Source organism: Aegilops tauschii, chromosome 2 (genome assembly GCF_002575655.3).
Source record: "Aegilops tauschii subsp. strangulata cultivar AL8/78 chromosome 2, Aet v6.0, whole genome shotgun sequence".
NCBI classification, from domain to species: domain Eukaryota; kingdom Viridiplantae; phylum Streptophyta; class Magnoliopsida; order Poales; family Poaceae; genus Aegilops; species Aegilops tauschii.
In genome coordinates, this window is record NC_053036.3 from 42763639 (window position 1) to 42835727 (window position 72089).

Consider the following 72089-nt stretch of genomic DNA (forward strand, 5'->3'; position numbering starts at 1 on the left):
GGCTCTCCCGATCGAAGGCGAGTCCCCAGTAGCGGTCGAGACGCGACGGGCTAGGGAGCTCCTTCAGACAGCTTTAACTCAGCAGCAGACTTATTCATATAGTCGCGAAAGGATTCATTCTACTCCCCGGCCGAGCCGGAGTTACAGCAGGCATATCGATGGACCGGCCGTGTCAAGCAGTGCGCGGAACCATGATCTGCCTCGCGGCCATAACCCGGCGGGCGGTGGTGGCGATGCTAGGGATGTGGTGGATCGCGCTAGGGCACGTCGAGAGGCCGAGTTAGCGGCGCAGCACGAGGCCCGCCAACTTACTCCGGTTCGTCCGACCATGTCGGTGGAACCAGGGGTTACTTCCAGCTCTTTGGGAGTGCCGTGTCTCATCCCAGCACTGCGCAACGTGCGCCTGCCCAAGGATTTCAAAGGCCCACGTAAAGTGCCGAATTACACCGCCGATTTATCCCCTGAGTCATGGGTCGAAAGCTATGAGATGGCAATGGAGATGCTGGATGTGGACGATGCAGCGTGCGCTAAATACTTTACCATGATGTTGGAAGGAACGGCTCGCACTTGGTTAAAAAACTTACCGGCTAACTCCATTGGGTCATGGGCCGAATTGAGGGCCCGGTTTATTCAGAATTTCAAAGACACGTGCAAGCAGCCCATGTCGATTGTGGACTTGGCTGCCTGTGTTCAGGAGGAAGGAGAATCAACAACCCATTGGGTGTGTCGGGTTTCGCAAGTCTTGCATTCATCAGAGCGCATCAACGCTGACACAACAGTTTTGACGTTGGAAGGCAATTGCCGGTTTACACCTCTGTAGTTGAAATTGGGACGGCTCAAACGTCACTGCAATGACATGAGGACTCTTATGGACGCTCTGGTGAAGTATGCTGACTCTGATAGTACCAAGGATCCCGAGTCTGACGATGACAACGGCAATACCAAGGGGCAGCAGCATAACCTGGCGGGTCATGGAAACAACGGTAAGCGTAAAGCGGATAACAGTTTGGATTTTGTGGCTAATACCAACGCGCAGGACAAGGGCCAGCGGCATAAGGGTAAACCGCCCCGGCGTAGTGGAGGACCAAGTCCTAATCCGGAGCGCCTGTCTTATATGTTAAACCAGCCTTGTCCAAAGCACGGGTCGCAGGACAAACCGGCTACGCACCTCTAGAAGGATTGTTATATCATGCAGGAGTTCAAAAATTCTGGTTTTTTTTGGTATGATCATGGACCGGAAGGCGGTTCAGGCCCCGGATCTCATGGCCCGGGTTACGGTGGAGGCAGTTCCGGTTCAGGTTTTCACGGTAGTCAGAGCGGACATAACAATCCAGGCAATCAGGGCAACCAGGGTGGTTATAATCATCAGGGCAGTTAGCAGCAACAGCAGCAGTCGGGTTATCAGAGCAACCCGAAGTAGTTGAATAGTGGGCAGTATCATGTCTTCACCACTAGCCTGGACAAGCGCGATCAGAAGCTTCATAAAAGGGCAGTGAATTCCGTTGAACCGGCGGTGCCCCGTTATTTACGTTGGTCTGAACAGCCCATTGTGTGGAGTCGAGAGGATCATCCACCCCGGGTTGATAATCCGGGTCATCTGGCGTTGGTGGTGGCACCTTAGGTGGGAGGTTATAAGTTCACCAAAGTACTCATGGATGGGGGGAGTAGTATCAACATCCTTTACTATGAAACTTTCCGTCGCATGGGGTTAACAGATAAAAATCTTAAACCGTCCAACACGGTCTTCCATGGTGTGGTGCCTGGTAAATCGGCATATCCAGTTGGTAAGATAGCTCTGGAGGTTGCTTTTGGTGATGAGCATGATTCAAGATCATAGACGTTGACCTTCGAGGTGGTGAAAATCAAGAGCCCATATCATGCTTTGTTTGGACGGCCAGCTTATGCTAAGTTTATGGCAAGGCCCTGTTATGTCTATCTGCAGCTCAAGACGGGTCATAAGGGGACTATCACAGTGCACGGGAGCCGCAAGATCGCTTTGGAATGTGAAGAAGGTGATGCGGCATATGCTGAGTCGGTTTGTGCAACAGAGGAGTTGAAGTTCTACAAGGACAATGTTGATCTGGCGGATATGACTTCTTTGAAAAAGCCAACTACAGAGCATGAACCGGCCTTGAAGTTTAAATCGGCTGATGAGACTAAACTTGTTGATTTCGTTCCTGGCGATTCATCCAAGCAGTTTAGCATCAGCGCTAACTTGGATCCGAAATAGGAAAGCGCGCTCATCGAGTTCATCCGTGAGAACCGGGACATCTTTGTGTGGAAGCCTTCTGACATGCCAGGTGTACCGAGGGAACTCGCTGAGCACACACTTAATGTCGATCCAAAGTTTAAACCGGTCAAGCAGTTTCTTCGCCGGTTCAATGAAGAAAGACGCAAGGCTATTGGTGAAGAGGTAGCCAGGCTCTTGGCGGCTGGGTTTATCATCGAAGTGTTTCATCCTGAGTGGTTGGCTAATCCGGTGCTGGTACTTAAGAAGAACGGCACTTGGCGTATGTGTGTGGACTACACAGGTCTCAACAAGGCTTGCCCAGCAGATCCTTTTGCCCTCCCGCGTATTGATCAAATCATTGATGCTACGGCGGGTTGCGAGCGTTTGAGCTTTCTGGATGCGTATTCTGGTTACCATCAGATCAAAATGGCAGTTAAGGACCAGGAGAAGACAGCCTTCATAACTCCCTTTGGAGCCTTCTGCTATGTGTCTATGCCCTTTGGGCTCAAGAGTGCTCAGGCGACTTATCAGCGGTGTGTGCAGAATTGTCTTCATGATCAGATCGGCCGCAATGTTCATGCCTATGTGGATGATACTGTGGTGAAATCCAGAAAGGAGGAGACATTGATTGATGACTTGAAGGAGACTTTTGATAACCTCCGGGTTTATAAAATGATGCTTAACCCGGCCAAGTGTGTCTTTGGTGTACCGGCAGGCAAGCTCTTGGGCTTTCTGGTATCTAACAGGGCATCGAAGCTAATCCGAAGAAAATCAAGGCTATAACTTCTTTGGCTAAACCGAAGTGTATCAATGATGTTCAACGCCTGGCAGGCCAAATTGCCATGTTGAGCCGGTTTATCAGTCGCCTTGGTGAGAAGGTCATTCCTTTATATCAGATGCTGAAGAAAACGGATAACTTCGTCTGGAGTAACACCGCCAATAAAGCGTTTGAGGACTTAAAGCGGCAGCTTGCTAATCTGCTGGTTCTTGCTGCTCCTGTTGATAAGGAGCCATTGTTGCTATATGTGGTAGCTAACGCCCGGGCTGTTAGCGTGGCTATTGTGGTGGAGCGCAAGGAGGCCGGAAAGGAGTATCCGGTTCAACGGTTGGTTTATTATATCAGTGAGATACTTATTATGTCCAAGCAAAGGTACCCGCATTGGCAGAAGCTGGTGTATGGAGTTTTCATGGCAAGCCGGAAGCTTAAGCAATATTTCCAAGGTCATCCCATCACGGTGGTCAGCTCTGCTCCTTTGGGGGATATAATCCAGAACAGGGAAGCAACTGGCCGGATTGCCAAGTGGGCTATTGAGCTTGGGCCTCACGAGTTGAAGTATATGCCCCGGACGGCGATCAAGTCTCAGGCACTTGTGGACTTCATCAATGACTGGACAGAATTACAGGCACCAGAAGAGAAGCCGGATCATACTTATTGGACTATTCATTTTGATGGGTCCAGGCAATTGGAGGGCTCGGGGGCTAGAGTCGTGTTAACTTCCCCACGAGGTGATAAGTTTTGTTATGTTCTCCGTTTAATGTTCCCTTTCACTAACAATGCAGCTGAATATGAGGCTTTACTCCATGGTCTTCGGATGTCTAAGGAGATGAATCTAAGCCGAGTTAAGTGCTTCCGTGACTCGGACCTGGTGGCTCAACAAGTGTCCGGTACTTGGGACTCCAAGGACCCACTCATGGCGGCATATCGTCGTGAGGTGGATATTGTTGCAGGTCATTTCAAAGGTTATCAGGTCGATCATGTGGACCGGCGGAAGAATGAAGCGGCGGACGCTTTAAGCCGTTTGGGTTCCCAACGTAAACCGGTTCCACCTAATGTCTTCCTGGATGTGCTGCATAATCCGTCCGTCAAGATCCCTGGTGAAGAGGATTTGGGTGTTCCTGATCCGGAGGCTCAGTTGGTGGTGGCTCTTCATGTTATCCCGGATTGGACGGTTCCATATTTGGCGTATATGAACCGGGGCGAGTTACCAGAAGATGAAACTTCGGCCAGGCAGATAATCCGGCGGTCCAAGTCCATGACTATAATCAATGGAGAGTTACATCATTGCAGTGTGACAGGGGCATTTCAATGCTGCGTATCTCCTGAAGAAGGCCATGAAATTTTGCGTGAGATCCACGAAGGAGATTGTGGTCACCATGCCGGTTCAAAATCTCTGGTAGCCAAGGCGTTTCGGCACGGTTTCTATTGGTTGACGGCTCATGATGATGCCCAGGACTTGGTCAAAAGGTGTGATGGATGTCAGAAATTCTCGCGATGTGCTCATGTACCGGCTCAAGAGTTGAGGATGATTCCAATCACTTGGCCGTTTGCAACTTGGGGGCTGGATATGGTTGGGTCCTTTAAGAGATCCAAGGACAAAAAGACCCACCTTTTGGTGGCAGTTGATAAGTTCACTAAGTGGGTGGAGGCAGAGCCATTCAGTAAGTGTGATGCAGCTACGGCGGTTCAATTCCTCAAGAAGGTGATTTTCCGGTTTGGCTTTCCACACAGCATTATAACTGATAATGGTACAAATCTGTCCAAAGGAGCTATGAAGGAGTTCTGTCAACGTGAGCACATCTGGCTTGACGTGTCATCAGTGGCTCATCCCCAGTCTAATGGTCAAGCGGAGAGAGCCAATCAAGAGATCCTGAGTCGCATCAAGCCCCGGCTTATGGTTCCTTTGCAACGGACGCCGGGTTGTTGGGTGGAGGAGTTACCTTCTGTGTTATGGAGCATCAATACCATGCCCAACAGATCCACGGGTTACACGCCTTTCTTCATGGTTTATGGAGCGGAGGCGGTCCTCCCTAGTGACATCCGTCATGACTCGCCCCGTGTGGCGGCATATGTCGAAGCTGATGATGAGAAGGCACGGCAGGAAGCACTCGACCTGTTAGATGAGGAGCGTGACATTACAGCGGCTCATTCGGCGATTTACCAGCAGGATCTGCGTCGCTATCACAGCCGCCGGGTTAGAACCAGAACTTTTCAAGAAGGAGATCTGGTGCTCCGACTCATCCAGGATCAGACTGATATGCACAAGTTATCCCCCACTTGGGAAGGACCCTTTGTGGTCAGCAAGAATCTGCACAACGGGTCATACTACCTAATTAATGTTCGAGAGCACAAAGACTCACGTAAATCGGAGGAGGAGAGCCACCGGCCGTGGAATATCGCTCATCTTTGGCCCTACTATACTTGAGCCATAGGCTCTGCTTATGTACATAGTTATGACAATGTATATATTATGATCAATATAATAAATCGGAACCTCAGCTAAAGCGGGGTATCTGTTGTTTTTCTTACATCATGTGTGGTTGATACGTCTCCAACGTATCTATAATTTTTTATTGTTCCATGCTATATTATATTCTGCTTTGGACATTAATGGGCTTTATTATACACTTCTATATTATTTTTGGGACTAACCTATTAACCGGAGGCCCAGCCCAGAATTACTTTTTTTTGCCTATTTCAGAGTTTCGCAGAAAAAGAATATCAAACGGAGTCCAAACGGAATGAAACCTTCGGGAACGTGATTTTCGGAACGAACGTGATCCAGAGGACTTGGACCCTACGTCAAGACATCAACCAGGAAGGCACGAGGTAGGGGGCGTGCCTACCCCCCCAGGGCGCGCCCTCCACCCTCGTGGGCCCCACATTGCTCCACCGACGTACTTCTTCCTCCTATATATACCTACGTACCCCCAAACTACCAGATACGGAGCCAAAAACCTAATTCCACCGCCGCAACCTTCTGTACCCGTGAGATCCCATCTTGGGCCTTTTCCGGAGCTTCGCCGGAGGGGGCATCGATCACGGAGGGCTTCTACATCAACACCATAGCCTCTCCGATGATGTGTGAGTAGTTTGCCTCAGACCTTCGGGTCCATAGTTATTAGCTAGATCGCTTCTTCTCTCTTTTTGGATCTCAATACAATGTTCTCCCCCTCTCTTGTGGAGATCTATTCGATGTAATCTTCTTTTGCGGTGTGTTTGTTGAGACCGATGAATTGTGGGTTTATGATCAAGTTTATCTATGAACAATATTTGAATCTTCTCTGAATTCTTTTATGTATGATTAGTTATCTTTGCAAGTCTCTTCGAATTATCAGTTTGGTTTGGCCTACTAGATTGATCTTTCTTGCAATGGGAGAAGTGCTTAGCTTTGGGTTCAATCTTGTGGTGTCCTTTCCAAGTGACAGTAGGGGCAGCAAGGCACGTATTGTATTGTTGCCATCGAGGATAACAAGATGGGGTTTATATCATATTGCATGAGTTTATCCCTCTACATCATGTCATCTTACTTAAAGCGTTACTCTGTTCTTATGAACTTAATACTCTAGATGCATGCTGGATAGTGGTCGATGTGTCGAGTAATAGTAGTAGATGCAGGCAGGAGTCGGTCTACTTGTCTCGGACGTGATGCCTATATACATGATCATACCTAGATATTCTCATAACTATGCTCAATTCTGTCAATTGCTCAACAGTAATTTGTTCACCCACCGTAATACTTATGCTCTCGAGAGAAGCCACTAGTGAAACCTATGGCCCCCGGGTCTATTTTCCATCATATTAATCTTCCAACAACAAGCTATTTCCATTGCCTTTTATTTTGCTTTTATTTTACTTTGCATCTTTATCATAAAAATACCAAAAATATTATCTTATCATATCTATCAGATCTCGTAAGTGACCGTGAAGGGATTGACAACCCCTTTATTGCGTTGGTTGCGAGGATTTATTTGTTTGTGTAGGTGTGAGGGACTTGTGCGTGGCCTCCTACTGGATTGATACCTTGGTTCTCAAAAACTGAGGGAAATACTTACGCTACTTTGCTGCATCACCCTTTCCTCTTCAAGGGAAAACCAACGCAGTGCTCAAGAGGTAGCAATGGTTACATGGAGGCTTCTATTTCATGAAGTGGCGTCCGGTTTACCCCTTGATTCAGCTTATCAAAGCTTTATATAAAAATCACTTGGGGGCTTGGTTGTATTTGAACCATAGCTACACCTCTTGATCGGCGCAAGGCCACTAGAAAAATCACTTGGGGGCTTGGTCGTATTCGAACCATAGTCACACCTCTTGATCGGCTCAAAGCCAAACTACTTCGGGGCCAAAGAGAGTGTTGCAAAAGAACAACTCAAACATAGGCACCCACTGAGCACAGCTCAAAATGTTACTTGGGGATTCTTTGCTGTCGCAATGAACAAAGAATCTACACTTGTAATAGGCTATCAAGCCATGGCTTGGAAGCCTGGTGTATACACCTAAAACCCCGGGTTAGCATGGCTTTTTAAGTAAGTTACTCCGCCCAGGTAAACCTGGTATGACCCGTCGAACTTTGACAAGTTACTCTGATAAGACCCTGAACTTGTCAAGTTAAAACGACGACTGGTTAAGGATTGAGGACCATCTTAAAAGGCTTTGTAAAATGGTTTAACTCAATGGCCTGGCAGCCCATGAAAAGCCTCGAATTTGGGGCCTGGCAGCCCGTGAAAAGACTCGACTACAAGTGTTTCATCTGCTTTTATTTGCTAAGTTTTTTCTCCTTTGTGAGATTTATAATATTTTTTAGACCGGCGTTCATTAACCCGGCCTGACTTTCAGCTACAAGTTGTCAGTATATGATCAGTCATAATCCGGAGACTATTAGCCCGGTCTGGTTTCGACTATGAGTCACCAGCAATGAATATGGATAAACCGGTGTTTATCACAACCAGGAACGGTTTCATCATAAACTGGCACAATATGAAAGGAGTTATTGTTACTCAAGATTAGGGTTATCACCCTCATTATAAAGTTGGTCAGCCAACATTATGACTCAAAGTCACAGGTATCAATTATTTTCATATTTGATTATCTTTTTTACGGCCTTGGTTATAAACCTTGGCTATATATCTGGGCATCATGACCCGTCCGGCGGTAAACCGCCAGGACACTATCAACTTTTTGTGTGTAGGAATAGATCGCTACGGATTATGAACATAATATGTCTCAAGCACGGCGGATTAACAAGTGTCAGGCACAAATAAATATTCACGAAGGCATAACAGACCAAGTGTTTTAACTAGCCTATTACAAGGCGTTTTAGTGCCCAAAAGGATAATTGTTTCTCAATAAGCATTGCAGCACGTGGAAGACTAAACCGGCCTATGGATCATGATTCGTCTCCAGCTTGACCTGACGGCTGCGGATCATCTTGCACCGGTTCATCCTCTTCGTCTCTACCCAGCGGCTGGAAGTCAATAGTTGTCCAGTCGATCCCAGTTAGGGCTTGGAACACAGTTTCGTCGCTTATAAGGGTGGACGGTTCAATGTCAGGGGCATAAGTGTGCTTACGAATTGGCGGGATGAGATTTTGAACCTCAGGAGTTGGTGCGGCCACCCGTTTGTTGTTAACGTCATAACTTGCTTGATAATGTGAAAGATCAGCTTCTTCAGCTAATTGGCAAGCCAGCGGACGTACTTCCCGGTTTATGGCTCGGAGGTCCCCATTGCCAAATTCTGATCCGTCTTCTTTCAAGCTCGGATAGCCTTTGCTGACATCTTCCGGATCAAGATCGGGCACCCATGCTTTTGCCCGGGTTAGCGCGGTCAGAGCACCAGCTCTTGCAGCAAATCTCTTTAACTCTTCTACCCGGGCAGGCAGCATTGACGGCCTTTCTAAGGTCTCCTTGATTAAAGTTGGGGGCGGTTTGTTGTGAGAAGCGGTGCAGATAATCCGTTGCGCGCCGGTATATAACTGCTCTATAAGAGTATAGGCAGCCTTCAGCTTCTTCTGTACATCAGAGCCCAGGTGGCTAATGCGAGTTCCTGTATTGTTCAAAACATCAGTAAATCAGCAATGAATGAGATGATATGATGAGGATTTAAAGATAGGAGGCTTACCGAACACAGCAACAGTCATAGCATGTACTTGCCGCTTTACACCAGTCAGCTCGTCTACCACCAGTTTAAGAGCTGCTTCTGCGTCCTCGGCTCTTTTCTGCAAAGCGGATTTTTCTGTGTTCCAATCCGCCTGCTCTTTGTTGAAACTCTCCTTTAGCTTTTCCATAGCGGCTAAAGCGCTAGTCAGCTCATCCTTTGCCTTGGAAGTTTCGGCTTGCCGGGACTTGATATTTTCTTGCAGATCGGCGGTTTGAGATTCCTTTTTGCTCAGCTCAGCCTATAAGAAACAGACATATTATGAGTTGACGGTATATATTTGAAGTACCAAGCACATAACAAGTTATGCACCTAATACTTGGGGGCTAATGCATACTTGCTTGTTCTCGGAAATTTCTACAAGTCCCAAGCACAATAAAAGTATTACTCTCGGCACTTGGGGGCTAATGTAGGTTTGCTCAAAATACTGACATGGAAATTCTTTTAAAAAGTCCCGGTTCATCTTTATAAAGTTAAACCGGCCATTGGGGGCTACACCAGTGAAAAGATACAGTATTGCAAATATAAAGTTATTACTAAGTCCCGGTTTGGATTGATATCATAAACCGTCACTTGGGGGCTACGGGAGTTGATATTTGGAATTTAAAAGAGAAACAGTTATGCAGAGTTGAGTATTAGTTACCTCGTATCGCTCTTTCATCAAGTTTACCAAACCGGCTTCATAGTCGCGGCTGGTGTACAAACGGTTCAAGAAGCCAGAGTGAATGTCTTGAGCATTGAGATGGGCATAGCTTGACAAGTCGGCGTTCCATTTGCCTTTGCCGATAGCAGAAAGTTCATCCTTGGCGCTATGTTTGGATAAAGCGACCGGGTTGCCAAGAGCGGTGTGGCTGACGCCGGTAATCATAACATCATCCTCTTTATCATCAGCAGCCTTCACGGGAGTTGGCATTTTGTCAGTAGCCTTAGCTGGACTGGCCGATATATCATCAGGTCGGACCGGGCTGGTCGGTTTGTCAGCATGGCTTGTGGTGTCTGTCGTGGTACTCAGAATGATAGTAGAATAGGGGGGTAAGTATGGAGAGGCGAGATCCTAGCTATGGCGAAGTTGTACACACGAGTTTTACGAGTTCAGGCCCTTCTCGGAAGAAGTAACAACCCTACGTCTCGGAGCCCGGAGGCGGTCGACTAGATTATATGTGTGTGTGTTTACAGGGGTGCGAACCCTTGTCCCAGAGGAGGGGGGTGGCTATATAGAGTGCGCCAAGACCCCAGCTCCCCTCCGTTACACAGGGTTCAATGTACATAAAGAGAGCGTGTTACAGGTAATGTCCGTAATAAAGTGCTATAAATGATCATTAAGTATATGAGTAAACGCCCGACCGTTGCTGCGCGGAGTGGCTTTAGGTCTTCTGCATGTCGAGTGGTTTAGTGGTCGAGTGACCTAAATAAGGAGGGGTCTCCGAGTGAATGGTAGGTCGAGTGGATTGCACACGACACCTTTGTTGGGTCCCCTCTATTTACTCTTGAACTTCTTTGCTTCTAGGACAAGGACCTTAGGTAGGACGTATAGGTCAGGCCTATTACCCTACCCTAGGTCTATGTCCTCATCATTAGCCCCCGAATGGATTGAGGTCCGAGTGAAAAGAAGGTTGAAGTTGACCTTGCTTTGACTCTTGCTTTCATCTCCAAATGGAGGCCAATTGTTGGAACTTCGGCTTCGTTTCAGTCGCCTTGATCGATTCAGAAATTGCCGACTGGTTTTTATAACGTCATCCGTCGAGTGTTATCCTTGACATGCAATCTTTGGCGTGATCGGTTGTAGAGGATCCCGGATTTCGCGGGATTCGAAATTTGGGTGGAAACGCGCCGTGGTAAGGGGAGTAGATAAATAGGACGTGTCGATTTCCGCGCCACCTTTTTCGCCACGTATCCCGTGTGCGACTGTTAAGGGATTTGACAAGATTGCCTGGGCCCACGCGTCAGCCACTCGGAAGTTGGCCTTTAAAAGCGGCGAGGCCGAGGCGTCCTCACTGTGCGTGCCCATTCTCCTTCTTCTTCCTCTTACTCCTTCACCTCGTTCGGCTTCTCCACTCTCGACGCCGTTGCTCCACCGCTATGGGGAAGGAGAAAACAGCGGCGCTGGAACGCGCGAAGAAGGCGACGGGGGCGACGAAAAGCAAGAAGACGAATCGGGGATCTTCATCGTGCTCGGGGCTGCCGTCGGGTTGGATCCAGGGAGGTTGGATCCGAACCTCACTTCGGTAGGAAGACTTGGACGATATGGCCGAGTTAAGGCTGACCGTCCATGAGTCTGCGCGGCTGCCGGAGGGGGAAACGGAGCCGCAGCCGCGGCCGGGTGAGTGTGTTCTGCTCGCCACTCATGTCGACCGCGGCTTCTCGCTTCCTCCACACCCCTTCTTTCGAGGTTTCTTGAATTTCTTCGCGGCTCAACTCCATCATTTTACTCCCAACACCATCACATACCTTGCTGCATTCGTGTCCATGTGCGAGAATTTCCTGGGGTGTCGACCGCACTGGGGTCTTTTCAAGCACATTTTCACCATCCGCTCCCAACCAGTGAAGAAAGCGAACTCGAACGATGAGAAAACCCATGTTATCCAGATGTGTGGGGGTCTGGGTATCCAGAAGAGGAAGAGGAGTTCCTTCCCTTCGATGACTCTTCCTGAGTCGGTCAGGGGCTGGCAGTCGACCTGGTTCTACTGCCAGGATATCGTGACCCCAGGCCAGGCGACTGGACTTCCCCCTTTCTGTTTTGATCATGTTCAGACTCCATCTTCGTTGAAAGTGACCATCGCGGAGAAGGCGGAGACGGGCATGCTGGTCGAGAGAGTAGTTCAACTGATCAACCAAGGTGTCACCGGCATGGATCTGCTGGAGGTGTTCCTCAGTCGGCGCATTCAACCACTCGAAGCTCGTGATCACTCCATCTGGATATACTCCGGGGCTGGCGACACCTCTCGGGTTCATCCGGAGGAGGTGGCGGCCAAAACAGTGGCCCAGTGGCTGAGGGGCATCACCGGGAACAAGGACAACCCCAGGGGCGCCAGGAGAGTCAACCCTTTCAGCGACAGCAACCAGCCAGACAAGGTTTGTCCACTACAACTGATTGAATTTGGATGTGTTTTCTAACTGTTTGTTGATCCGATTGATTTCCACTCGGCTCCTTGTTTTGTTGATTTACACAGAGATGTACTCAATGCCCAATGGCGAACAAGCTCTGGAGCAGGACCATGAGGGCGAGGACAGCGCGGAGGAGAGCGGCGAGTGGGAGTCACCAGCCGACGATGATGAAGATGAGAGCGATGAGTCGGACGATGAGGAGGTAGCTGACTCACCACCTCGTTCCGAACATCGATCCAAGCAGCACCATGATCCCGCGGGCAGGCGCGGCAAGGCTGTGGCCTCGAGCGCTCCATCTCAAAAGCGCGCTCGGTCTTCGACTCCAGAATTGGCTGAGAAGGTCACCAAGCAGCCCAAGATCAATCCTTGAAGGCTCGGAAGACCTTGCCTAGAATCAAGATGGACGTTCCTGTTGCTTCTGGGTAAATGTTCTTCCCGTATTTTCTTGTTCCGACCGATTCTCTTGTACTGACCGAGTGGATGATGAACCTTTACAGCCCGGCCTCGGCCGCGACTGATATGGATATCGACAAGACCCCAGACGACGAGGAAACCGACGACGCAGCTACCTCCAAAGCCAGTAAGTCTGCCCGACTCGAATTTATTTGGACGACTGGATTGTTTGTCAGCTATCTCTTTGACTTTCTCTATTTGTTGCAGCTCCACGGGACGTTGTTGTGCTCCCGGACGATGAAGAAGAAGTACAGCTGAGGGGAAGGAGGAGGAGGGACAAGGAACTGAGCGGGAAAGCGCCTGAGGTCCAGGTTCCTTAGTCGACTGTGATGCCTGGGATGGTAGTCGAGCGATCGACAGATCCGGCTTGTACCAACGTCACTTTCGCTATCCCGCTGTCGACTGATTGCCCATCAGGATCAGCTGCTCAGACTTCTGCTGCACCAATACAACTCCACGCATCAGACCCAGCGGCTGCTCCGACTGCTCTGCCATCATCGCTTTTCACTGCTGACGCCAAGGAAGCTCTTCTTCAGTTGAACCTTGTGATGGGGCAAATGAAAGTCGTGCATGAGGCCAGTCAGGTGGCCTTCAACGCCGGAGCTGCTCTGCAGACCAATGTCCAGGTTAGTTGATTTCCAATTGATCATATTTTTCGTCCGATCACCCACTGGGGTGTGACTGTTTTGAAGTTGCACAAGTCAATTTGAGTCGTCTTGGATTGAATCTTTGAACTAGTGGGGGCACTCTTAGTGCACCCACTGGGTGAAGTCCCCGAGACCATAGTTGACTGCGGGCAGTCGACTGTGGTCTGAGAATCTGAATTTTGTCACTCGGTCTAGACGGACCAGGTCGAATGAAACCAGAACCAGTGGGGGCACGTTAAGTGCACCCACTGGGTGTAGTCCCCGAGACCGTGGTCGACTGCGGGCAGTCGACTATGGCCTGAGAACTGCTTTTTTTTTAACTCGCGCTGGGCAGACCATGTCGAGTGTTTATTCAAACCAGTGGGGGCACGCTAAGTGCACCCACTGGGTGTAGTCCCCGAGACTGTCGTTGAATGTTTGATTTGGCGGTAGTCTTAGAGTAGCTATCACTATGATATCTTTTTATCTCAGTTGACTGATATGGCTTATACTGCAGAAATCTTGTGATCTTGGGGCTCAGCTTTCTACAATGAACAAGCAGCAAATCAGCCTCAACCTTGATCTGGAATTGGCCAAGAAGAATCTCAAGACCGCTCGTGATGAAGTAGCTGCCATGGGAGGTAACCAATCGTCAATTGTCTATCTCACTGCTGGCACTTTTCCTTTCCATTTTTTGAACCGAGTAACTCCACTCGAGCAGATGTATGTAGTGAAAACTGTCAACTCCAAGCCCATCTGAAGAATGTTATTTCTTTAGAGAAAATGAAGCAGGCTTTGGAGAAGAAGGATCTGGATCTTGCTGCTGCACAGAAGGAAGCGCGAGAGAAAACGGTGCTTGCTGACAAGAAGCTTGCTTCAGTCGGCAAGTTAGAAGAAGAGAACTCCAAACTGAAGACTGTTGTTTCTGACGCCAATCGGGAGGTCGAGCGACTAAAGAAAGACAAGGACAAGCTGACTGACGAGCTTGGGAGCCTCAAGGCCAAGAAGGGCGAGTTGGAGTCTTATCTGGGCCAGCTTGCTGCAAACCTGGTCCTAAAACTTGAAGGTACTGATGATTGACTGACTTAGTACGGTCGACTATCAGGCCTGATTATATCGTCGACTCACCATTTACTCAACTGTGCAAAGCTTTGCCAAGACTTTGAAGTGGAAACTAGGCGGGTCGAGACGGGTCTGGATCCCATAAATTGTCCAGTCAAGGATAATGTTGCAATGAACGTGCTGCGGTTGGAATCTCGCATGGACATCGTGGTTGCTTATCTTGCCCGCCTGAAGGCAGCGATGACTCGGGTTGACGCTGAACTCTGGCCTCAGGCGGAACTGTCTCAAGACCTCGAGTCTCTGATGGCTCGACTGAATCAAATACCTGACCGAGTGCAAGAATGGAAGAAGTCATCTGCTCGTTGTGGCGCTGATGTCGCGTTGTCCCTGGTCCGAGTGCACTGCAAAGACGTCAAAGAAGACAAGCTGGCAGAGCTCAAGGTTGCTAACACAAAGAGGCACACTTTCCAGTCCTTCATGGACACTTTCCTTGACGCCGCCACTCGCATTGTAGACAACATAGACCTTGACAGTTTCTGCGACCCAGCCAGTCCTTCTCCTGACGCGTGACCGAGAAACATTATGCTCCACCTTTATTTGCCTCGGAATGCCGAGTGATTGTGTAATCGTCAAACTTCTTCGGGCTTGATGCTCGAATACTTTTGATCCGTCATCCGAAACTTTAGGATTTATCTGAACTTGGTTTATCTCTGAATATGCTTGTGTTTGCCTTCGAGTGGAATTTGCTCTTCACTCGGAATAATCTTTGTACTTGAGATGCAGCTATTGTACTTATGGCGCAGCTCCGAGGAGAAGGTTGCAGTCGACCTGCACCTCGCTGTCCTTGCGGATAGGAATGGAGCGTACGTTGTACTTGTGGCGTAGCTCTGAGGAGAAGGTTGTAGTCGACCTGCACCTCGCCGTCCTTGCGGATAAGGATGGAGCATACATTGTACTTGTGGCGCAGCTCCCAGGAGAAGATTGCAGTCGACCTGCACCTCGCCGTCCTTGCGGATAATGATGGAGCGTACATTGTACTTGTGGCACAGCTCCGAGGAGAAGGTTGCAGTCGACCTGCACCTCGCCGTCCTTGCGGATAAGGATGGAGCGTACATTGTATTTGTGGCGCAGCTCCCAGGAGAAGATTGCAGTCGACCTGCACCTCGCCGTCCTTGCGGATAGGGGTGGAGCGTACGTTGTACTTGTGGCGCAGCTCCGAGGAGAAGGTTGCAGTCGACCTGCACCTCCCCGTCCTTGCGGATAGGGATGTGTTTCAAACTTAGGCGAGTACCTGACTGCAGCTAAGCCCCCGAGTGGGAGGGTTGCTCACCACTCGGTAGGATTTTTCAAACTTAGGCGAGTTCTGGACTACAGCTAAGCCCCCGAGTGAGAGGCTTGCTCACCACTCGGTAGGATTTTTCAAACTTAGGCGAGTACTGGACTGCAGCTAAGCCCCCGAGTGGGAGGGTTGCTCACCACTCGGTAGGATTTTTCAAACTTAGGCGAGTTTTGGATTGCAGCTAAGCCCCCGAGTGGGAGGGTTGCTCAACACTTGGTAGGATTTTTCAAACTTAGGCGAGTATTGGACTGCAGTTAAGCCCCCGAGTGGGAGGGTTGCTCACCACTCGGTAGGATTTTTCAAACTTAGGCGAGTACTGGACTGCAGCTAAGCCCTAGTGGGAGGGTTGCTCACCACTCGGTAGGATTTTTCGAACTTAGGCGAGTACTGGACTGCAGCTAAGCCCCCGAGTGAGAGGCTTGCTCGCCACTCGGTAGGATTTCATAAACTTAGGCGAAACGGATTCGCGGCTAAGCCCCCGAGTGAGAGGCTTGCTCACCACTCGGTGGGATTTTATAAACTTAGGCAAAACGGATTCGCGGCTAAGCCCCCGAGTGAGAGGCTTGCTCACCACTCGGTGGGATTTTTTAAAACTTAGGCGAAATGGATTCGCGGCTAAGCCCTTGAGTGAGAAGCTTGCTCACCACTCGGTAGGATTTTACAGACTTAGGCGAGTACTGGACTGCAGCTAAGCCCCCGAGTGAGAGGCTTGCTCACCACTCGGTAGGATTTTATAAACTTAGGCGAAACGGATTTGCGGCTAAGCCCCCGAGTGAGAGGCTTGCTCACCACTCGGTGGGATTTTATAAACTTAGGCGAAACGGATTCGCGGCTAAGCCCCCGAGTGAGAGGCTTGCTCACCACTCGGTGGGATTTTTTTAAACTTAGGCGAAACGGATTCGCGGCTAAGCCCCCGAGTGAGAAGCTTGCTCACCACTCGGTAGGATTTTACAAACTTAGGCGAGTACTGGACTGCAGCTAAGCCCCCGAGTGAGAGGCTTGCTCACCACTCAGTAGGATTTTATAAACTTAGGAAAAACGGATTCGAGGCTAAGCCCCCGAGTGAGAGGCTTGCTCACCACTCGGTGGGATTTTATAAACTTAGGCGAAACGGATTCGCGGCTAAGCCCCCGAGTGAGAGGCTTGCTCACCACTCGGTGGGATTTTTTTAAACTTAGGCGAAACGGATTCGCGGCTAAGCCCCTGAGTGAGAAGCTTGCTCACCACTCGGTAGGATTTTATAAACTTAGGCGAAACGGATTCGCGGCTAAGTCACCCACTGGGGGATTTTAGACACAAGTATAAGCAGCGACAATCATTTTTAGAAGACTGTAAAACTCTTGTCTCTAATAAACAAACTACAAAGGTATTTCTTATTACAACTCAATAGAATGAGCGCTTAAGTATAAAAGGGGCGGAGCAGCTCCGCATTCCAAGCCCGTGGCTCGTCTTTCTGATGTTCGACATTGTAAAGATGGTATGCCCCATTGTGGAGCACTCTGGTGACGATGAAGGGACCTTCCCAAGAAGGGGCGAGCTTGTGTGGTTTCTGCTGATCCACTCGAAGAACCATGTCTCCCTCTTGAAATGCTCGACCTCTCATGTTTCTGGCGTGGAATCGACGCAAGTCTTGCTGATAAATGGTCGACCGGATTAAGGCCATCTCTCTTTCCTCTTCTAGGAGATCAACTGCGTCTTGCCGGGCCTGTTTTGCTTCATCTTTAGAGAAAAGCTCGACTCGAGGTGCATTGTGAAGCAAGTCACTTGGTAGAACAGCTTCAGCTCCATAGACCAAGAAGAATGGAGTTCGGCCAGTCGACCGATTGGCAGTTGTCCTCAATCCCCAAAGAACTGATGGAAGTTCATCGACCCAGGCGCCTGTTGCATGCTTGAGATCATGCATCAATCGGGGTTTCGGTCCTTTGAGAATCAAGCCATTTCCTCTTTCCGCTTGTCCATTCGACTGGGGGTGGGCGACTGAAGCATAGTCGACTCGAGTGCTTTGGGAAGCACAGAAGGCTCTGAACTCATCAGAATCGAAGTTCGACCCGTTGTCAGTATACCTGGCCATACCTCAGGCCGGGCCGGGCTTCGGGCCAGGCCTAGCCAAGCCTGACGCAAAAAACCCAGGCCTGAGCCCGGCCCGGCCCGGCTGTCGGGCCTGTTTTCTGGGCCCGAGCCCGGCCCGAACACGTAAAAGCCCGTCAGGCTTCGGGCCGGCCCGGCCCGTCCTCTAGGAAAACGCAAAAACGATGGGCCCGGGCCCGGCCCAGCCCGGTCTTCGGGCTCAAAATCTAGGCCCGAGCCCGGCCCGGGAGCGGCGTCGGGCCAGGCCGGGTCGGGATTTTTCGGGCCGGGCCGTTCGGGCCGGGCTGCCATGGCCAGAACTAGTTGTTAGTGATGATGCTGTGTGGAACCCCATATTTGAATGTCAACTCTCTGATGAAGCTGACGGCAGTACTGGCTTCAAGATTCTTGATAGGCTTGGCTTCAATCCATTTGGTAAACTTGTCGACTGCTACAAGCACATGAGTGAAGCCGCTCCTACCAGTCCCCAGGGGTCCAACCATATCTAATCCCCAAACAGCAAAGGGCTAGACGAGTGGAATGGTCTTCAGGGCTGATGCAGGCTTGTGGGACATGTTGGAGTAAAACTGGCAGCCTTCACATTTGTCGACTATATCTTTCGCCATTTCATTTGCTCGTGGCCAATAAAATCCAGCTCGGTATGCTTTGGCCACAATGGTCCGAGAGGACGCATGGTGGCCACAGGTCCCGAGTGGATGTCGTTGAGGATCACTCGACCTTCTTCTGGTGTTATGCATTTCTGGCTGACTCCAGTTACACTTTCTCTGAACAGCTGTCCCCTTATCACAGTAAAGGCTTTGGATCGACGGACGATCTGTCGAGCCTCCTCTTCATCCTCTGGGAGTTCCCTCCTAAGGATATACACAATGTATGGCACTGTCCAGTCGAGAGTGATGACCAAAACCTCCAAGATCAAGTCGACCACGGCTGGGACTTCGACTTCAGTCGGATCTGTGGCACTCTTAGGTTGCGGGGGCTCTTCAGTGAAAGGATCTTCTTGAACTGAAGGTGTATGAATGTGTTCCAAAAACACATTGCTGGGAATGGCTTCCCTCTTGGAACCTATCTTTGCCAAATCATCAGCTGCTTGATTTTTCAGTCGGGGTATATGATGGAGCTCTAACCCCTCAAACTTCTTTTCCAACTTCCTCACTGCATTACAGTAACCAGTCATAGCTGGGCTTCTGACATCCCACTCCTTCATCACTTGATTGACTACCAAATCTGAGTCGCCGTAGATCATGAGGCGACGGACGCCGAGTGAAATGGCCATACGTAACCCATATAAGAGTGCGTCATATTCAGCTTCGTTATTGGAGGAATCAATTTGAATCTGGAGAACATATCCGAGCTTGTCTCCTCGGGGAGATACCAGTACCACCCCAGTGCCGGAACCATTCAGCATCTTGGAGCCATCAAAGAATATGGTCCAGTGCTCCGAGTGGACTTGAGTCGGCAGTTGCTGTTCGATCCACTTGGCGAGGAAATCTGCTATTGCTTGGGACTTGATAGCTTTCTTTGCCTCAAACTTGATATCCAAGGGAAGGATTTCAATCGCCCACTTTGCCACTCGACCAGTTGCATCTCCGTTGCTCAGCATCTCTGATAATGGAGCGTCGCTGACGACTGTAATGGAGTGGTCAGAGAAATAGTGTGCAACCTTCTTCGTGGTCATGTAAATCCCATAAACAAGCTTCTGATAATGTGGATATCTTTGCTTTGATGGAGTCAGAACTTCAGAAACATAATATACTGGGCGCTGAACTTTATAGGCTTTTCCTTCTTCTTCCCGCTCGACCTTGAGTACTGTACTGACAACTTGTCCAGTGGCTGCAATGTAAAGCAGTAAAGGCTCTTTGCTGATTGGGGCAGCAAGCACCGGCTGGGTGGAAAGCAGGGCTTTGAGCTCTACAAACGCTGCATCAGCTTCAGGGGTCCACTCGAACTTATCAGACTTCTTCATCAGTCGGTAAAGAGGCAATGCCTTTTCACCGAGGCGAGAAATGAATCGACTTAAGGCGGCCAAACAACCAGTAAGCTTCTGGACATCGTGCACACGCACAGGGCGTTTCATCCGGAGTATAGCACCAACTTTCTCTGGGTTAGCGTCGATCCCTCGTTCGGAAACGAGGAAACCGAGTAATTTTCTGCCAGGAACTCCGAATATGCACTTTGATGGATTAAGCTTGATATCATACCTTCTGAGGTTGGCAAAAGTTTCAGCAAGGTCAGCCAGCAGGTCAGAACCTTTACGTGACTTGACCACAATGTCATCCATGTATGCTTCCACATTCCGACTGATTTGAGTGAGCAAACACTTCTGAATCATCCTCATGAATGTGGCTCCGGCTTTCTTCAAGCCGAATGGCATGCTGACATAACAGAAGCACCCGAATGGAGTGATGAAAGCTGTTTTTATCTCATCGGGTCCATATAGTCAGATCTGATGATACCCGGAATAGGCGTCCAGAAAAGACAATCGCTCACACCCCGCAGTCGATTCGACGATTTGGTCAATGCGGGGGAGAGGAAAATGATCTTTCGGGCAGGCCCGATTGATATGCTTGAAGTCAATGCACATGCGAAGTGAATCGTCCTTCTTGGGGACCATGACAAAATTGGCGAGCCACTCGGAGTGGTAGATTTCTCGGATGAACTCAGCTGCCAGGAGCCGAGCTACTTCCTCACCAATTGCTTTCCTCTTCTGTACGGCGGACCGTCGAAGATGTTCCTTGACTGGTTTTACCTTCGTGTCGACTCGCAAACGATGCTCAGCCAGTCCCCTGGGTACACCTGGCATGTCAATAGGTTTCCATGCAAAGATGTCCCAGCTCTCACGGAGGAACTAGATGAGCGCTTCTTCCTATTTGCTGTCGAGCGTTGTCGAGATGTGAGTCGGAGCAGCATTGGGATCGGTCGGGTGAATGTGAATCGGCTTCGTTTCACCGGACGACTGAAATGCAGAGTCTGTGGCAGGCTTCTTGGCTTGTAGCAAATCACTCGGATCTGCATTTTTCTGATACTCTTGCAATTCTACTACTGCCATTTGTGCATCAGCGATCTTTGAGCCCTTCTGGAAGCACTCTTCTGCCTTCTGCCGATTGCCAGTGATAGTGATCACTCCTCTGGGACCAGGCATCTTCAATTTGAGGTACATGTAACATGGTCGAGCCATAAAACGTGCATAAGCAGGCCTACCCAGAATAGCATGATAAGCACTCTGGAAATCCACGACTTCAAACGTCAACTTTTCCTTGCGGTAATTCTTGGAATCACTGAAAACCACATCGAGGGTGATCTGGCCGAGTGATTCAGCCTTCTTGCCAGGTATAACCCCATGGAAACTCATATTGCTTTCACTGAGTTTGGACATCGGAATGCCCATCCCTTTCAAGGTTTCAGCATAAAGTATATTCAGGCCACTGCCACCATCCATCAGTACCTTAGTCAGCCGAGTGCCTTCAACAACTGGGTCGACCATCAACGCTTGCCTCCCAAGGGTGGCTATGCGCGCTGGGTGATCAGACTGGTCGAATGTAATGGCAGTCTGAGACCACTTCAAATAACTGGGTGTCGCCGGAGCGACCATGTTCACTTCTCTGTTAATGACTTTCAGTCGACTTTTGCTCTCAACATCAGCAAAAATCATCAGAGTGGAATTGACGTTGGGGAAACCATCATCTTCTTCTTCTTTATCCTCACCCTTGTCCGACTCCTTTTCCTTCTCCTTGGGCTGTTTCTCTCGGAACTGCTGGATCAGGAGCCGACACTGTCGAGTGGTATGTTTAGGGTAAATGAAATTACCCTCTTCATCTTTTTTGGTGTGAATGTGGCATGGTAAATCCAACACATCATTTCCATCTTGATCTTTCACTTTCTTGGGGTTCCACGGCCCTTTGGGCTTCCCCTTGAACTTTCCTTGAGTCACGGCTAAGGCTTCACCAGGAGCAGCTGGCTTGGCTTTGCGCTTCTGCTTCCGACTGGAATTCCCTCCTCCTGTTTCTTGGGCAACTGTTTTGTGCTTGCCACTCCGGAGTCGATCCTCCTCTTCACCATTAGCATACTTGGTGGCAATCTCCATCATCCGACTCAGAGACATATCCCCGGTCCGACCGAACTTCAGGTTCAATTCTCGATACTTGACACCTTCCTTGAAGGCACAAACTGCTTGGTGATCTGACACATTCTCCACTGTGTGGTGCAACGTGATCCATCTCTGGATATAATCCCTCAAGGTTTCATTCGGTTTCTGCACACAGGATTGCAACTCTGTTAACCCTGCTGGTCGTTTGCATGTACCTTCAAAGGTTCTAACAAACACTCGAGCGAGTTCATCCCAACTATATATGCTGCCAGGTGCTAACTGATTCAACCACGCTCTGGCCGAGCCCTCCAACATCAGAGGAAGGTGCTTCATGGCCACTTCATCATTGCCGCCGCCAATATGAACAGCCACTCAATAGTCCTCAAGCCAAGTGTCAGGCTTGGACTCACCAGTGAACTTGCTGACTCCAGTCGCCAACCTGAAGTTGGGAGGAATCACTGCAGTCCTGATGGCTCTACTGAAACACTCTGGGCCTGAGACATGCACTCTGCTGCCAGTCGGATAGTCTCTGTCATGACCTTCTCTGTGAGCTATGTTCCTGTCAACCAGACCCTGAACGAGAATAGATCTCGCATCTAAGCCCGGCTCTCGGGGGTCGACTGGAATCCTTCGCCCACCACTGTGAGGGCGTCTGTCATCATGCTGCCGAGGCACGTATGACCCACTCCTTGGGGGAAGCGTGGGCACTCGACGACGATCATTGTGGTCGAGTCGGTGATCATACTGCTCACGGTTTCTGTACTGATCTCGCCGATCTCCACGTCCCTCATGCCTTGGAGGCGATCTTGGGCTGTGAGCCGACTCAACTATGTCTGCCATCACAAATCTGCTATGAATCCTATTCAGCGACTGAGACACTGCTGTGTTCTGCTCTCCCGCTGCCCGGAGTAAACCCGGATCTGCATTAAACCTCTGCCAGCTTCTGACTGGGAAGGCTGAATCGACTCTGCTATTCGGGCTGCAGCTGTGAGATTCTAAATCGGAGTTCGGTATACCTGAGTTGGAGGCAGAAAAAGCTGTCGTCGACTGGATTCAGGAATCCGCTGCCGAGCACGCTCGTCGAGTGCGTGCTGGAGGTTCTCCAGTCGAGTGCGCTCAGCCAAGTTGGCCAGGCGCACCTTGTCCAAGGCCCGGGCCTCGGGGGTTTCTCCAACGATAGGAGTATGAAGCGCATCCATGTTACGGCGACGAAGCTCTTCCCTCTGCTCCGGAGAGAGGGGCTCGGGGCGGTACTCCTCGTGGACGTGCGACGATCGCCTCCGCCATCGCCACCATCGTCGCGGGGGAAGCCAGGAGGACTGCGCGGTCCATTGACCATCAGGACTTCCACCGCGGGTTCACTGCTGTCGCACTCGGATGCCGTCTCGACGGAGCCAGTCGAACAGGCCGTAGAGAGTTTCGTCGTGCTCGATTGCCGTGACTTGTGGGGTGGCTGACTGGCGGCGCACCGCATGCCTCACCCACCGCTGGAGCCGCGATCGACCAGAACGCTTGCGCCGGCGAACAGCAGGGAGCGAGGACGCCACAGGAGCCGACCGATACTGAGTCGACGGCTGCCGCAGAAGGATGCCGCGGACGCACGCACGAAAGTGTGTTGCCCCGCGGACGGGGAGCGCGTCGACGTCGAGTGGAGCCTCTTGGAGCCAAGCGGAGTAGTCGGCGACGAACACGAGCGCGCCGAGACGGATCTCGCGGCCCTCGGCCAATCCTCCGCCGGAAACCATGATGATGGGGATCTGAAAAATTGCAACTTCTCCAACAAGTCGCTAAGACACCTGCCCCACAGTGGGCGCCAACTGTCGTAGTACTAAGAATGAAAGTAGAATAGGGGGTATGTATGGAGAGGCAAGATCCTAGCTATGGCGAAGTTGTACACACGAGTTTTATGAGTTCAAGCCCTTCTCGGAAGAAGTAACAGCCCTACGTCTCGGAGCCCGGAGGCGGTCGACTGGATTATATATGTGTGTGTTTACAGGGGTGCGAACCCTTGTCCCAGAGGAGGGGGTGGCTTATATAGAGGGCGCCAAGACTCCAGCTCCCCTCCGTTACACAGGGTTCAATGTACATAAAGAGAGCGCATTACAGGTAACGTCCGTAATAAAGTGCTATAAATGATCATTAAGTATATGAGTAAACGCCCGACAGTTGCTGCGCGGAGTGGCTTTAGGTCTTCTGCATGTCGAGTGGTTTAGTGGTCGAGTGACCTAAATAAGGAGGGGTCTCCGAGTGAATGGTAGGTCGAGTGGATTGTACTCGACACCTTTGTTGGGTCCCCTCTATTTACTCTTGAACTTCTTTGCTTCTAGGACAAGGACCTTAGGTAGGACGTATAGGTCAGGCCTATTACCCTACCCCAGGTCTATGTCCTCATCAGTGTCAATTTCTACTTGTTCAGTAAACAAGTCATGGTCTTGAGGCGGCGGATCATTAAGCATAGCCTCAGCATCGGTTTCTTCCGGATCTGGAGTCTTTTCCGGTTCAACAACCACATTATCGTCAGTCGGTTTATTCAACCGAGCCTTCTTGCTGGGTCGAGGCTTGGCACTGAAAAGAACAAATATAAAAGGTCAATACATTAGGTGAATATAAGGTATTAAGAGTCAGTTTAAGGCATAACTCACCCAGGAACTGTGTTGAGGGCAGGAAGTTGTGTAGCTGTTGACTCGCCAGATGATGAGTGAGGTGTTCCCTGATAATTCGAATCAGACGGATTAAGAGGCTGCCGGAAACAACCCGCCTTGGTGCAAGAAGTGTCAAGGGTATAAGAGACCTCTGATCGGCGTTTCCGAACCGGAGTGTTCGGTAAACCGGCGGAGGTAACTACCTGGCCGCTGTGCCGGGTTGTGCGGCGAGCTTCGTGTTGCTGCGTCTTCAAAAGAAAGTTTGGGTTCAAGTAAGCAAGGGGTGAGAAAATTTTACTTTCCGGTTTGCTCGACGGATTTTTGATGTTGCCAGAGGATCTGAATCGGAGGAAAGAATGATTACCTCTACATCATCAGCTTGACTGCCTTCAGCGTCGTCCTGATAATAGTCATTGTCAATGAGGTGTATAAAAAATGAACCAAGAGAGTCAAGTTCTACCTCTGAGTCCGGATTAGCTACATCGGCATCAGCATTTGGCTCGGAAGACGCAGTGGTCCTTTTCTTGGCAGGTTTTTTAACAACCTTGGTCTTCGGGCGAAGTGGCTTTGCCGGTTTGTCTTGTGGTTTTGCCGGTTTATCCTGTGGTTTTTTCTTCCAGAACGGATCATCACCCTGGCAAAGATGAAGAAAATTTTGAGAGAATGTCTTAAAGGATTAAGCTGAAAACAAAGAATTCATATGATTCTTACAGCTAGCGGTTTGTTGGAGGTGCGGAAAGGACTTAATCCGGTCTGGCCGCAGACGGCCTCCGGTTCATTCAACATTTTCTTGACAGCCTCTGTAACTTCAGCCTCTATTAGCTGAATATTAATATGTCGTTGAGGATCGGTCAAACTCCCTGTGTATTCACACATCAAACCAGGGCGCCGGCTTAAGGGCAGAATGCTCCAGCTTATCCAACAACGAGCAAAGTCAACACCTGTTAAACCGTTCGCCATGAAGGCTCTAAGCTTTGACAGTTGTGGGGCATAGTTGGCCCTTTCCTTTGCAGTTAATCTCTGAGGAAAGGGATGTGTATTGCTAAGACGATGAGGGCGGTAACCTGGCAAAGGGTTTTCATCAGTTGGAGATGTGTCTTTGCAATAAAACCAAGTCTGGTTCCACTCCTTGGGGTGACTATGAAGCTTGGCGTGAGGGAAGCTGACTTCCTTCCTTTTCTGAACCGCCATTCCGCCAAGTTCAGTATTGGGTCCATCTGTGAACTCTGTGCGACGGTTTAAGTGGAAGAAATCCCTAAACAATTCAACTGTGGTTCCTCCTGAAGATAAGCCTCACAAAAGACTTGGAAATGGCAGATGTTGGACACAGAGTTTGGACCGATGTCCTGAGGGTGAAGCTGGAAACTGGCAAGCACATCTCGGAAGAATTTTGAACCGGGAGGGCTAAAGCCTCGACCCAGATGGTCAACAAAAACTACTACCTCTCCGTCCTTGGGTTTAGGAGGATTTTCCGGACCAGGGGCCCTCCAGTGGATGACCTCCTTCTTGGCTAAAGCGCCAGTTGCGACACATCTGTTTAACTGATCTTCAGTGACCCGGGAAGGAACCCAGTTGCATTCATAGACTTGTTTGGCAGATGCGAAGATCGACGGCGGCGGCAGAGCTCGAAGGTTGGTCGGCACGAGGAAGAAGACGATGCGAAGAGGCGCGGGGGTGGGGGGGAAAGTGAAAAGGACCCCTCGGCCTTATTTATAAGGTGAATGGATAAGTGGCAGGCGCGAGAATCGAGGAGCCCGAAAAATGGGATATGTGACAGCTCTGTTGCCTCGATTGTCGGAGGCTCATTAATGAAGGTGGGTTATGCGCAGTTTTTAATAACAGATGATGTCATGGCGATTTATCATGGTCCTGGAAAGTGACGTCACAGCGGTTTACAAGATTATGCAAAGGTGCTGAAGAAGAAATTTTCTTAAGTATTGAGGATTGGCATGAACCAGTTCAAATCAATCTGGGGCCTAATGTTGGGGATATTATTACTGGGCGTAAACCGACCCGGAGAGGCCGGGTTATCCCCATAATGAATTATTATACTTGAAGCCCATGAAGACGAAGATGATGGCGCTTTAAGTAAGCCCATGGCCCAAAGGCGGATTAAGATCTGTAGTGATAAACCGACATTGATATGTAAACTTGTGTTATAAGATAGAAAGAGCAGAGACCGAGCCGGACACGTTTATGAGCCGGCCTCGGGACCCTGTAAACCGACAGGCGTCAACCCATGTATATAAGGGGACGACCCGGCGGCGGTTTGAGAACAACAGACAACAACTCTAGACTCAAGCAAAGCGTATTTGCTCCCTGGTCATCGAAACCATAGCAAGTCCACAACAACTGGATTAGGCCTTTACCTTCACCGCAAGGGGCCGAACCAGTATAAACTCTCTGCGTCCCTTGTCCGCTTTAACCCCTCTAAGCTAACCCGTAACGATGGCTCCATGACTAAGTCCTTTCCCTAGGACATCTGTCGTGACAAAACCACGACATTCAGCGTCTGTCCTGTGCACCCCACGGTCACGATACTTCTTTGCGATGGTCTCTTTGTGCAGTGTCACAAAATCTTCTAGCACATCTAGGTGTTGTAACACTACTAAGTTTGCCCTGTCAAGGTCGTTTTGTCGGCCCAAGCGTAACACATTCACATCCCTACGACCGTTGGTGTGACCTTCGCCTTCGAGCCTTCCGCGGTGCTTGTTGACAGGCAAACCAACAATATGGTCTCCGGTGCCTACTAGATAACTCTCACAGAAAGAGATGCACTCTTTGGTCAAATATCCCTGGGCTATGCTTCCATCTGGACGGGACATGTTACGAACAAATCCTTTGATGACCCCATTCATCCTCTCGAACGGCATCATGCTATGCAGGAATGTCGGCCCTAGGTCGATGATGCCGTCCACTATGTGGACACATAGATGCACCATGACATCAAAGAACACGGGCGGGAAGTACATCTCTAGCTCATTCAGTATGACAACAATCTCTTCCTGTAGCCTATGGAGTTGCTTCACACTAATCGACTTTCCAGAGATAGCATCAAAAAAGTGGCATAGGTCAGTAAGCGTCTCACGCACATGTGTGTCCATAATCCATCTAAGTGCAACCGGGAGTAACTGTGTCATCACATGACAGTCGTGAGACTTCATCCCACTGAACCTTTTTTTCTTAGTGTCCAGATATCTGCTTATCTTCCCACAGTATCCGGAACTAACTTTGATTCCGGCAAGGCACTTGAACAATTGATCGACCTCCTTCGGATCTAAGGTGAAGCAAGAGGGGGGGCAATATTGTTCTTCCTTCTTGTTTACTTTTTTGCCCCTATCTTCCGTCTTCGTCTCGGTCTCCTCTGACGACCTTTTACCGGGCATTTGGAGATCTTTCCTGATATTCAAAAATTCCAAGTCTTTTCTTGCCTTCGGCCCATCCTTGGTCCTCTCCGGCATGTTCATCAATGTTCCAAGCAAACTCTCAAGGATATTTTTTGTGATATGCATTTGATCAAGGCTATGAGGCATGTCATGGGCCAGTGTTCCAAGTCCGAGAAAACAGATCTCGTCTTCCATACCTTCAGCAGGGGCTCCGGCACCTTTTTCTTCGTCTTTCCCGGCGAGGGGCACTCTTCCCAGTTCTTCAATAACATATATATTTCTGCACCGGTGTGCTTACGTGGAGGACCTCGATGCTCAGGCTTACCATTGAATAGATCTCCACGCTTTCTCCATGGGTCATCCTTCTCGAGCCATCTTCGATGCCCCATGTAAACGATTTTCGAAGACCCGCCATCTTTCAATAGCTGCAGAGAAGATGTATCATCCATGCACCTCGTGCATCCGCAATATCCGTGGCACACCTGGCCGGAGAGATAGCCGTAACCGAGATAGTCCTGCACCGTCGTGATCAGCGCGGCTCTCATGTAGAAATACTCTCCTTTGCTTGCATCCCATGTCTTGGCCGGCGTTGTCCATAAGGTATGTAGCTCCTCTTTCAGTAACCCGAGATACAAATTTATATCATTTCCCGGTTGTCTCGGCCCTTGAATAAGCATAGCCATGTGCATGTATTTTTCCTTCATGCACAACCAGGGGGGAGGTTGTACATCCATACAAACACGGGCCATGTGCTATGATTGGTGTTCTGGTTGCCAAATGGATTCATGCCATCACTACTAGCGCCAAGCACGACGTTCCTTGGATCATTTGCGAAAAAATCAAATTCAGCATTTAATGCTCTCCACTGGCTAGCATCTGCGAGGTGTCTCAGCTTCGGCTCATCTCTGTCATCTGGCTTCACCCTCTCTGCGTGCCAGCGCATAAGCTTTGCTTCCTTAGGATCTACGAAATACCGCTGTAGACGCGGAGTGATCGGAAAGTACCATACAACTTTCTGTGGAGCTTTCTTTCCGGCCTTTTTATATCGTGAAGCATTGCACTTTGGGCAGACGGTTTTTTCCACGTGCTCGTTCCGATATATGATGCAATCATTGATGCACGTGTGATATCTAATGTGTGGCAGATCAAGAGGGCACACGATTTTCTTTTCCTCCTCGACACTAGTAGGACACAGGCTTCCCGCGGGAAGAACCTTCTTTAGATACTTCAGAAGATCATCCAGGCTTGTATCTGTCCATTTGTTTTTTGCCTTCGTCTTTAGAAGTTCTAGTGTGAAACTCAAGCGGGTCACCTCGGGATTGCAACCATCATACAAAGGAGTCATCGAGTCTACCTCCAGTTGCGCCAGTTTGGCCTCCTCTCTAGAAGCAGCTTTGTCGCTAGTCGTCTTCTTGCGAAGCAGGTCTCGAACATGCGGGTCCCGCATGGCTGAACTTAGTAGCGACGAAGACGGCGGCGTGGCCGCGTCTTCTCCGCCTTGAACTGCCTCTTCGCCATCGACATTTCCGAGGCCGTCTTCCTCTTCGGGCACATAATCGGTCATCTCTTCATCTGGTGGCCCCATGTCATTATTTCCTGCCCCGTCGACGTCCTCATCATCATCATCATCATCACCATCATCATCATCATCATCATCTTCACTTATCCACTGAGTATGGACATGCATGAAACCATGCATGAGCAGGTGCGCCTTGAATTTACCACCCTGAAAGGGGTCGAGCCTGACTCTTCCTTTGCATTTTCAACACGGACATAAAACATCCTTCAGTCTTTTTTCATACATGTCATCCATAGCGGATTGGCAGTATCTTTCCACCATCCTTCCATTGACCTTCATGATCACCTGCGCGCGAAGCAAATATTATAACCACGTATATATGCATGCATGGATCAAATTCATACAAAAATTCGGCATGACCTTCCCTAAACATAGGACATATTGAGTTTGCATGCCCGAAATTCGCCGAAACGGAATTGAATCGACATTTCGGCAAAACATAGGCAACTCATGTCACTCACATGCCACACACAATTCGGTATATTCATATCGCACATAGTTTCGGTCCTAATCGCAAACACACATATCTCCATTCTTGCACAACTCTTTTTTTGCTCACCTATTTGTCGAGAGGGATTCGAGCACCTTCTTATAATTAGATAGTAGCTCTAGATAGTGAGGTACCAACATAATAAATATAGCTCCAACTAGCTAAGGAGAGAGAGCTATGAGAGGGAGGAGGGAGGGCATTAATGGAGGGGGTGGTGGAGGGGCAAAGAAGAGAAGGGGAGAAGGGGCAAAAGAAAGGAAGAGGAAGGAGGGAGGGCATTAATGGAGGGGGTGGTGGAGGGGCAAAGAAGAGAAGGGGAGGAGGGGCAAAAACAAGGAAGAGAAAGGAGGGAGGGCATTAATGGAGGGGGGAGGAGGGGCAAAGAAGAGGGGGAAGCATTGAAGAACAAGCAGGTGCAAGAGGGAGGGGGGAGAAAGAAAGGGGGAGGAAGAAGAGGGGGGAAGGTGGCAGATATTTTGGCTGGCGACCTTAGCAGTAGCGCTGGGCACCAAAGCGCGCTACTGCTATGTGTGCCAGCCAAAATATCTACTGGTACATAAAACTAGCTATAGCGCTTGCCCAAAAAACACGCTACTGGTAAAATATTACACATAGAAGAAGTAGCAGTAGCGCTCTTTGTTGACCGGCGCTACTGCTATTTTATTAACAGTAGCGCTTGTTAGGGTACAAACGTTGCTACTATGTTTTGGCCGGGGGGTGTGGTGTGGCTAACATACCAGTAGCATGCTCTCTAGAAACCAACGCTGCTACTAAGTGGTACCAGTAGCGCTGTTTTTAACGCACGCTACTGGTAATTATTAGTAGCGTGGACGCCAAAACACACGCTACTGATAAACTTCTATGTATAATATGTATAAGGTTGGCTGCCTGGCGCGGCGCGATGATGCTCCACTTTCAGCTCGAGCACAGCACCGCGCGACCCAGTGGTGCTCCATCACGGCACCAGCCGACCATCACAAAAGCTTCATCGCAGCGCCGGGGGATGTTAGAAAATAGGGGTGTCGCCATTGGCCTTCGCTCGCCCCATGGAGCAGCTCGTGCCGGCTAGCAGCACGACGACCTCCTGGTGAAGTAGCGTTACATAGCACCATCCCTCGCACGTCAGCGAGATGTGCGGGGTCGCAGCACCACGAGTGTGTCGCGCCCGGACGCCGATTTGTAGCACCATGAGCTCCGCCGCCCCGGCGAGATTTAAGCATCGGTGGTGAGTGGCAGGTGGAGGAGGAGAGGAGGAGCAAGGTTGCAGAAGTGGTGACGGACAGCGTTAGTGCCTGCTCACCCATCTGGATCTTGAGAGAAAGAGATCTGTGAGAGAGAGAAGGGGAAGAACAGAGCGCTCGGGAAAGACGACCAGTGGCTGGGCGAAGCTTCTCGGTACGATAAGGTGGAGAGTTACGCGCTGGACCCGCTGCGCACGTGTCCTCTATTGGAAGTGGTTGATTTCTTAAAGAAATCAACCGGCTGAATTTAAACATTGTCCATTTATATTTAATAAAACTTTCAAAGGTATGCAGGAAACTCCAGAAAACAAGGAAATTACACACCAGTTCTCGGGAAGCGAAACAGACTCAATCTCCAACCTGGGCCTAAAGGCACATAACCGTTGTTGTTCTATGGCCGAAGCCGGCCTGGCATGGTAACAACAGCCAGGATATTGACGTGCTAAGTTCCATGTGGACAAAGACCCAGAAAAGAAGCAACAATTTTGCAACAACGGTGTATAATATGTGGTGTCATGAAGACATCGAATGGGAGAAAAAGAAACCACAACCACGTTGTTGCTGCAAATGGGAACATCCTTCCAAACCCCAAGGGCAAGCCTTCCATCATAAAAACCGTTGGTTGCCCGCAACACCACGAGTCCACCACCGCAAAAAGAGAATGAAGAAGTGGAACATTACCTCTGATGCCAACACGAAGACATATGAACCATCCTTCTAGATCTAAAGAACCCAAGCGTAGACACTTCCTCCCAAATCAAATAGCGAGAGCCGACAGAACCACCTCTTGGATGAGAGATATGAAGGAAATTTATTCACCGATGACGTCATTAATGTCACGTCGTTCGGAATGGATCTAAGGAGGAACCATAAGACCTACCACAACATATAAAGGCCAGTTTCATGCGACCGGACGCAAGAGTTCCTAGCCGTCCTAGCTCCTTGGGCATGCAGATGTCAACCCCCACTTGACCATATGGTATTATTGTCGGTCATCTGTCGCCTGCTAAAAGAAGCGGGAAAGGTCTTTATCGAAAGAGCTATGTACCCCTTCTGGCAAGATATATATATACAATCCCATCATATATATGGGGAGACTAGATAGATAAGAATCAATAGGAACGGTCTTACCTCCCCTGGATGTAAAAGGGGCGCACCATCATGGCTTCGTTCTAGATGCAACCCGACTTATAAGCGGGTCGAACTCACTCAAGGGTACGCTCGAATCAGACAATGACATCCCTAAGTACGAAATGGGGAAGGAGGACAACATGGAATTCAAGTTGCCCGCGATCCACTGCTGATTGTCATCTGATTAGCCTAAAACCACAACTTCACTCTTGCCGAAGTTGATCTTAAGACTAGACAGGGGCTCGAAACAGAGAAGAATGAACTTGAGATTGGTGATGTCAAATTCCGACCCCTCGGCCATAATCATGGTATCATCCGCATATTGCAGGTGTGTGACACCACCTCCATAGATAAGATGCACAACCACCCCAAAGAGGTGGTCGGCCATCCTTGCCTTATCCAAGATGGCTGCAAGGGCATCGACTACGAGGTTAAAGATGAGTGGGGAAATAGGATCCCTCTGCCTCAACCCACGAGAATACCTAAAGAGGGGGGGGCTACCTCCCCATTAATGTTAATCATGATGATGTTGCTCCGAATCAACTTCATGATCCACGAGCACCAGCCTTCCTCAAACCCCCTCCGCTAAAAAACTAAACGAAGGAAGGATTCATTAATGTGATTGTATGGCTTTTCGAAGTCTAACTTAAGGAATACGCCTTGATGTAACCTCGTGACCAAATCTCATGAAGAGCCAGAATCCCATCAGGGTTTTTTTTCTGTGGATCCCACCATGAATATGACGACCTTTTAGAAAAGTGGACTGATAGGGGCGAGAAAGGTGTTCCACCACCGGGGCAAACCGAGCCACACACACCTTCGAAAGAATCCGCTAGATCACTTTAATCACTGTGATCGGTCTAAAGTGTCGAATATCCGTTGCCTCAACCAAGGATCAGGGTAATGACACCAAAGTTCAGATGTGACATGTTAAGAGTCTCATAGTAGAAACATTGGCACGACTGCCGGCTGAAGTTGCCGGCAGACCTTCTCAAAGCCATTAGGGAACTGCGTTTGGCAGATGCCCTCGACATCGATGTGCTAGTTTTTGCCGATTGTGCGGTGTGTAGATCATGCATGTGTGGCTGTGTGCACATGCTGATGCCCGGCCTGACGGTTTGTACGGCCACTTCTTCCGTGCGCCAAACAACTAGAACGATGGCTTTGGGCCAATATTTGCATCCGGTGTGGATCGTGTATAACTATATATGCCAAGAACGACAACTGATCTGGACGTGAACTTTTTTAGGAACATGGAGGAAGAATTGACCGATGAATATCAGTGATCCGCATAGTCAATTCTAATAATTCCATGGAAGTTCAAAGAAGGCTTCGATGCTGAGGAGTACGGTGGAGACTGGAGATGATGCCGCCGAGCTCCTACATCATCTCCTCGTTGGGCTCTAGATTATACGATGATCGCACTCGCATCTTGACTGATGAGAGTCACGAGTAGAACAACGGGAACAACAGCTCAAGAAACAAAGAACGATCCATGTATGTAGTAATGCGTACTAACAAAAATTACGTACAGCGCCTAGATTTTAGTAACATTCAGACTTTCAGAGTACAAGCAGTAACAAAAAGTTCAATAGGCAAGCTCGATCGGAAAGGCAGCCGGAAAAACCCTCAGGGCACCATTGATCACTTCTCCGGTTCCGGTAGGTCGGCCTCGAAGCGTTTAAGGCCGCGTATAGCGATCTCTACGAGCCCACCGAAGACGGCGCCCTTGATCCCGGAGAAGGCGGCGGCGCGTGGCCCCCGGAGCACGGAGACGAGGACGCTGGCGGCGCCATATGAGATCATGGTGTTGAAGCGGTCGTCCTTGTTCACGCGCTCCAGGGCGCTGTCAATTGCTGCCTGGGCGCCGAGCCAGACCCCCCAGCCGCCGATTCGCGGCGCGTTTGCGCGGACCGCCTGGGCGGCGCCGGCTAGGCGGCCACCTGTGGGGGAGTTGCGCAGGCCCTTGAGGAAGTAGAAGGCGGAGCCTCCAGCGGCGACAACGGCGATGCAATTGCCTGTCTCCTTGGCGAGTTCCGGTAGCGGCGTCGGCGCCGTCGTCGTGCCCTGCTCCATCGGTTTCCGGCGGTGTGCGGAAGTGGCGTGGCGGTGGTGGCCTGCGGCTTGAGTGATAACTTGGCGACGACGGGATATCTCGGGAGTATTATAACTCGGTTGGGTTGAGTTACAAGTTGGCAGTCATGGTGTTGGACTCCTCGCCTCTCACGTCTGCTCCAAGACACCGATTCTCCAACGTTTGCACACCTTAGTTTTTTTAGACGAAAAGTTTGCATAGGGTACGGTGGTAGATGGGCCAGCCCATTTAGCTCTCACGACTGGCTTCGACGGGCAAAATCGGTCGCTGCTGAGTGCTCACCTCCACATCAAATACCGGTTTTCCGCTCCCTTCTGAAGACAAAAAGAATTACCATATTTTTATAGATTAAAAATTAATGAATTCAATTTTTTATGAATTTAGAATAGTATTATTGGTCCAAAAAGTTCAAAAGTTCAAAAAATATTCACGGACTTAAAATTTACGGACAGGCACATTGAGCTCTCGAGACTGGGGAAATTGGTCGCTATTGAGTGTTCAATTCCACACGAAAAGCAGGTTTTCTGCTCAGCCAGTTCTCTTTTTTTTTTGGAAACAGCCAGTTCTGCTCCTCTATTCGCCAATCCTCTGCTGCTGGCATACCTCCGGACCATAAGATTGTTCAAGAATATGTCTTCCAAACATTGTTCAAGAGTATAAAAAGATTGGTTTTTTTCAAACAATTCATGAATCAAAATTTTAAAAAATGTTCGTGAGAATAAAAAAATCATGAATTTGAAAAAATGCAATGTTTTAAAAAATCATGAATTTAAAATTGATCACAAATCTAAATAAATGTTCATGAATTTAAAAATCATTCATAAATATTTAAAAGGTCAATAGATTTAAAAAATATTCGTGAATTTTAAAATACTATATTTTAAAAGTGTTCACAAATTTTGATAAATGTCATGAATCAAAAAAATTGAAAACTTGCCAAGGAAAAAGGAAAAAGAAAATAAAAAACCAGCAAAGAAGATACGTAGACAAAAGAAAAAGAAAAAAAAGCTAGACAGAATCTTCCCAAAATTGGGAAAACGACCCCCCTACATCGGTCGGCCAATTAGCGGGAGGGGTCCATGTTTTGTAGGAAGAAGCTACTATTCCACGAGGCATGAAATAGGAACTTTAGGTGATCGTGGTGGGTTCTAACTTAGATTAGTTTTTTATTTGTTTTCTTTGGAAAGGCCCAGGCGCATATACAAGGGCTCGGGTCAAGGTCATCGCGGTCAATTGGGCCCGTCCCAACATTATAGTTCTGCCCTGGGTAGGCTGGAGAAATGGCTAGTTGGCAGGCACTCGATGACGTGAGGAGAAAGACGACCTCTCTCTCTCCCCCCTACATTTTCCCTTTTAATTCGAATTCTGCCAGTTACCACCATAGTTGAGAGAGAGGAACCTTTATAGATCTCCACTCGTGCTTGTGCAACAAAAGCAATCCTGGAGCCCCAACAAAGCTTTTTGAGAAAAAAAATGGTTATGGTCGACTGGGAGTAGAAATGACAGGGTGCCAGTTTAGGAATTTCAAGGTAAGGGTTCAATCCGAACTTCGAATACAAATTTAAGGTTTAATTTAAACTTTTTTCAGGGGTGCAAGGCAATGATGTGGCCTGCACCCATGCGATGGGTTGCAGAAGGTGGGTGGTGGTAGTTTCGAGGCAACGGTGGCCGTGCGATGGAGCTGGGGGGGGGGGGGGGGGGGGCAAACAAAATCACTATAGACTGATTAGTAGACTGCTCGTGCGTTGCCACAGGCTTTTGAAATAGTTTGCAAGAGTTACATGTTAACTTTCTAAGGTCTCGCCCCGTCGTAGATCCACATCCCCATCACTGATTACCTAGGCCGCCGCCTACCGCCGCGCTGCCCCATCGCGTTCGCCTCCGCTCCGGCCGCCCCGACCCCGCCCGCCTCCTCTCCGGCCGCCTCCGCCTCCGGTCCATCCTCCGCCCGGCCCCGCTCCGTCTGCCTCCTCTCCGGCCCTGCTCCGTTCGCCTCCTCTCCGGTCCGTCCGCCGCCCCGCTCCGTCCGCTTCCGCCCCGTGCCGCACGCCGCCGCCCTGCTCCGTCCGCCTCCGCCCCGCGCCGCACATCGCCGCCCCGCTCCCCGCTCGGCCGCCGCCCGCTCCCCGATGGCGCCGAAGAAGACGCCGAAGGGAAAGTCCGGTTTCTTCGGCATGAGGGCGAAGCCCTCCGGGACCTTCGGACTGGAGTTCTCCGATGCCGGGCAGCATTGGTGGCTCGGCACGTATCCCACGGCCGATGAGGCTGCTCGTGCCTACGACGTGGCGGTGTGGCGTGCCGGACGGCCGAAGACGGATCTAAACTTCCTGGAGGTCGAGTCCCATGCGGTGGCGGAGTGGCTCGTGCCGCAGGGCATCCGGATGGAGGAGATGCCGGCTAAGAAGGCGAAGAAGAGACCGGCGGTTGTTGTCGCTCCCGGCGAGAGCGACGAGGCGACGATGGCTTGGTTTGCGTGATTTGCAATTTGCTGCAAAGCCATCTCTAATCAAATGCTATTTGCTACATTTTTAAATAGAAAAATTATTCCGATCAGCCAGCCATAACTCAACAGACCAATCTCTAATGAAATGCTATTGGCTACATTTTTTAAATAGAAAAATTATTCCGATCAGCCAGCCATAACTCAACAGACCAATCTGAACCCAGATTTTCTAAAGTAAAAAAAAATTCCCTTGATAGATCAAGATGCCAAAGTGTCGTTTGCCCGACTGCTATGTTCCTATACACGCAGAGCAAATTAATTTTTAAATCAAGAAATTAAGAAAAGGAAGAATATCATGATGTTCGTGGCACTTGCCAGGTCTGCCATGCTACCATGGCATCATCTTTTTAGTCTCTACCCACATGCCGAGTTGAGAAATAATCTTCAGATATACCCACTGTTAACACACTCACGTACATAATGGCCCTTGGCTGATTGATTTGGCTGGCTATTAACACAAGCACACAACACACAAAATCAGTCAATAGCCACATGTATGCATTGTTTACTTTATTCCAATTGTGATGCAATCGTGACACCTACACGCCCCGTCCGCTCGCCCGTCACGGTAATTGCCTACTCGCCGCTGGTGCCAACTGCTCGACCTCGCCACCGCCGCTCACCACTCAGTCTCCACCGGCTGCCCATTGCCTCTTGCGCCACCCGCGCGCTCGCTCGGCCCAATGTTGTTGATTGGAATGCGGGACCGAAGGTAATCCATGGAAAGGTTTTAGTTCTGCTTGGCATCAATCTTTGGTACTTGTCAATCCATCTAACGCACACAAAAATCGACTCTCAGACAGAAAAGTGATCTAACTCTATTGATGAGCACAACAGTACATACCATCCCATCATGATGTTGCCATCTCTCACACTTGATGATTACATCTTGTTATTTACAACATGTACACCATCGGGCGATTGCTTTATTAGAAATATATTTACACAATATGATCAGAGCAACATCAAGGAGTCGGATGCTGTTGCACAGATTCTCCTCAAATTCCACATGCAACCCTTGTAGAGAAGAACGACATATTTTCCTTAGGTGATTTTTGACCGAGCTCCTACAGAAAAATTCAAAGAAATCATGAGGAGCATGGAGCCAGGCAAACTAATCAGAGTAAATCATGAGAGGAGAAGCCTCTCAACCTACTACAGAGAATCGAGTCAACATTAATTCGTGTAAGAATTAAACCGTAATGTAGATCAACAACCCAGTAGTTGATAAAATAACCCTGACACAACCCATTAATACAATATATGGTCACAGGAAGTAGATTGAGATTGTGCAGATATCATGATCTACGAACCGTATCTACGAATATTGATTGCAAAGTCACAAACAGAACCTCCTCACATCACAAAACAAATGTTTCATCAACAGAAACTCTAGCGAATGCCAATTGGATTATAGAAGTAAGATAGAGACATCAAAAAAAAGAAAAGATAATTCAAAGAGTATATATTATATTTTCTTACTTGACATCAGAGAATGCAAGTCAAAGATATTGCGATACATCTTACCCTTCTATAAATTGACTGCAAGGCACAATCCCCAGCAAAATATACAGAATGAATTGCTCCTATGGTCCAAGTATTGCATAAATAGTTATATACAGACTATTCAACAGTGAGCGTAAACATGGCATGTACTACCAAAATCCCTTGGATTTGGAGCTTAGTCTGCATGTCTACTCGTCTTATTTCCCTAGTACAATGCCCATGCGTTGCCACGGGCCTTTTAATTTTTTTTTTTGATTGCATACATAAGCATAGTGCACTTCCAATTTCACATGTATAGAAAAAAATTACAGTAACAATCGAAAAATGTACTTGATGCAATGTATTTTCATTATTCCACTTCACTTGCATCTCCTAGTAGAACGCCCGTGCGTTGCAACGGGCTATATTGACGACTTCTTTTTTTTACGTCAAAGCACTCTTCTTTTCTTCCATTCTTCCTTCCCCCAATTAAAAATGTTTCTCAGAGTGATATGTGAATGGATAAATTTACAACGATACTAAAATATGAAGGACTAAAACCATATTTATGGAAGAACATATTTCTACAACACATTCGACATGAAACTTATGGTGTTTGATAGATTGGATAAAACACGATGCTGACTTAGCACCAAATCTCATTGATATTTCAAAACATGGTTGTCGTACCATTGTACCTGAAAGATCTGTCTCCCCCTTCCTCGCTCCCTCTCTAGTAGCCGTCTCATGAGCCGGTCGTCATTGTTGCTGTTGATGGCGATGACAACAATGAGGAGGAACACCACAAGAGCTAGATGTTCTTGACCTCTTCCTATGGTAACTGCCGCCTCTGCATTGGGTGTCGTTCATCAACACCACCGCTGCGCCAGCTACTACTTGTATAGAAAATAAGAAGATAGAAACTTTGTGTGTTGGGTGGGCTTGAATTTGAAATTATAGCCTTATAGGAGGAAAACTTATATGAAATATGCTACAAAAATATCATCTTGTGTTTAAAGCCATGGAAACAAGATCTTTAATAAGGCCATGAGAAGACATGTGCAAAGCAACATAGTACTAAGGTGACTATGCTTTGCCATGGATTCAAGAAAGACATGAAAGTCCAGCTATAGTAATTTTCTCCTACACATTATGTGTAATTTAGACATAGATCTATTCAAGTCCAAAAAGAATAGTGATGAACACTGATTTATCACAATTTTAATCACAACACCTGTTTAAAAGATCCAGGGAGAGAAAGAGATCCATCCGGGGAGCAAGCATGTGTCGTTTATGACGGCCAAAGTGCAAAAGTAAAAAGGAAAACGACCAGCAACACCACCACAACCCAGTTCTCCTTCTAGCACCGCGTGCAATGAAGAGGGTCTGAGCTTGAAACAACAGCCTCGTTGGGTCTTTTTTGTTGCAGCCGAGATGTAGGGGATTGCAAGCACCCTGCCTACAGGATTCCAGAATGAAACCTGCAATATATAAAGGCAAACAGAAAATCATTAAAGGCAATCTTAGAGGTGCAAAATCATCAAGCTATGGATGCCCTCATAGAGAGACTTCTTGTCATCAAAACCGACAAGGTACAACTTGCGTACTCACACAGCTCCCACCGTCTAATTTTACTTTTTACCAATCCAAGTTATTTTTAAGGCTTCATTGGTATGCTGCAAAATCACACACATGTATAAAAATTACCATTACAATTTGTGTGGCATTCATAGAAGTTACTCCCTCCGTCCCATAATATAAGAGTGTTTTTGACTCTAGTATAGTGTCAAAAACGCTCTTATATTTTACGACGGAGGGGGTAGAAAAAATGCTAATCCAGTTTAGCTTGATTGGTTACCTTGGTAAACCCACATGTCATTGAACTTAATTATACCTTTTCTAATTTGGGAAGGAATGGGGAAAACATTTGTAGTCTGCACAGTTGTTATATGTAGATGTATTGTCCACCCAACAAAGGCCTTTTTTAGGAGAAAGGCAGGAGCTTTGCCCAATTCATTAAGAGAGGAAAATAAAATTACAGAATGGCCCTGTTTATGAGGAAAACAAGGCCGAAAACCACGCGATTTAAAAGGGAAAATTGTGCAAAGCCCCGAAAAAAGAAGAGAAACAAAAAAGAAACAACAATTCCGACATCAGCCAACTCGAAACTATACCACCAACTTGCCCACACCCCAGAGATGAGTGGATGAACTCTTCCGAGATGCCTTCAAGAAGGATAACGACGCCCAAGGGCGCCGCCGTTTCCCTCCTTTTCCCGCTAGGATCGGAAATCCTGTATTTTCCATATCCATACAATCGAGTCATTAGGTTTCTGAAATAGTGTAATGGAAAAAGAAGTGCTTCGAATCATTGCTATTTGACTCGGACCTGTTCTGAAAAAGTCGAGGTATTTCGAATTGTTTGTTGACACGGACAAAGTAAGTCGCGGTCATCGACCCCCTTCGAAGACTTAAGATTTCGCCCAGAGTGACCCACAACAGCTGGCAGACCTCAGGAGATGGCCGCCCACACCAACAACCCCCACGGCAACCCTTAAAACCAGCAAGCCATGGTCTAGTGAAGAGGAGGAACTCATCGATGACAACTCCAAAGAGGAGGGAGCTACAACGCCATGGTCGCTGGTATCCTTCAACGCCCATCAAACCAAGACTTTCGCCCTAAGCCCCTCGACCTAACCCAGCCCCGAGGAAGGAACTCAGCCACCGCCAATCGAGAGCAAGCCAAGACCACGCTATACGGGCAGCAGCAAACCATGACCACCAGTTCCGAGAGCCCTTCGATCGATCCGCACGACCAACATGGAGGTGAGTCAACACCAACGCACAACACAACACAACCGAGCCTCAGATACACCACGAAAGCCAAAGCTCACGCAGTAAGCACGGCCCGGACGCAGCCCAACCATGCCCATGTCACAGTATCCAACGGCCAGCCCCATGGCCGGAGCGGACAGATCGGGACCGCCATGATCTGAGCCTTCGAGCCCGCTCCCGGGCAGCTGCCCCAGCAACCGAGTCGCCCACGCCTCCTAGGCCACCCACCTCACCACATCCGCCGACGCAAGAGGCACGACACCGCGCTGGTCGTCGCCCTCCGCTTGCCGCCCGCCCCATGAGCTCCCCAACTCATGGAGGACACAACCGCGGAGAAAAGGAACCGTCCCCGCCGCCGCCCGCTCGGCGACGGTGAGGGGAGGAGGGTGGGGGTCGCCGGGCTTAGGGTCGCCCATGGGGATGGAGTGACATGGGGCTGGTCGGCATTTCACTGTCTAGCTGTTTTATCATTTCCAACAAAGGCCTTTCATGCAATATAATTGGGCTATTAAGTTCTAGTATCGATCATACTGTGAGAACAACAAAAAAGAGCATATTGTATACAACGCCACAATAATGATATCATAGACATACATAAAAGTACATGTTAGTACCTTGAGCATTTTAATCCCTTCCTCGTACGTTAGCTTCAACGTTTTCTCTAGGTACTGTATATAAATTAGAAGAATTGAGACAGTAAATTAAGCAAAAGCACACATATAACAACACAAAACAGTAAGGAGTAATGTCTTACCTTCAGAGGTTCAAATGGATACTGCCTATTTATTGTCTCGAGTTCCTTCTGACAATTTTCATTTGGGTGTTTGAATATTGCTACAATTAGCAATCTATGATATCACAAACCTGAAAACAAAAATCAGTACTTGGTCAGCATCGCTTCAATAGACAAACTAAAGAATTATTTCCTCCAAATCTTCCTTGCCTCAAAGTAGTGCTCCTTAATCTCCATTTCTGCATCCAACCCAATAAACTCACACAGATGCCTGTGAGTGTTTGATTTTTCTGATCTAAATACCGGACCAGCCTCAAACACGCGCCCAAAGCCACCACAGATGCTCATTTGCTTGTATGATTGTGGAGACTGCGCTAAACAAGCAGGCTGGTAATTGTACGCCAGCTTGAATGGAGATGCACCAAGTTCACTTGATCCACCAATCAACTTTGGACTGTGGATCCCAAGTCCGAGAACAAAAACTCGCTGAAAGTCTGCATGTGTATCCAACAATCATGACATGTACTCCCTATGTAAAGAAATATAAGAGCGTTTAGATCACTTCTTTAGTGATCTAAACACTCTTATATTTCTTTGAGGAGGGATTATGGACCAAAAGAAGAAAATAAACATTGCATGCTACAGAAATGGATAATAAAATCTATCTGCATGAGATGCCACATGAATGTCACAAACATAAGCATAGTTTCGATGCACACTATCTCATGTTGCATGTTAAATACAGGTTTGTGCACGTTGCCTTTTGCTGGTAGATGGAGATACTAAGATGAAAAAATGGTCACACAAAAATTGCTTTTCAAATGTTAATATTACCAAGACTAATCCATGAATAAAATGTATGCAACTATGCACAGTAAAGATACTTAAAATAGTTACTGTACTAAACTCACTGATATAGAGCTATCAAAACCGGAGCCAAGGCTCAAATCTTGAACAACGATCAAAGCAGACTTCAGCCTTGTGGTTGCCGCATAGGCTCACCATACTGACAACACCAACTCTCTTCCGTCTTCTCAGTTTCTTGACAAAAAATGATACTGCTATTTGCACATTAGGGAGTAAATTATGCTTCAAGCATTCCTCAAACCAAATCGGCAATATGTAGGCTTAAAATATCAGCAGGCATCCACACAGATTTCTACAGCTGAAATATAGTGTTGTGATTTGTGTACCCATAATGCAGAATAACCTATTGTTCTATTTGGTGGTTAAATAAATAAATATTATTGTTTTTGGCTAGTGCCTGTAGAGCTACTAAATGATAGTCAGTGTCACTGTATATTTCTAAGAAAGAAAATTATAAGACTTCATTGGTTGTAAATAACGCTAATTGTATTGGTTGCCACCAATGTCGACTTGAAAAGAAAATTATGGAGCTTCGGTTCATATGCATCTAGTCATATAAAAAAATAAGAACACATGCTTCAGCTCCTGTTAGTTCAGTCACAAAAAAAATCACCACCAAAAATCAGAAGACAAAGTATCATTGTTATATTTGTTGACTTGATTGATTACTGTAGGTTAACACACCCAACTGGAATTAACCTGCAATAGGATAAAAGAAATTAAGATTTGAGACGTGTGTTATAGGGTTCATAGAAGAGAGAAGAGGGAGGTACCATAGCAAATCATTGGTCGCACAGTTTGACATTCAACTTTCCATTTGCCAATGAGACCTCAGGGATTCATATACATAAACGTTGATTGATATATCAGGTCCAACTCCCTGTAACTCATAAAAGTTACTGGGAAGTCAACTAAAAAACAATTCTCAGTAGAAGCATACGGCTTACCAATAAGGTGGACCAAAGGCCTTTATACAATCCTCTACCACTCTCTTCTCTACAAATTGTAGACAACGTGTGAAAGATGCCCTTGTAATACCTAGTGGTTTTCTGCAGAATTTTATAGACATGAAAGTTTAGCTTACTAAAACCTGTTCCTTTGGTCTGTAAAGCTGCATTGCATGAAAGCGTTAGGTAAAGATGCTCTAAGTTCTAACTGGAAGTTATATTGATTGATTGATTGGCTTAGTGTTATTCACAAATCACAAAAGGAAGAAAAGCATCACCTGTGTTGTCAGGTGATTTCGAACAACATCCAATGGGTAAGTTACAGATGCAGGTGTCACTCACGCTAGACCACCACCAAGTAAACATATAGACACTTACATAATTTGGGCCGTCCATTCCGTGAAGCTGCAACTATATTTCGAAATTTATAAACCTATAACAAAAAAAATAGTCACGAGAAATCTTGCAAGTTAACATACTAAAATTCAGTGCTGAACTTTTTGTATCGCTCATATCAATAGAAGCTGATGGCGGAATAAGAAAATCGATGTACAATTTTGACAAGATTGCCTTTCGAATATGCCCAAAACACTTCTTGTCGAACAACCCACGAAGCCATGTGCCATATACTACCCTTCCTTAGAGCTGCAACATCTGAATGCATACCTGCCACCTGTCGGATCAGTATGCCACAAGCTCATACAACAAACTTTATCATCAGCATATGGGTTATGTGACAAAAAAATTACTGTATTCAAGAACATTTTCAAGAGATTGCAATTTTGTAGCTATGAACAGCATATGGTACATACAATGAATCCACAGCCAAGTTTTAAGTTTGGACCATGATTGGACAATACAGCGCAGAGTGTTGTAAAACAACAATAATAATAGGCCATGGCTGTCAACCAGAGATATATTGTTTGGGGCAATCAATTCAAAGCGAGGGAAGAATATATATATCACATTCAGGGAACTAAGTTGATATTATCAGCATCCAATTCCTTTGAAGAATCTATATATGTGTAGTGTGAAGGCAGAAGGAGCACAGCAGCACCATGAAATAGAAGAGAAATATTCCTTCACGCTCACAATCCGTGCACACGAGAACGCGGGAGATAAAAGAGGGGGCGGAAAGCCTATTACCTGCAAGAGGATGGAGAGTGGCGAGGATCGAGATGCAGATCTTGCCGACCACGCCGGCGAGGTGTGCGACGGTGATCCAGCCAAGGAGCCGCTGCGCTTGGCAGGGGAAGGCCCCGCCGACGCCATGGAAGAGGACACGGTGGCCGCCGCCAGTCGACGGCAACGGGGACCTGGCCGATATCACCAGGGCCTGGATATCACCTCCATCATCCCAGACACGCCTTCATGGTGGGCATCCTCACGGCCCCTTGAAACCGCAGCAGCTTCTCCTTGCATCCCGTCGCCAGATCATAGCAAACTGCACACACGCCCGAATCAGATCAAGATGCGGAAATAACCAAACTAGAAGAAGTGGAGGAGGGATTCGTACCTGGTCGAGGCCATGGACCAGAGGGTGATCTGCGGCGCCCACGCCAGATCGGTCATCATGGCCGCGGGCGAGGGAGGCGGCGGCGACCTCGTTCCCCGGCGGCGGCGGCGGATCCTCTCGGGGCTGGGGCGTCTCCTCTCGGCGGCGGTGGCTCCTCTCGGGGCTGGGGCGTCTCCTCTCGGCGGCGGCGGCGGCTCCTCTCGGGGCTGGAGGCTGAGATGAAACAGATCGAGATTGAGGTTAGTTTTACGTGCGGGGTGAGATACGAAAGAAAAACCAGACGAAAGAAAACGACGAAAAAAAACCAGACGAAGGTGGGACGAAAATAAACCCGCAACGGAGACTACCAACTGAGACATTAGGAGTAGAGATATTTAGTGGACAATTAGGCCTAAAACTAAGATATATACGTATATTTTCCTGTGAGCTGGGGGGCCACCGCCCAGATAGGTCAGTCTGTCATCCGATTCATCTTGGGACGTGGGTTCGTTTAGATTGACACTGTCATGCATGTACGTGCTCTATGCACATGCAAACCAAGATTCAGAGGAAGAATTGTCCAATGAAGACCATGACAATGATCTGTATCTTCAATTCTGTGAAGTTTGACGAAGGATGCTTTGTGTCGAAGGTGTGCTGACTTTTTTTTTAAACGAGACAAAAGACTTATCATTTTTATGATTAAAAAGAAGTGATAATTTCCCGGTTAATAGGCGGAAAATCAGGCTAAAACTGGGTTAACGTGTGGTGACTTTGGTAGAAAGTAGAACACACAAAAAATAGAGAGAAATGCATGGCTCTTATAGAATACATAAAGATTGCATTCGCAGCTAGAACAACGGGAATAACGAGTCAAGAACAGGACGCTCCATATCTATGCAAGTACTAATGTGTGCTAACAAAAATTACGGCATCCAACTCCTAAATTTTAGCGGAGCTTGCAGATGAAAAAACTCCTCATAGCATCAAATATCAAGGCCGTACGCAGCCATCTCGGCGAGCCCACCGACGGCCGCACCCTTGAGCCCGGCGAGGGCGGCGGCGCGTGGCCCCTGGCGCATGGAGACGACGGTATGGGCGCGGGCCCAGGAGATGACGGTGTTGAGGGGGTCGTCCTTCTTGTTCACGTGCTCCATGCCGCAGCCAATGGCTGCCTGGAGACCAAACAAGGCCACCCAATAGCCGATGCGGGGCGCGTTAGTAACGACTGCCTGGGCGCCGCCGGCAAGCCGGCGGCCTTCGGGGGAGCTGCAGAGGCCATTGATGAAGTAGTAGGAGGAGCCTCCAATGGCGCCAAGGATGAGGCCAAGGCCTGTCTCCTTGACGATGTCCGGTAGCTGCATCTGCGCGGTCGGGTTTCCGGCGGTGGAGGTGCGGTGGCGGTGGTGGCCTGCGGCTTGAGCTACAACTAACAAGTTGCCGACGACGGTGTCCCGCGCGACCTATAAATTCAGCTTGGCTTGAGTTACAAGTTGGCTGTCATGGTATTATTGGACTTGGACGTCTCGCGTCTGCTGCAAGACATGGATTCTCGAAAGATTGCAGAAGCCTATGGAAGTTTTTTCTTTTCCTTTTTTGAATCTTACATCTATGATAGTTGACGACGAACTTTTTTTTTAACACAGTACAGACGCAAGCACTCACATACACGCGCATACACTCATCCCTATGAACGCACACACTATCCTTATGAGCACCTCCGAAAGACTGAGCCAGCATATCATCTTGAAATTTACGAAGTCACGTTAGCACCTCGTCATCGACAGGAACGTCTCCTCCTACTGAATGCGCATCGCCGGAAATCCTAAAATAAATCCAGGAATAAATGCGAGCACCAGGACTTGAACCCTGGTGGGCTGGGGATACCACAGTCCCTCTAACCATCCAACCACAGGTTGGTTCGCTAGTTGACACGAACTTGGTGCGCTTGGATGCCAAGCGCGCCTGTATACGCCAAATAATTTAGTATGGTAAATTTTAGGGAAAAGCTTGTGGTCAACTGGCCGATATTTCCTCTCACATCCGCCACATTCTACACTTGACACGCGTCTTGATGGGCCAGCGCACTGCTTCTCGTCTTCATCTCTATCTCCACCGAAATGGCTGCATACATTTATCAGTTTGTCTAATTCACATTAGATGTTTTTTAAGGATGTCACATCTAAACTTCCACAAATATATAATGCAGCAAAAGAAACAAAAAAAAACACAAACAGGAGTGGACATCAGCTTAGATGTCACATAACTATGTCACATCTAGATGTGTCCTAAACAGACCCTTTATTTATCTATCCTATCCATACGTTGAATCCAACCTTCACCCGCAACCTTTTTCCGGATCTCATCTCACCATGCAGAGCACTCCGTACTCCGGTTCTTGCAACTGGGCACCTGTTTCGAAAAGGCATACCGCAACAGCCACACATTCTCACATTGACTCTCCCATCCCCTACCTCTATCTCTCCATCCCTCGCCTCTTTCCATGGATCTCCTCCCCACCTCTTCTCAAACAAGCACGTTGCTGCAAGCCGCCACATCGGCGGCGGCCACCGGCGTCCTTCCTTCGTCGTAAAAAAGCGGGTGCTGTTGAGACCACGGGGTGCTCTCTCCGTTGTAGCAGTCGGCGTTCTTGCAAGTTTTCGCAACAACAATCTTGTTGCAGGAATACATGGAAGGGGCTAGAGATGTTGGGTCCTATTGCAATGGAGGTTTTGCAGCAAGGGTCTTGTTACAGAAAAATAGGGAAGAAGTTTTGCATCAAGGGTCTTGTTGTAGAAAAATGGAGAATAATTTTTTTGCAACAGCGGTCTTGTTGCGAGAAATTAGAGAAGAGAAGATTTTGCAACAGAGGTCTTGTTGTAGAAAATTAGAGAAGAAGATTTTTTGTAATATGGCTCTTGTTGCAAAAAGTTAGAGAAGAAAAGATTTTGCAATAAGAGCATTGTGGAGGAAATTAGAGAAGAAGAAAGGACGGCTCGCGAGGCGGCGGATCTTTTAAAAGATCCGCAGGTCGACGCGTAGCACGGCCCTAAATTTTAACATACTTCTTCTTACCTTCACCTTTTACATATAAGATAAAAAGGTAAGAGTTAGTCAAACCACTAATTAATGAAAAGATAGGGTAAAAGGGAGCACGTTAAAACTCTTAGTTAGGGCATTTCCAAGGTGAACCCACAAACCGCCCGCATCCATCCAGACCACGGAAGCCATCCAACGCGGGCATGTATCGGTCCGCGGGACGGTCCCCATCCAACGCGGGCATGTATCGGTCCGCGGGACGGTCCGGACGCGTTTCTCCGTAAATTGAAGATAAAGTGGGGGCAGGTTTGTGGGAGTCCGGACAGCACGAATCGTAGGACTCCGACACCCCCGGCCCACCCAATCTCCCCTCCTGGTCCAATTTTCTTCCACTCCACCCCTTCTCCCCTTTCCTTTGCATCTGCATCCTCCACCTCCGTCGCTGCTGTTGTACATCTCCAGCTGTCACAGAGGCGTTGTCGGACTTCCGCAACCAGCACCGACGCATCCACTTGACAGAGCTGTCCACCCTGGAGCCGTTTGTACGCGGGTACACTCTGCCCCCTGTTGACGACCTCCATGGCGGACACCACGCCCGGCAGGTGTTCGGTAAAATTTCATTGAGTTTATTTTCAAATGCTATGTCGTTTTTTAGAGTACGAAGGATGGTGAGCTACTCGACTATGAAGCTGAAGGGGAAGTATGTGTGGGACGACATGATCTGTTCATGAAAAACTTTTTGAACATCCGGGATCTAGTCGAATTTGAGACCTTGTTGTACTAGACTTAATTTGCATGCTATGTATAGATGATTTGTGTTGTTTTCTATCCGAACTTTGATGAATATCGACTGGTTTGCATGAATTTCGTCTGGTTAGCTAAAATGCGGGTTGTAACATATGCGGCTACGGTTGGATGGCGGCCTCCCGCATAAATGTCCGACGGATGCGTAAGAAAATTTGCGGGTTGCCGTTGGAGATGCCCTTAGTACTCCATCCGTTTAGAAATATAAGAGTCAAGAAAAGTTTGGCCAAGAAATGATTTTCATTGACTTCAAGCAAAAAGGCAAATTTATGACAACAATACACCATGAATAGTACTTGTATATAGCCTTTTTGCCGAATCTTTGACAAAGGATACAATTGAAGTCATTCTCCGGCGCATTTTTCATACGAGCACAATGCTTGATCTGTTTGATTCAAAAAAAGATTCAGAATCTTTTTAACTTTTTTGAATATTAAATTATTTTTGCATATAGAGTGCGGTGGCACCCGAGAGCACCAGTGTATTTTGCATTGTGGGAGGTCCGACTCCTGGAGCTCATATTGATGCTCGTTGCGTCCAATAGGAGGCGCGGCGCACATGGCAAAGCCCCAACTAGGCCGGCCAATGGACGAGATGTACCAGTGCGTGGTTACTGTAGCTATGCACGAGACAACTATATCAACTAGTAGAATGCCCGTGCGTTGCCACGGGCTTTTAAAATATTTTGCTGGAGCTATGTAAACATAAAGCATGTTAAATTTCACGTGTAGAGAATAGATATCATGGGCCCAATCGAGTAACAATTTAAATCCACTTCACTTGCAATGTTAATTGATAGCAAAAAGGCAATTTGACCTTGGATACATATAGAACGATTATCCAACTAAAAAGTTGTTACAAATTAAGATCTACTATTTGATGCACTTAAGAAATCTCGCACAATATCAGAAATTTTGTTTTTATCTTCACTGGCATGATATTCGAGCAAGTATAATAAAAACATCTTCCTGAACTTGTACCCATTATGCACAAACAATATATGCAGTTAGCACAAATACTTCACGTCGAAGGGATTAAAATGTCTAACAGAGAATACCCATCGTAGAAACCGGATGAAGTAATTCTTTACCATTCCACCAGAGCATAAATAAATAATAGTCAGACAAATCTCGGTAATTTCCTAAATTAATATTATTTTGAATATAGTGATAATAGAAGTAAAATGTATTCGTATGGTCACAATGCATGGAAATTTGAAGGGAGTGCCTTTGCGATTAACTAAAAAGAAATGTATGTTTTAGTCGAGCTCGATTGTCGCTGGTCTTCCTCCAAATGTTTGTCTTTTTCTTCACCCGTCGATCCAACCACCTCCACTACGCCACAATAGAGAGCATCTACATCCGAGCACCACAAACTGCCCCTAAACGCCCGGTCGAAAGGCTCGGTCAGAAAAACCGACGCAGACCGATGACTCATAACAACCCTATAGGCATGGGTTGTCTCGCACCCATCATATCTAACCAAAATCGGGCGGATATAGGAAGGCCGCGTCCGCCACATTAGCCTGGCCCATGCTAGCCCGCGTCGACCCCACTTTGTTCCCACTAAAATCCCCACCCGGAGCAAACCCTAACTCCACTTCACTTTCAATCCGCACTCCGTCGATTCACCTCCACTCCACGTCCATTCCCCTCCCCTTCTCTGTCCCAATGTCGACACCGACGGCGCTAGAGGTGACAGATCCGGCAAAGAGGATGACTGGGATGCCTTCGTTCGCGAGGCGGAGGGGGACAAGGAAGAGTGGCCCTCCACATCGCGCTATAGCGGTCGTGGGTTGACATGCAAGGCGCCAGCAGCCTCGCCTATAAACATACCAAGAGTAATGTCATTAAATACTTAGTAAATCCTCAAATACCATCTTACAATCCACCAGAACATAGTAGCATCACATCCTTTCTATTTCACAGTCCTCGTATCATTCTAGATATAGGTTTATGTCATTGTGTGAGATTTTCCTAGATGGATCACACCAGTAAGCTTAGCTATTTCCAATATCACCAATCGAACATATAAAAAGTGTATCAACTTACATAGTATAACAAAATTGGGTCTTCTCAAACTTGCTATATCGACCAAAAATTACCAATTTGCCCGCTGTTAAGGAAGTAGAATAAGTGTCACTGGTCCCAGCAGTATATTGTTTATTCTACGTTGTTAGTGCTAGCACGACCAACATGATAAAAGTGGCAAAACCCTCTGAGCTTGTCGTTACCACCGGTCCACCGCAACAGCCCATGCTCTCAATACTTAGTTCATCGAGTTGTGTCATTAACCATTACTTAGTTCATGAAAATAGCAACAATATTATGACCTGGATATAGTAAAGTAGCAGGCTAACATAATACAAAGGTAACATGAGATTACCTCAGCAATATCTTAATTATGTTTTCATCAAAGATCTACATGCTTAAATTTCTGCATTCTGATTAAGAAAAACTAAAGGCTCTTTCTTTAAGTATTGACACCTGATCACACGCCTCAATTTTTTATCTTCAAATTTCCAACTTGGCATTTGCTTAGTTGTTATGATAATCCTGCTAGTACAACTATGAAAAATAGGAATCACCATGGTGTTTTCATTTGAAAGAAAGAAACACCACCAGTCATGAGGCCCTTAAGGAATCATGACATGACCTGAATCTGATTTGCTACAAGATATTTGTCCTTCCTCATATTCAGATCAAGTGGGCAAAACTCCAAACGAAACGATGTACACATGAAAGAAACACTATTTTTGGCATTTGCTAAATAATCATGGGAGTACATAGAAAACAGAAGATGATTTGGGGCTTCAGGGTCCAGTAGTATATATATTGCCTTTTGCTTACGTGTTTGATGTGAACCGCCGATGAAGAAAAATGCGATGATTCCGAAGTACGATTTGTCGGGTTTGTAAGGGAGCTTCGCGTGCCTTACTCATAAATTGAAAACCCCAACGATTGTAATGGGAGATGTCCTCCAAAATATTACAGGAATGGACCTTTGAGAAGCTCAGTAGAAACAAAGGTGAAAAGATGGAGATGTAGTCACTTCATTGTCAGACTCATTATTAACAAAAACAAAGGTTGGTAAAAAAGAGTGGCTATCTATAGTCTCCAAGTCTTGGTCTGATTTACCTGAACAAAGGCTACAGAAAGAATATACCAGCACAACACCTATCTGCAGCAGCTTTCCGCGGAGTTTCTGAAAATGCATAGCAGAAGGACAAGCAGATTGTCAGATACCAAGCAACTTGTCATAATAATTTGCATGGGAGTTCAAAAAATTGTGTGGGATCTCCATTGCCTGGGTAACTAAACCAGGAGATTAATATTCCAAACTTCTCTACCAAGCTATATCATTTTGGTAGCTTATTTTTGCTTTCTAATTACATGATTGACCAGCTAAGAAATGATTTAGAGTTAGCTTGTACTATTCCCTCCAGAATTGCTCTGTGCAAATTGAATCAATCATCAATTAGAAGAAAAATATCAGCAAAATGTGATTATTTAGATGAAATAAGAGGCGGTGGTTGCCAACCTACTCCCATAAGTTGAGCACCACCATGCCGGCGTGTACGATGAGCACGACAGTGCCGATGTTTTGGAGAAAAAGGGTTCTCCAGCCACATGGACCCACCAACACCCATTTATTACATCAAAGAGGCTAACCAAGTCAACGACCCTGTTGTGTTCTTGGCTCTTGAACTTTTCTCTCTAGCATTTTGGCGCTTATAAAACGTGTTCTTGCTTATAGTAACTAACCAACTGAATCAAAATTCGTTAGTAGTTACCATTCCCACTGTCTGTAACAATCATAGCACATTTAGCAATCAATCGCTAGCAACAAGCATAGCACTGTCTACAACAAGCCTAACATGCCCACTTTTAAAGGACACAACACTACAGAGCTCACAACAAACAGTTCATATTGGGTAGAACTTCATAGTTTAGGTGGCGTCCGACCAACAAACTGCACATCAACAAAAATTGAAGCTCACCTTGGTGATCGGCAGTCAGGGCATCCACCTTCGCTCGTGGTGCTCGAGATCGGCGGCCGACGAGTAGGATATTAAACACGGCGACCGGGAGGAAGGGTCACGGCTGAGGTTGACGAAGCAGTTTACGGAAGCGGCGTCCGGAGGCCATTGATGAAGTAGTAGGAGGAGCCTCCAATGGCGCCAAGGATGAGGCCAAGGCCTGTCTCCTTGACGATGTCCGGTAGCTGCATCTGCGCGGTCGGGTTTCCGGCGGTGGAGGTGCGGTGGCGGTGGTGGCCTGCGGCTTGAGCTACAACTAACAAGTTGCCGACGACGGTGTCCCGCGCGACCTATAAATTCAGCTTGGCTTGAGTTACAAGTTGGCTGTCATGGTATTATTGGACTTGGACGTCTCGCGTCTGCTGCAAGACATGGATTCTCGAAAGATTGCAGAAGCCTATGGAAGTTTTTTCTTTTCCTTTTTTGAATCTTACATCTATGATAGTTGACGCGAACTCTTTTTTTAACACAGTACAGATGCAAGCACTCACATACACGCGCATACACTCATCCCTATGAACGCACACACTATCCTTATGAGCACCTCCGAAAGACTGAGCCAGCATATCATCTTGAAATTTACGAAGTCAAGTTAGCACCTCGTCATCGACAGGAACGTCTCCTCCTACTGAATGCGCATCGCCGGAAATCCTAAAATAAATCCAGGAATAAATGCGAGCACCAGGACTTGAACCCTGGTGGGCTGGGGATACCACAGTCCCTCTAACCATCCAACCACAGGTTGGTTCGCTAGTTGACACGAACTTGGTGCGCTTGGATGCCAAGCGCGCCTGTATACGCCAAATAATTTAGTATGGTAAATTTTAGGGAAAAGCTTGTGGTCAACCGGCCGATATTTCCTCTCACATCCGCCACATTCTACACTTGACACGCGTCTTGATGGGCCAGCGCACTGCTTCTCGTCTTCATCTCTATCTCCACCGAAATGGCTGCATACATTTATCAGTTTGTCTAATTCACATTAGATGTTTTTTAAGGATGTCACATCTAAACTTCCACAAATATATAATGCAGCAAAAGAAACAAAAAAAAAACACAAACAGGAGTGGACATCAGCTTAGATGTCACATAACTATGTCACATCTAGATGTGTCCTAAACAGACCCTTTATTTATCTGTCCTATCCATACGTTGAATCCAACCTTCACCCGCAACCTTTTTCCGGATCTCATCTCACCATGCAGAGCACTCCGTACTCCGGTTCTTGCAACTGGGCACCTGTTTCGAAAAGGCATACCGCAACAGCCACACATTCTCACATTGACTCTCCCATCCCCTACCTCTATCTCTCCATCCCTCGCCTCTTTCCATGGATCTCCTCCCCACCTCTTCTCAAACAAGCACGTTGCTGCAAGCCGCCACATCGGCGGCGGCCACCGGCGTCCTTCCTTCGTCGTAAAAAAGCGGGTGCTGTTGAGACCACGGGGTGCTCTCTCCGTTGTAGCAGTCGGCGTTCTTGCAAGTTTTCGCAACAACAATCTTGTTGCAGGAATACATGGAAGGGGCTAGAGATGTTGGGTCCTATTGCAATGGAGGTTTTGCAGCAAGGGTCTTGTTACAGAAAAATAGGGAAGAAGTTTTGCATCAAGGGTCTTGTTGTAGAAAAATGGAGAATAATTTTTTTGCAACAGCGGTCTTGTTGCGAGAAATTAGAGAAGAGAAGATTTTGCAACAGAGGTCTTGTTGTAGAAAATTAGAGAAGAAGATTTTTTGTAATATGGCTCTTGTTGCAAAAAGTTAGAGAAGAAAAGATTTTGCAATAAGAGCATTGTGGAGGAAATTAGAGAAGAAGAAAGGACGGCTCGCGAGGCGGCGGATCTTTTAAAAGATCCGCAGGTCGACGCGTAGCACGGCCCTAAATTTTAACATACTTCTTCTTACCTTCACCTTTTACATATAAGATAAAAAGGTAAGAGTTAGTCAAACCACTAATTAATGAAAAGATAGGGTAAAAGGGAGCACGTTAAAACTCTTAGTTAGGGCATTTCCAAGGTGAACCCACAAACCGCCCGCATCCATCCAGACCACGGAAGCCATCCAACGCGGGCATGTATCGGTCCGCGGGACGGTCCCCATCCAACGCGGGCATGTATCGGTCCGCGGGACGGTCCGGACGCGTTTCTCCGTAAATTGAAGATAAAGTGGGGGCAGGTTTGTGGGAGTCCGGACAGCACGAATCGTAGGACTCCGACACCCCCGGCCCACCCAATCTCCCCTCCTGGTCCAATTTTCTTCCACTCCACCCCTTCTCCCCTTTCCTTTGCATCTGCATCCTCCACCTCCGTCGCTGCTGTTGTACATCTCCAGCTGTCACAGAGGCGTTGTCGGACTTCCGCAACCAGCACCGACGCATCCACTTGACAGAGCTGTCCACCCTGGAGCCGTTTGTACGCGGGTACACTCTGCCCCCTGTTGACGACCTCCATGGCGGACACCACGCCCGGCAGGTGTTCGGTAAAATTTCATTGAGTTTATTTTCAAATGCTATGTCGTTTTTTAGAGTACGAAGGATGGTGAGCTACTCGACTATGAAGCTGAAGGGGAAGTATGTGTGGGACGACATGATCTGTTCATGAAAAACTTTTTGAACATCCGGGATCTAGTCGAATTTGAGACCTTGTTGTACTAGACTTAATTTGCATGCTATGTATAGATGATTTGTGTTGTTTTCTATCCGAACTTTGATGAATATCGACTGGTTTGCATGAATTTCGTCTGGTTAGCTAAAATGCGGGTTGTAACATATGCGGCTACGGTTGGATGGCGGCCTCCCGCATAAATGTCCGACGGATGCGTAAGAAAATTTGCGGGTTGCCGTTGGAGATGCCCTTAGTACTCCATCCGTTTAGAAATATAAGAGTCAAGAAAAGTTTGGCCAAGAAATGATTTTCATTGACTTCAAGCAAAAAGGCAAATTTATGACAACAATACACCATGAATAGTACTTGTATATAGCCTTTTTGCCGAATCTTTGACAAAGGATACAATTGAAGTCATTCTCCGGCGCATTTTTCATACGAGCACAATGCTTGATCTGTTTGATTCAAAAAAAGATTCAGAATCTTTTTAACTTTTTTGAATATTAAATTATTTTTGCATATAGAGTGCGGTGGCACCCGAGAGCACCAGTGTATTTTGCATTGTGGGAGGTCCGACTCCTGGAGCTCATATTGATGCTCGTTGCGTCCAATAGGAGGCGCGGCGCACATGGCAAAGCCCCAACTAGGCCGGCCAATGGACGAGATGTACCAGTGCGTGGTTACTGTAGCTATGCACGAGACAACTATATCAACTAGTAGAATGCCCGTGCGTTGCCACGGGCTTTTAAAATATTTTGCTGGAGCTATGTAAACATAAAGCATGTTAAATTTCACGTGTAGAGAATAGATATCATGGGCCCAATCGAGTAACAATTTAAATCCACTTCACTTGCAATGTTAATTGATAGCAAAAAGGCAATTTGACCTTGGATACATATAGAACGATTATCCAACTAAAAAGTTGTTACAAATTAAGATCTACTATTTGATGCACTTAAGAAATCTCGCACAATATCAGAAATTTTGTTTTTATCTTCACTGGCATGATATTCGAGCAAGTATAATAAAAACATCTTCCTGAACTTGTACCCATTATGCACAAACAATATATGCAGTTAGCACAAATACTTCACGTCGAAGGGATTAAAATGTCTAACAGAGAATACCCATCGTAGAAACCGGATGAAGTAATTCTTTACCATTCCACCAGAGCATAAATAAATAATAGTCAGACAAATCTCGGTAATTTCCTAAATTAATATTATTTTGAATATAGTGATAATAGAAGTAAAATGTATTCGTATGGTCACAATGCATGGAAATTTGAAGGGAGTGCCTTTGCGATTAACTAAAAAGAAATGTATGTTTTAGTCGAGCTCGATTGTCGCTGGTCTTCCTCCAAATGTTTGTCTTTTTCTTCACCCGTCGATCCAACCACCTCCACTACGCCACAATAGAGAGCATCTACATCCGAGCACCACAAACTGCCCCTAAACGCCCGGTCGAAAGGCTCGGTCAGAAAAACCGACGCAGACCGATGACTCATAACAACCCTATAGGCATGGGTTGTCTCGCACCCATCATATCTAACCAAAATCGGGCGGATATAGGAAGGCCGCGTCCGCCACATTAGCCTGGCCCATGCTAGCCCGCGTCGACCCCACTTTGTTCCCACTAAAATCCCCACCCGGAGCAAACCCTAACTCCACTTCACTTTCAATCCGCACTCCGTCGATTCACCTCCACTCCACGTCCATTCCCCTCCCCTTCTCTGTCCCAATGTCGACACCGACGGCGCTAGAGGTGACAGATCCGGCAAAGAGGATGACTGGGATGCCTTCGTTCGCGAGGCGGAGGGGGACAAGGAAGAGTGGCCCTCCACATCGCGCTATAGCGGTCGTGGGTTGACATGCAAGGCGCCAGCAGCCTCGCCTATAAACATACCAAGAGTAATGTCATTAAATACTTAGTAAATCCTCAAATACCATCTTACAATCCACCAGAACATAGTAGCATCACATCCTTTCTATTTCACAGTCCTCGTATCATTCTAGATATAGGTTTATGTCATTGTGTGAGATTTTCCTAGATGGATCACACCAGTAAGCTTAGCTATTTCCAATATCACCAATCGAACATATAAAAAGTGTATCAACTTACATAGTATAACAAAATTGGGTCTTCTCAAACTTGCTATATCGACCAAAAATTACCAATTTGCCCGCTGTTAAGGAAGTAGAATAAGTGTCACTGGTCCCAGCAGTATATTGTTTATTCTACGTTGTTAGTGCTAGCACGACCAACATGATAAAAGTGGCAAAACCCTCTGAGCTTGTCGTTACCACCGGTCCACCGCAACAGCCCATGCTCTCAATACTTAGTTCATCGAGTTGTGTCATTAACCATTACTTAGTTCATGAAAATAGCAACAATATTATGACCTGGATATAGTAAAGTAGCAGGCTAACATAATACAAAGGTAACATGAGATTACCTCAGCAATATCTTAATTATGTTTTCATCAAAGATCTACATGCTTAAATTTCTGCATTCTGATTAAGAAAAACTAAAGGCTCTTTCTTTAAGTATTGACACCTGATCACACGCCTCAATTTTTTATCTTCAAATTTCCAACTTGGCATTTGCTTAGTTGTTATGATAATCCTGCTAGTACAACTATGAAAAATAGGAATCACCATGGTGTTTTCATTTGAAAGAAAGAAACACCACCAGTCATGAGGCCCTTAAGGAATCATGACATGACCTGAATCTGATTTGCTACAAGATATTTGTCCTTCCTCATATTCAGATCAAGTGGGCAAAACTCCAAACGAAACGATGTACACATGAAAGAAACACTATTTTTGGCATTTGCTAAATAATCATGGGAGTACATAGAAAACAGAAGATGATTTGGGGCTTCAGGGTCCAGTAGTATATATATTGCCTTTTGCTTACGTGTTTGATGTGAACCGCCGATGAAGAAAAATGCGATGATTCCGAAGTACGATTTGTCGGGTTTGTAAGGGAGCTTCGCGTGCCTTACTCATAAATTGAAAACCCCAACGATTGTAATGGGAGATGTCCTCCAAAATATTACAGGAATGGACCTTTGAGAAGCTCAGTAGAAACAAAGGTGAAAAGATGGAGATGTAGTCACTTCATTGTCAGACTCATTATTAACAAAAACAAAGGTTGGTAAAAAAGAGTGGCTATCTATAGTCTCCAAGTCTTGGTCTGATTTACCTGAACAAAGGCTACAGAAAGAATATACCAGCACAACACCTATCTGCAGCAGCTTTCCGCGGAGTTTCTGAAAATGCATAGCAGAAGGACAAGCAGATTGTCAGATACCAAGCAACTTGTCATAATAATTTGCATGGGAGTTCAAAAAATTGTGTGGGATCTCCATTGCCTGGGTAACTAAACCAGGAGATTAATATTCCAAACTTCTCTACCAAGCTATATCATTTTGGTAGCTTATTTTTGCTTTCTAATTACATGATTGACCAGCTAAGAAATGATTTAGAGTTAGCTTGTACTATTCCCTCCAGAATTGCTCTGTGCAAATTGAATCAATCATCAATTAGAAGAAAAATATCAGCAAAATGTGATTATTTAGATGAAATAAGAGGCGGTGGTTGCCAACCTACTCCCATAAGTTGAGCACCACCATGCCGGCGTGTACGATGAGCACGACAGTGCCGATGTTTTGGAGAAAAAGGGTTCTCCAGCCACATGGACCCACCAACACCCATTTATTACATCAAAGAGGCTAACCAAGTCAACGACCCTGTTGTGTTCTTGGCTCTTGAACTTTTCTCTCTAGCATTTTGGCGCTTATAAAACGTGTTCTTGCTTATAGTAACTAACCAACTGAATCAAAATTCGTTAGTAGTTACCATTCCCACTGTCTGTAACAATCATAGCACATTTAGCAATCAATCGCTAGCAACAAGCATAGCACTGTCTACAACAAGCCTAACATGCCCACTTTTAAAGGACACAACACTACAGAGCTCACAACAAACAGTTCATATTGGGTAGAACTTCATAGTTTAGGTGGCGTCCGACCAACAAACTGCACATCAACAAAAATTGAAGCTCACCTTGGTGATCGGCAGTCAGGGCATCCACCTTCGCTCGTGGTGCTCGAGATCGGCGGCCGACGAGTAGGATATTAAACACGGCGACCGGGAGGAAGGGTCACGGCTGAGGTTGACGAAGCAGTTTACGGAAGCGGCGTCCGGAGGCCATTGATGAAGTAGTAGGAGGAGCCTCCAATGGCGCCAAGGATGAGGCCAAGGCCTGTCTCCTTGACGATGTCCGGTAGCTGCATCTGCGCGGTCGGGTTTCCGGCGGTGGAGGTGCGGTGGCGGTGGTGGCCTGCGGCTTGAGCTACAACTAACAAGTTGCCGACGACGGTGTCCCGCGCGACCTATAAATTCAGCTTGGCTTGAGTTACAAGTTGGCTGTCATGGTATTATTGGACTTGGACGTCTCGCGTCTGCTGCAAGACATGGATTCTCGAAAGATTGCAGAAGCCTATGGAAGTTTTTTCTTTTCCTTTTTTGAATCTTACATCTATGATAGTTGACGCGAACTTTTTTTTTAACACAGTACAGATGCAAGCACTCACATACACGCGCATACACTCATCCCTATGAACGCACACACTATCCTTATGAGCACCTCCGAAAGACTGAGCCAGCATATCATCTTGAAATTTACGAAGTCAAGTTAGCACCTCGTCATCGACAGGAACGTCTCCTCCTACTGAATGCGCATCGCCGGAAATCCTAAAATAAATCCAGGAATAAATGCGAGCACCAGGACTTGAACCCTGGTGGGCTGGGGATACCACAGTCCCTCTAACCATCCAACCACAGGTTGGTTCGCTAGTTGACACGAACTTGGTGCGCTTGGATGCCAAGCGCGCCTGTATACGCCAAATAATTTAGTATGGTAAATTTTAGGGAAAAGCTTGTGGTCAACCGGCCGATATTTCCTCTCACATCCGCCACATTCTACACTTGACACGCGTCTTGATGGGCCAGCGCACTGCTTCTCGTCTTCATCTCTATCTCCACCGAAATGGCTGCATACATTTATCAGTTTGTCTAATTCACATTAGATGTTTTTTAAGGATGTCACATCTAAACTTCCACAAATATATAATGCAGCAAAAGAAACAAAAAAAAAACACAAACAGGAGTGGACATCAGCTTAGATGTCACATAACTATGTCACATCTAGATGTGTCCTAAACAGACCCTTTATTTATCTATCCTATCCATACGTTGAATCCAACCTTCACCCGCAACCTTTTTCCGGATCTCATCTCACCATGCAGAGCACTCCGTACTCCGGTTCTTGCAACTGGGCACCTGTTTCGAAAAGGCATACCGCAACAGCCACACATTCTCACATTGACTCTCCCATCCCCTACCTCTATCTCTCCATCCCTCGCCTCTTTCCATGGATCTCCTCCCCACCTCTTCTCAAACAAGCACGTTGCTGCAAGCCGCCACATCGGCGGCGGCCACCGGCGTCCTTCCTTCGTCGTAAAAAAGCGGGTGCTGTTGAGACCACGGGGTGCTCTCTCCGTTGTAGCAGTCGGCGTTCTTGCAAGTTTTCGCAACAACAATCTTGTTGCAGGAATACATGGAAGGGGCTAGAGATGTTGGGTCCTATTGCAATGGAGGTTTTGCAGCAAGGGTCTTGTTACAGAAAAATAGGGAAGAAGTTTTGCATCAAGGGTCTTGTTGTAGAAAAATGGAGAATAATTTTTTTGCAACAGCGGTCTTGTTGCGAGAAATTAGAGAAGAGAAGATTTTGCAACAGAGGTCTTGTTGTAGAAAATTAGAGAAGAAGATTTTTTGTAATATGGCTCTTGTTGCAAAAAGTTAGAGAAGAAAAGATTTTGCAATAAGAGCATTGTGGAGGAAATTAGAGAAGAAGAAAGGACGGCTCGCGAGGCGGCGGATCTTTTAAAAGATCCGCAGGTCGACGCGTAGCACGGCCCTAAATTTTAACATACTTCTTCTTACCTTCACCTTTTACATATAAGATAAAAAGGTAAGAGTTAGTCAAACCACTAATTAATGAAAAGATAGGGTAAAAGGGAGCACGTTAAAACTCTTAGTTAGGGCATTTCCAAGGTGAACCCACAAACCGCCCGCATCCATCCAGACCACGGAAGCCATCCAACGCGGGCATGTATCGGTCCGCGGGACGGTCCCCATCCAACGCGGGCATGTATCGGTCCGCGGGACGGTCCGGACGCGTTTCTCCGTAAATTGAAGATAAAGTGGGGGCAGGTTTGTGGGAGTCCGGACAGCACGAATCGTAGGACTCCGACACCCCCGGCCCACCCAATCTCCCCTCCTGGTCCAATTTTCTTCCACTCCACCCCTTCTCCCCTTTCCTTTGCATCTGCATCCTCCACCTCCGTCGCTGCTGTTGTACATCTCCAGCTGTCACAGAGGCGTTGTCGGACTTCCGCAACCAGCACCGACGCATCCACTTGACAGAGCTGTCCACCCTGGAGCCGTTTGTACGCGGGTACACTCTGCCCCCTGTTGACGACCTCCATGGCGGACACCACGCCCGGCAGGTGTTCGGTAAAATTTCATTGAGTTTATTTTCAAATGCTATGTCGTTTTTTAGAGTACGAAGGATGGTGAGCTACTCGACTATGAAGCTGAAGGGGAAGTATGTGTGGGACGACATGATCTGTTCATGAAAAACTTTTTGAACATCCGGGATCTAGTCGAATTTGAGACCTTGTTGTACTAGACTTAATTTGCATGCTATGTATAGATGATTTGTGTTGTTTTCTATCCGAACTTTGATGAATATCGACTGGTTTGCATGAATTTCGTCTGGTTAGCTAAAATGCGGGTTGTAACATATGCGGCTACGGTTGGATGGCGGCCTCCCGCATAAATGTCCGACGGATGCGTAAGAAAATTTGCGGGTTGCCGTTGGAGATGCCCTTAGTACTCCATCCGTTTAGAAATATAAGAGTCAAGAAAAGTTTGGCCAAGAAATGATTTTCATTGACTTCAAGCAAAAAGGCAAATTTATGACAACAATACACCATGAATAGTACTTGTATATAGCCTTTTTGCCGAATCTTTGACAAAGGATACAATTGAAGTCATTCTCCGGCGCATTTTTCATACGAGCACAATGCTTGATCTGTTTGATTCAAAAAAAGATTCAGAATCTTTTTAACTTTTTTGAATATTAAATTATTTTTGCATATAGAGTGCGGTGGCACCCGAGAGCACCAGTGTATTTTGCATTGTGGGAGGTCCGACTCCTGGAGCTCATATTGATGCTCGTTGCGTCCAATAGGAGGCGCGGCGCACATGGCAAAGCCCCAACTAGGCCGGCCAATGGACGAGATGTACCAGTGCGTGGTTACTGTAGCTATGCACGAGACAACTATATCAACTAGTAGAATGCCCGTGCGTTGCCACGGGCTTTTAAAATATTTTGCTGGAGCTATGTAAACATAAAGCATGTTAAATTTCACGTGTAGAGAATAGATATCATGGGCCCAATCGAGTAACAATTTAAATCCACTTCACTTGCAATGTTAATTGATAGCAAAAAGGCAATTTGACCTTGGATACATATAGAACGATTATCCAACTAAAAAGTTGTTACAAATTAAGATCTACTATTTGATGCACTTAAGAAATCTCGCACAATATCAGAAATTTTGTTTTTATCTTCACTGGCATGATATTCGAGCAAGTATAATAAAAACATCTGAACTTGTACCCATTATGCACAAACAATATATGCAGTTAGCACAAATACTTCACGTCGAAGGGATTAAAATGTCTAACAGAGAATACCCATCGTAGAAACCGGATGAAGTAATTCTTTACCATTCCACCAGAGCATAAATAAATAATAGTCAGACAAATCTCGGTAATTTCCTAAATTAATATTATTTTGAATATAGTGATAATAGAAGTAAAATGTATTCGTATGGTCACAATGCATGGAAATTTGAAGGGAGTGCCTTTGCGATTAACTAAAAAGAAATGTATGTTTTAGTCGAGCTCGATTGTCGCTGGTCTTCCTCCAAATGTTTGTCTTTTTCTTCACCCGTCGATCCAACCACCTCCACTACGCCACAATAGAGAGCATCTACATCCGAGCACCACAAACTGCCCCTAAACGCCCGGTCGAAAGGCTCGGTCAGAAAAACCGACGCAGACCGATGACTCATAACAACCCTATAGGCATGGGTTGTCTCGCACCCATCATATCTAACCAAAATCGGGCGGATATAGGAAGGCCGCGTCCGCCACATTAGCCTGGCCCATGCTAGCCCGCGTCGACCCCACTTTGTTCCCACTAAAATCCCCACCCGGAGCAAACCCTAACTCCACTTCACTTTCAATCCGCACTCCGTCGATTCACCTCCACTCCACGTCCATTCCCCTCCCCTTCTCTGTCCCAATGTCGACACCGACGGCGCTAGAGGTGACAGATCCGGCAAAGAGGATGACTGGGATGCCTTCGTTCGCGAGGCGGAGGGGGACAAGGAAGAGTGGCCCTCCACATCGCGCTATAGCGGTCGTGGGTTGACATGCAAGGCGCCAGCAGCCTCGCCTATAAACATACCAAGAGTAATGTCATTAAATACTTAGTAAATCCTCAAATACCATCTTACAATCCACCAGAACATAGTAGCATCACATCCTTTCTATTTCACAGTCCTCGTATCATTCTAGATATAGGTTTATGTCATTGTGTGAGATTTTCCTAGATGGATCACACCAGTAAGCTTAGCTATTTCCAATATCACCAATCGAACATATAAAAAGTGTATCAACTTACATAGTATAACAAAATTGGGTCTTCTCAAACTTGCTATATCGACCAAAAATTACCAATTTGCCCGCTGTTAAGGAAGTAGAATAAGTGTCACTGGTCCCAGCAGTATATTGTTTATTCTACGTTGTTAGTGCTAGCACGACCAACATGATAAAAGTGGCAAAACCCTCTGAGCTTGTCGTTACCACCGGTCCACCGCAACAGCCCATGCTCTCAATACTTAGTTCATCGAGTTGTGTCATTAACCATTACTTAGTTCATGAAAATAGCAACAATATTATGACCTGGATATAGTAAAGTAGCAGGCTAACATAATACAAAGGTAACATGAGATTACCTCAGCAATATCTTAATTATGTTTTCATCAAAGATCTACATGCTTAAATTTCTGCATTCTGATTAAGAAAAACTAAAGGCTCTTTCTTTAAGTATTGACACCTGATCACACGCCTCAATTTTTTATCTTCAAATTTCCAACTTGGCATTTGCTTAGTTGTTATGATAATCCTGCTAGTACAACTATGAAAAATAGGAATCACCATGGTGTTTTCATTTGAAAGAAAGAAACACCACCAGTCATGAGGCCCTTAAGGAATCATGACATGACCTGAATCTGATTTGCTACAAGATATTTGTCCTTCCTCATATTCAGATCAAGTGGGCAAAACTCCAAACGAAACGATGTACACATGAAAGAAACACTATTTTTGGCATTTGCTAAATAATCATGGGAGTACATAGAAAACAGAAGATGATTTGGGGCTTCAGGGTCCAGTAGTATATATATTGCCTTTTGCTTACGTGTTTGATGTGAACCGCCGATGAAGAAAAATGCGATGATTCCGAAGTACGATTTGTCGGGTTTGTAAGGGAGCTTCGCGTGCCTTACTCATAAATTGAAAACCCCAACGATTGTAATGGGAGATGTCCTCCAAAATATTACAGGAATGGACCTTTGAGAAGCTCAGTAGAAACAAAGGTGAAAAGATGGAGATGTAGTCACTTCATTGTCAGACTCATTATTAACAAAAACAAAGGTTGGTAAAAAAGAGTGGCTATCTATAGTCTCCAAGTCTTGGTCTGATTTACCTGAACAAAGGCTACAGAAAGAATATACCAGCACAACACCTATCTGCAGCAGCTTTCCGCGGAGTTTCTGAAAATGCATAGCAGAAGGGCAAGCAGATTGTCAGATACCAAGCAACTTGTCATAATAATTTGCATGGGAGTTCAAAAAGTTGTGTGGGATCTCCATTGCCTGGGTAACTAAACCAGGAGATTAATATTCCAAACTTCTCTACCAAGCTATATCATTTTGGTAGCTTATTTTTGCTTTCTAATTACATGATTGACCAGCTAAGAAATGATTTAGAGTTAGCTTGTACTATTCCCTCCAGAATTGCTCTGTGCAAATTGAATCAATCATCAATTAGAAGAAAAATATCAGCAAAATGTGATTATTTAGATGAAATAAGAGGCGGTGGTTGCCAACCTACTCCCATAAGTTGAGCACCACCATGCCGGCGTGTACGATGAGCACGACAGTGCCGATGTTTTGGAGAAAAAGGGTTCTCCAGCCACATGGACCCACCAACACCCATTTATTACATCAAAGAGGCTAACCAAGTCAACGACCCTGTTGTGTTCTTGGCTCTTGAACTTTTCTCTCTAGCATTTTGGCGCTTATAAAACGTGTTCTTGCTTATAGTAACTAACCAACTGAATCAAAATTCGTTAGTAGTTACCATTCCCACTGTCTGTAACAATCATAGCACATTTAGCAATCAATCGCTAGCAACAAGCATAGCACTGTCTACAACAAGCCTAACATGCCCACTTTTAAAGGACACAACACTACAGAGCTCACAACAAACAGTTCATATTGGGTAGAACTTCATAGTTTAGGTGGCGTCCGACCAACAAACTGCACATCAACAAAAATTGGAGCTCACCTTGGTGATCGGCAGTCAGGGCATCCACCTTCGCTCGTGGTGCTCGAGATCGGCGGCCGACGAGTAGGATATTAAACACGGCGACCGGGAGGAAGGGTCACGGCTGAGGTTGACGAAGCAGTTTACGGAAGCGGCGTCCGGAGGTTGAAGATGCAGTCGACGATGATGTCTGTGGATGCATCAGCTCGCAGCCTCAGACTTGACCTCGACGTGCAGCGATGAGGACCGGCGGGCACCGGTCGCCTTAAGCTTTCCCCCGCCTACTGCACTGGGGACACCTCACTCTCTCGCCAACGCTGGCGCTACCAGGTCATGTTGCAAGCTCCGCAACCGACCAACAATCGTCGCGACAGTCTCCGGTCACCGCCAATGTCTGGCGGCGTGGGCCCGACGGCGAGGGGCATCGCGCTGCCATCGATGGGGCAGCCGCCCCCGCCGCAACACCCGAAGCACACCTTGCCCACGGCGCGCCCGCACCACCACTACTACCTCTTCTCGGGGCATCTAGGAAAATAAATGCATCCGACAAACTAACAACTTTCAGGAAATTAGACACATGACTGGGCTGAATACATCAAATCCTTATCATTTTAGCTAACCACTTAATTACCTCCATTATCAGTAATTCAACTACTCACCTTAGAGCTAGTACTGAACTTCAGTGTTTATTATGTGCAATCACAATCGTATCAACCAAAGAACCATTACCACACTACTGTTGACAGCATGCTTGATTCGACCACTTGATGCATGAGTAAAAGTACTTAGATGGCCGTGTTTCAAGAATTTCTCGGTAAACCAAAGGGATCAGCGAATGTAACCAATCATGGTAGGAAACACAAATACAAGTAGAGTTCGACACAAACTGCAGACGGATGCATTAGATCCTCTCATGATTTTCAGTCTCTGGCATTTAGTGCTAAACAAACTGCATTAAAATTTGAAGGTCAGAAATTGTTGGAACTTTTAAAACTTGACTTGTTCAGTTCACAGCCTATCTGTGTATGAAAGGTGTAACAGTAATATAACACGAAGGCCACATGCATGATTTTTCACTGAAAGAAGGAAAAGGTCGACACATATAAATATATATCTCCAAACTTCCTTATCAAAGATGAAAATAAGTAGTTCATGCATCCTAATGCAATTTAATTTTTGTTATTAGCAGCATAGTAGTGTTTGTTTGACAATGAATATCCTTGCCTCAATTTGCAACTTGCAAGTGGATGCATATGCAGGATTGCTAATTTAGCAAAGCTTGGGCCTCATACCCGAGGATTCAGACAGAAAAGCAACAAGATATTGAGCATCGTAGAACTGGCTCAGTTATGAGACCAGCCTGGCAAATTCGTTGATAGGAAATTGACAAGCTTCTTCTACAAGTAATCTAAGGCTGGTTCAGCCTTAGAATGTACATGTACTCTTCTACTGCAAGGTATATTACATGTCTGGTACAGAGATAAAACTTGACAAGCTTCTTATTCTTCTTGTACAAGTTATATTACATGTGTAGTATAGAGATAAAATTATAAATTCTTTCCATGAACCAAGACTTCAAAGCAAGCATGAATAAAGTATAGCCAGCACAGATCATGTAATGTTAATTGTGTCAAGAACTAAATTTTCCTTGGTTGTGAGCGAGATTGTCAGCAAATTAGTTTGAATTGTACCTGCATTGCCACAGTGAACCGCTCCTTAGGATCGGGGTCATAGGCCTCAATCTGTTTGGTAGTCTTATTGGTGAAGTAGCCCACAGCGAGATCATTTTGGGCGAAATGGAAGGTGTACAGTGCCTTGGAGAAGTACTCGGATTTGGGTAGGATCTCATGATAAATTCCACCTGTAGAGCAAAATATCAAAAATTACTGTCGCGTTCTCTGAAATCTGAATGAAAATATGGAATATGACACGCCTTTACTCCTCACCCATTCTGTTATACACGAACTGGCTTCTCTTGGTGAATTGTTCCAACTCCTAGGTCTTCACATCCAAGTAGATCGGGCTGTAAATGAATGTCCAAAAAAGTATGAGGCTGTAATTGGAGATGAATATACCCCAATTAGATAGCTGTGACTGAGAGTCTGAGATAGATGATGCACTGACATATGTACCGGCCGGCCGGCACCTCCGCGGAGATTTAATGAAAGACATTAGACATGATTGCACGGTATGTCAATTTTTGATATTGAATAAGATTCCTATGCATCTTGCATTAGCAGCATCAGGGAGGGACGAAGCTACATTACTCTCTCGCCGTGATTCAATACTGTCATACATGTAGCTCTCTTCTGCTTTGACATTGACCAAAACTACTGCACCTAATTACACTGGTCATACATGTACGTTCACATAAAGAAGAGAACGAAGCATCTCACTAATTTGACTACAAGAGGAAAAATACGCCACCGCCAATCCAACTCGACATGGCACGAATTCATCATCAGAGCACGTAAATTTCATTAGCTGGCACCATGAACCAAAATGATTAAAGAAACCCTGCATAAGCATCTCTGAAACATCCAACAGGAGACATGTGCACGCATTATGTATTTCAGTACCAATATAATGCAGCACAAATCTAACTATATGAGGAAATAGACAGGGCTCAAGTGAAAATCATCTTACCTGAGCCAATCTCTCCTGCCTCCTCGCAATATTCCTCTCCCTGCTAGCTAGCCTTGCTCTTGGCACGCTTGGCCTCAAACTGGTCAGAGAGGGTCTTCTCTCTTGCCTTCTCAGCCTTGGACTTGTGAATACTCTCCATGAGGACCCTCTTGTTCTTGACCTTCAGGTACATGTCATGAAACATGCAAGCATCTCAACACGCTGGGCGCCAAGGCCGTGCTGGCCTTCTCGACCACCGTGCCGCTCTCGGAGATCGCCTTCGCCGTCCTGCTCCTCCCCTACCTTCTCCTGGCCACGCTCGCCTTCCCGCAGCGCCCTGGGAAGCCCAACCCGTCCTTGCCCGTCTTCCTCGGCCTCGCGCGCCTCCTCCTCGCCGCGCACACCGTGGGCGGGTTCCTCGTTGGTGCCGCGCTCCCGGCGCTCTACGTCCTCGACGGCCTCCGGTCCGGGGACACCACGGGGATCGCCGCCGTAGCCCCGCACGTGTTCCTGCTCTCCGCGCAGGTCTTCATCGAGGGGCTCACCGCCGCGGTCCCGTGGCGGTTCTCGCTCCCCGTCAGGGCCGCCGTACCGGTCATGTACAGCGCGCGCAGGATGTTCGTGGCAGGGGAGTGGCTCCGGCAGGAGATGGAGGGGGTGACTGCGGCGATGGCAAGGGAAGGGGGCGGAGCGGCCGGAGGCTGGGCGGGTCGAGGAGTTCCCCTGCGGTGGCGGCGGCGGCGGCGTAGGAAACCTAGTGCGCATCGGACGATGATTCTGGCGGCTGCTATTGGCTGATGGTGATCACCTTCACGGCTGAGATGGACCACGCCGAGGAGTGGACTTGGCTGACGGGGACACGATCTAGGAGGAGCATGTAGAGGAGGGCTGGGGGAGAGGAGGACAGATCGTGCCGTGTGTGTTCTCTTTTTGCCCTAGCGTTCATCCAGATTGTGCGTTGTGGACTGGTGGAGGAGGAGCAGCAGACAACAATACTCAGTTATTTGTTTCCTAATTAATGTAATCGAGCAATTTAAGGTAAGGTTAATTAATTTTGATTTGGTCTTTAGAGATTGATCGTGATTGATTCTTTCACATAAAGACATTCCTCAATAACTTGCGCCAGAATGGAAAGTTCTGATCTGTTTAGATTTTTTTGTTGTGTGTGAGGGTGACGCGAAACTAAACCGATGGGGTGGGGGAGGTGACGAAAAAAACCAGCGAAAAAAAACCGTGGAGACTATTCACCAACTGGTCTTTAGGAGCGGCAGCAATACTCAGTTATTTATTTCCTAATTAATGTGATCGAGCAATTTAAGGTAAGGTTAATTAATTTAGATTTGGTCTTTAGAGATTGATCGTGATTGATTCTTTCACATAAAGACATTCCTCAATAACTTGCGCCAGAATGGAAAGTTCTGATCCGTTCAGATTTTTTTGTTGTGTGAGGGTGACGCGAAACAAACCGATGGGGTGGGGGAGGTGACGAAAAAAACCAGCAAAAAAAAACCGTGGAGACTATTCACCAACTGCTCCATTAGGAGTAGAGATCTCGCAGCACGGTTTTCTAGCACGCGAGCATAATGGGCCTGCCCATTTAGTTTTGTCATTCGATGCGTTTTTTCTCGAAAAAGCTCGCTCAGGGGTGGTATTTTTTATTTTGGCCCAATTGTCTTTGGATTTTCTCTGGGTTTTTTTCTTCTTTGTTTCTTCATTTGTTTTTCCACGGTTTTTTCGATCCTTTTTCAGTTTTCATTGGGTTTTTCTTTCGTTTTCTTTGTTTTTTCATTGGTTTTCACTTGCTTTTCTTTTCTTCTTCTTTTATTTTTATTTAGTTTTCTTAGTTTATTTCTTGTTTTTCATCGGGTTTCTTTGCTTATCTTTGTTTCTTTCTCACTTTTCACTGCTTTTCATTCTTTTGCAGTGGTGTTCCTTAGGGGTTTTTCTTCTTGCTTTTCCTGTGGTTCTCTCTGTTTCTTCATTGATTTTCGTAGGTTTTGTTTCTTTCCATTGATTTCTTTGTTTTTCTAGGATTTTTTGGTTTCTTTATTTTTTCCTCGGTTTTCACCGGTCTTTATTTTCTTTTCTTCCTTCCTTACTTTATGTTTCTTTGGGTTTTTTTATCACTCCCTTCATACAAAAATATAAGACCTTTTTGCATTTCATATTGAACTACAAAATAGTCTTGTATTTTGGTACAGACTACCGAGGTAGTATTTGGGCTTTTCTTTATTTCTTTTTCAGTTTCACTGTATTCATTATTTTCGTGTTTGTTTTCCTTTTCTTTTTTTTTTATTTGCTTCATTCTCGACTATCGTTACTTTTCTTAATTTTTTGTCGATTTTCATCGGTTACTTTGACATGTCTACACTTTTTAGTACACAATGTACATTTTTAGTGTACACATGAAACATTTTCTTACACATGTTTAAAATTTTATTAAAGTTTTGAACATTATTTAGAATAAATAATCAACATTTTTAAAATACTCGATGAAATTTTTAATGGTAAAAAACCTTTTTTTACACAAAATGTAGATTTTTTGTATTCATCTGAAACATTTTATATACATGTTTAATATATTTAAAAACATAATTAACTACTGCTAATTATATTTTTTATGTATACTTTTATTCAATGTAGTTTGTACATTTTTCTTATACACCAGGAACATTGTTTTATATATGATACATATTTTTTTCATACCCATTTTATATTTTTGAATAAATTTATTGTATATATGAGAAACATTTTTTCTACATATATATCAAATACTTGATTTTATTTCTTATATATGGTCAACTATTTTGCAAACACATTATATACATTTTTCGTATACATGTGAAACATTTTTCTGTACACATTTAACATTGTTTAAATAT

At 46.7% G+C, this 72089-nt stretch overlaps 2 protein-coding genes and 1 long non-coding RNA gene across 3 annotated transcripts; 1 reads left to right on the forward strand and 2 right to left on the reverse strand.

Moving 5' to 3' along the window:
• Window positions 1–34031: 34031 nt before the first annotated feature.
• Window positions 34032–34463, reverse strand: LOC109734891 (mitochondrial import inner membrane translocase subunit TIM17-1-like). The gene has a single exon (XM_020294070.1). The coding sequence runs from the start codon at window positions 34461–34463 to the stop codon at window positions 34032–34034; it is 432 nt and encodes a 143-aa protein (XP_020149659.1).
• Window positions 34464–40387: 5924 nt separating this feature from the next.
• LOC120970795 (uncharacterized) lies at window positions 40388–45607 on the reverse strand. Its single transcript, XR_012201710.1, has 10 exons — window positions 45368–45607; window positions 44998–45295; window positions 44130–44284; window positions 43852–43953; window positions 43678–43784; window positions 42949–43603; window positions 42248–42531; window positions 42059–42168; window positions 41919–41972; window positions 40388–40763 (listed from the first exon to the last, which is right to left on the reverse strand). It is a non-coding gene; the product is annotated as an uncharacterized lncRNA (long non-coding RNA).
• A 21365-nt stretch (window positions 45608–66972) lies between these two features.
• LOC109734893 (uncharacterized) lies at window positions 66973–70005 on the forward strand. The gene is made up of 2 exons (XM_020294073.1): window positions 66973–67099; window positions 69410–70005. The coding sequence occupies exons 1-2, from the start codon at window positions 66973–66975 to the stop codon at window positions 70003–70005; spliced, it is 723 nt and encodes a 240-aa protein (XP_020149662.1).
• The last annotated feature ends 2084 nt before the right edge of the window (window positions 70006–72089 follow it).

Excerpts from the sequence above, each read along its gene's own strand:
- LOC109734891 (XM_020294070.1), bottom strand. The coding sequence starts at position 34,463 with ATGGAGCAGGGCACGACGACGGCGCCGACGCCGCTACCGGAACTCGCC.
- LOC109734893 (XM_020294073.1), top strand. The coding sequence starts at position 66,973 with ATGTCTGGCGGCGTGGGCCCGACGGCGAGGGGCATCGCGCTGCCATCG. Across the intron at positions 67,100-69,409 it reads CCACCACTACTACCTCTTCT|CATGCAAGCATCTCAACACG; the intron begins CGGGGCATCTAG and ends CATGTCATGAAA.